The sequence below is a fragment of the Miscanthus floridulus genome, chromosome 9, assembly GCF_019320115.1.
Source record: "Miscanthus floridulus cultivar M001 chromosome 9, ASM1932011v1, whole genome shotgun sequence".
NCBI classification, from domain to species: domain Eukaryota; kingdom Viridiplantae; phylum Streptophyta; class Magnoliopsida; order Poales; family Poaceae; genus Miscanthus; species Miscanthus floridulus.
The window spans coordinates 55,575,912-55,647,313 of record NC_089588.1 but is presented as its reverse complement, the minus strand read 5'-3'; the positions used below and the strand labels follow the sequence as shown (position 1 = coordinate 55,647,313).

Below are 71,402 nucleotides of genomic sequence, written 5' to 3'. Positions count from 1 at the left end.
CAAGGGCACCGCTACGTTCCTTGACCGAATGACGGGAGTTTGGTTCCACCTCGCCCGACGCCTTTGGGCCAGCTCCGCCTCGCCCGAGGGCTAAGGGATAGACTTCGCCTCGCCCAACCCCCGAGGGGCGGGCTCGGTCTCGCCCGAGGGATAAGGACTGGTCTCACCTCGCCCGAGGGCTAAGGGCTGGTCTCCGCCTCGCCCGACGCCTTTGGGCCAGCCCTGCCTCGCCCGAGGGCTGAGGAATAGACTCCGCCTCGCCCGACCCCCGAGGGGCGGGCTCGGTCTCGCCTAACCCCCGAGGGGCGGGCTCGGTCTCGCCCAAGGGATAAGGGCTGGTCTCCGCCTCGCCCAACGACCAAGGACGAACCTCGCCCCGCTCGATGTCTAAAAGACTAGTTTCGTCTTGCCTGACAACTTCTCCCCATTCCCTCATGATGATGGGTACAGGGCAAGACAAGACGTTCGGGTCAACCATGGCTTCAAGGACCATACCCTGCGCCCCGGCACGAAAGGTACTGCCAGGGGACAACGGGACGGGTGCTTTAGACCCTTCCGGGTATAGCAGAGCCTAAAAAGTATTGCAGGTGCGTGCTCTTCGCCCTGTAGAGTTGTAGGCGCCGCCTTCAGCTCCGGGACACGGAACCCGACGAAGATATACGACAACCACTACGCTCTAGAAAAGGATTTGCGATCTCGACAAATGACGGATATCCCGTCACCACGTTATGGTCCCAAGGGAGCGGCGCCCGCTTCCCACCCCCTTGGGTTCACCGGATTGGAGCACACGCTTCAACCTCCGGACAGCCTCTCCGATCAGAAGACCTTGCCCACAGCGCTACTCCGGACCCTGACCCCGCGTCCCTCCGACAAAGATTCATAGGAACCAGAAGGCGTGCGGAGCAAGACTGGGCAAGGCTCATAAGTCAAAGCCATTGTACTGCAGCCCATACCCTGCGAGGGGTAGTGCTCTGTAACCATCCTGACATTCTACAAAGGCGTCGACAGTATTGTAGGCACTTATCATCCTTTCGCACCCATCAGAATGGGAAACCAGGCTGGGTAGACGTGAGCCACAAGGCTAGGTAGAGTACGCATCCTAGCCCTCACACTTGTAAAGCCGTCCCCTTCATCTATAAAAGACGATGCGCTTCCTCCAACAAGGGGACTGACTTTGGACGGCACAACACACAACACACATAGTCAAGCTGCTACCAAGCTCTTGGCCTCCTTTTGACCCTTCCATCAGAGATTTGGGACCAGTCCCTCTCTCGATCGTTTGTACCCCTACTGTGAACCATTTTCGGTGCTAATAACACGAGCAGCAACAAACTAGATGTAGGGACATGTAGCCCGAACCAGTATAAATCTTGTGTCCTTTAGCGCACCATCCGAGCCTAACACGCATCACTATAAATTTACTTGCCGGTGCTTGTACGAAACACCGACAGTTGGCGTGCCAGGTAGGGGTCTTTGCGCATTCCAAATCAGGCCTTGGATGGCTAGCCACGCAATCAGCTAGGTCCCGGGCGCACACGTGCGTTTCGGCGACTTGGATTTCATCGTCACACTGGGTGGAGAGCTGGCACTGGCCCACGTGGCCGTCCAGTCTCTCCCTCCTGACAACTTCAGCTATCGGAGGCATGAGGGCCAGCCCGACGTCTCCCTTGGGCCTCAGTCGCTCAGGGAGGCCCCGCGCCACATCACCCTCTCTCCGGAATGCTCCACACGGCGTGCCTCGACGGCGTTACCGTTCGGCCTCCGCAACGCTGCGGCAACCGCTAGCCACCATCTGGCACTACGCATGGTTCAGCCACCTACGAACAACGAGTTTGTGGGGGCAATTGAACACGATCCGGAGACACTCTACGGGCTCCTCACGGAGGAACCAGAGTCGTCCTCCAGCTCTAACTCTAGTAGGGGGAGCCATAACCCTTCCCAGGAATCCTTCATGATGCAAACACCCGAGGGGCACATCCAAAGCGTCTCTAGAGACGAGGCAACCCCAACAGGCAACCCCAATGCTAGGACTGATGGGGAGGCGGCCGCTCCATCTCACGTAAGGATGGAGCAGCTAAGAGCACGAAAGCTGGAGATCGATGACGCCGGACAACAGCTTGTCCGGGAGTACCGGAACATCAATGAGGAAATCAAGCATCACGGAGACGGTGGGCACGCACGTGCCACGGCCCGTGATGTGCACCAGAGGATCCTCACCGATGATGGGACTCTCCCTCACTTCGCTCGGGCAAGCCAAAACATCGCCGCCACGACGGCCTTGTTTCATGGCCTCCCAGAGGCCGCGACGTCCGAGGATCACCGGGCCCATCGAGAGATTCGGACGTTGCTCGAGCGCGTGGCAGCATAGCAGGCGGAAAGCTCGTTGTCTCTGTGACGCGAGCCCGACACCAGCCAGCGCACGCCCTCGGCACGCCCCACCAAGGATGTGTCCGTTCACCAGACACCGCCAGGCGGTAGGTGACACTCCGCTGTCCCGATACATCAACGTCTCGGCCACAACCGTGACATGCGCAGCATCATCGACGCCCGCAGGCGCACCCATGGCGATGGAAGGGAAGGAGCCTGTCGCGGCTATCATCCTTGATGCAGCGGACGCTACGACAGCGGTGAGGACCGGAGCCCGAGCCCTGGCCTGCCAGGCCCTCGGGCCTTTGGCCGACACATCCTCAACGCAGCGTTCCCCCCGAGGTACCGACCGCCCACCAATATCCTAAAATATTCTGGAGAAACGAACCCTGGGCTTTGGCTCGAAGACTATCGGCTTGCCTGTCAAGCCGGTGGTGCGAGTGATGATGATTTCATTATTCGTAATCCCCCGCTATTCTTGGCCGATTCGGCACGAGCGTGGTTGGAGCACCTACCGTCCAACGCCATTCAAAGTTGGACAGATCTCATGGAGATCTTTGTGGGGAATTTCTAGGGCATGTACAAATGCCCTGGAAACCCATGGGACCTCAAGAACTACCGCCAAAAGGCCGATGAAACCCTCCGTGCGTACATCCGACGCTTCTCCTAGCAGTGCAACGAGCTCCCTAACGTCGCCGACGTGATAGGAGCCTTCCTATCTAGGATGACCTGCGAATCCCTGGTCCACAAGCTAGGGCGTAGGGGCCCGTGGACCACCAAGGAACTCCTGGACATCACCACCAGCCATGCCTTAGGAGAGGAGGCGGTCGGAGCCATCTTCGACTGCCCCGACGGCAAGGCAAGGCGGGACGAGGACGCCGACGAAGGCGCCTCCAACCGCCCTGCCAAAAGGAAGAATAAGAAGCAATGGCATGATAACTCGCTCGTGGCCGCTGCCGACCGCAAAGGTGGCCGGAAGCCCACGGAGGGCACTCCGAACCACTTTCAAAAAATGCTCGAGGGACCGTGCCCAAACCATGCTTTCCCGGCCAAACATCTATACAAGGAATGTGGCCTCATGCACAAATACTTGTCTGGGGGCCTCAACAAAGGGGAGCAGGGGAAGGAACCTGCCCCCAGCGTAGACGACGCCGAGGAGAAGGACGACGCCTTTCCGACTCCGAACGGCACCCTTATGATCTTCGGAGGATCAGCGGCCTACGACTCCAAACGCCGCCAGAAGGTCGCACGCCGCGAGGTCTATACTGCCGGACCGGCCATGCCTGCCTTCCTCCGGTGGTCAGAATCCGCCATAACCTTCGACCGAGCTGACCACCCGGGCACCGTCCCACACCTGGGAAGGTACCCGCTTGTCATCGACCCGATCGTCAACCCAAAGCAGCTCACAAAGGTACTGATGAACGGAGGCAGCAGCCTCAACATCATGTACGCCAAGACGCTCGACGAGATGGGCGTCGACCGAACAAACCTCCGCCCCGTCCAAGCTCCTTTTCATGGCATCATGCCTGGTAGGCAGGCCATGCCACTGGGGTAGATCGATCTACCCGTCACTTTCGGGGATCGGTCCAATTACAGGACTGAGACCCTCACCTTCGACGTAGTGGGGTTCCCTCCAACTTTTCACGCCATCCTGGGACGACCGTGTTACGCGAAGTTCATGGCCGTCCCCAACTATACGTACCTTAAGCTAAAGATGTCGGGCCCCCGTGGGGTCATCACCATCGGCACCTCCTTCCAGTGCGCTTACGAGTGTGAAGTCGAATGCTGCGATCACGCCTCTGCAGTCATCGCCTCCAAAGAACTCGCCACCCTCAGGGAGGAGGTTGCCGCAAAAACGCCCGACGCCAAGAAAACAACCGGGTCATTCGAACCAGCAGAGGGCACCAAGGAGGTCCTCGTGGACCCCAGCAGCCCCGAGGCTAAGAGGGTATGCATTGGTACTACGCTCTCCTCCGAATAGGAAAGCGCGCTCGTCGACTTCCTCCGCAATAACAAAGACATCTTTGCGTGGAAACCCTCAGATATGCCAGGCATCCCGAGGGAAGTCGCCGAGCATACCTTAAAAATCCACCCAAGCTCCAAGCCGGTGAAGCAACGCCTGCACCGCTTCGACAAGGAAAAGCGCAGGGCCATCGGCGAAGAGATAGCAAAGTTATTGGCTACTAGGTTCATCAGGGAAGTATACCACCCAGAGTGGCTAGCAAATCCCGTTCTTGTACGAAAGAAGAGCGAGAAATGGAGGATGTGTGTCGACTACACGGGCCTCAACAAGGCGTGCCCAAAGGCCCGTTTCCTTTGCCACACATTGACCAAATAGTTGATTCCACCTTAGGGTGCGAAACCCTCTGCTTCCTTGATGCATACTCCGGCTACCACCAGATCGCAATGAAAGAGTCCGACCAGCTCATGACGTCTTTTATCACCCCCTTCGGATCGTTCTGCTACGTTTCAATGCCATTCGGTCTGAAGAACGCTGAGGCAACTTACCAGCGCTGTATGCTCAACTGCTTCGGGGACCTCATCGGGCGGACCGTTGAGGCCTACATCGACGACATCATAGTCAAATGCAAGCGAGCTGACCACCTTGTTGCCGACCTTGAACAAACCTTTGTGAAACTCCGAGCAAACGGCATCAAACTCAATCCCGAAAAATGTGTTTTCGGGGTTCCGAGGGGCATGCTGCTCGGCTTCATTGTCTCCGAGCGTGGCATCGAAGCCAACCTGGAGAAGATATCAGCCATCGCAAAGATGGGCCCAATCCAAAACATAAAGGGGGTTCAGCGGATCACAGGGTGCCTTGCCGCCCTCAACCGATTTATTTCGCGCCTCGGCGAACGAGGACTCCCCCTTTATCGACACCTAAAGAAATCCGACCGCTTCGAGTGGACAGCCGAGGCTCAGGAGGCGCTTGACATGGTTAAGCAATTTCTAACTAAACCCCTGGTCCTAGTTCCTCCAGGCAACGGAGAATCCCTCCTGCTGTACATAGCGGCCACCACGCAAGTGGTCAGCGCCGCCTTAGTGGTAGAGCGAGAGGAAGAGGGGCACGCCTTCAAGGTACAGTGCCCTATATATTTCATCAGCGAGGTGCTATCCAACTCCAAAACCTGTTACTCCCAAATCCAGAAACTCCTCTACACCGTCCTCGTCACCAAGAGAAAGCTATGCCACTACTTCGAGTCACACCCTGTGACAGTCGTGACGTCTTTCCCCCTCAGCGAGGTCGTCTGTAGCCAGGATGCTACAGGAAGAACCGCAAAGTGGGCGCTCGAGCTAATGGATCAGGGCATTACTTATGCCCCCCGAACAGCGATCAAATCCCAGGTGCTGGCTGACTTCATGCGGAGTGGACCGAGGTCCAGATGCCACCAGCAGTCGTCGATCAAGAGTATTGAACGATGTACTTCGATGGATCGCTGATGAAGAAGGGCGCCGGCGCGGGACTAGTCTTCGTATCTCCCCTCGGGGTCCGCATGAGGTACATGGTTCAGCTCCATTTCCCCTCATCAAACAATATCACAGAATACGAAGTGCTCATTAATGGCCTACGAATCGCCATCGAGCTGGGCATTCGACATCTCGATGTCAGAGGTGACTCCTAGTTGGTCGTCAACCAGGTCATGAAGGAGTCGAGCTACCATGACTCCAAGATGGAGGCATACTGCCAAGAAGTCCGATGGCTGGAGGACAGATTCGACGGCCTCGAACTCAATCACATCCCAAGGTGCCTCAATGAAGCAGCCGACGCACTCGTGAAAGCGGCATCCGGCCGAGAGCCAGTCCCGGTAGGCGTCTTCGCCAGCGATCAACACAAACCTTCGGTACGCTACGCAGGGTCAGAACATGCCGACGATGGCCCATCTAGTCCGACCCTAGCGGCTGATCCGCCAACTGCTCCGCCCGACCCCGAGGTCATGGAGCTTGAAGAGGACCCAGCAGCAGAGTCCGACCCTCCCGACGACTCGAGAACGCTTTACCTCGACAACCTCCTCCACGACATACTACCAGCAGACAAGACGGAAGCCTGATGGCTCATGCATCGCGCCAAGTCCTTCGTTCTTATAGAGGGCGAACTCTACAAATGGAGTCACATCGGGATCCTACAGCTCTGTATCCCTAGCAAACAAGGAAAACTTCTGCTGGGCGATATCCACGGTGGGGTCTGCGGTCATCATGACGCACCAAGGACCTTGGTTGGGAATGCATTCCAACAAGGCTTCTACTGGCCCACCACAGTAGCCGATGCCGAGCAAATTGTATGCACCTACGAAGGATGTCAGTACTACGCTCGGCAGACTCACCTCTCGGCCCAGGCACTCCAGATGATCCCAATCACATGGCCCTTCGCGGTCTAGGGGCTCGACCTGGTTGGGCCACTCAAAAAGGCGCCTGGGGCTTCACCCACCTACTTGTCACCATAGACAAGTTTACAAAATGGATTGAAGCTCGACCGATCTCCATGATCAAATCCGAGCAAGCTGTGCTATTCTTCCTCGACATCATCCATCACTTCGGAGTACCAAACTCCATCATCACAGACAATGGCACACAGTTCACCGGTAGGAAATTCATTTGATTCTGTGATGAACAACACATCCGGATCGATTGGGCAGCCGTCGCGCACCCTTAGATGAACGGTCAGGTCGAGCGCGCAAATGGCATGCTCCTGCAAGGCCTTAAGCCCTGAATTTTCAACCGGTTGAACAAGTTCGGCGCACGCTGGCTCGCTGAGCTTCCGGCCATGCTTTGGAGCCTAAGGACAACTCCTAGCCGGGCCACCGGCTACACACCCTTCTTCATGGTCTACGGTTCCGAGGCTGTTCTCCCAATGGACCTTGACTATGGAGCACTAAGAATCAGAGCATACGATGAACAGGGGGACGAGGCATCCCACCAAGATGCCATGGACCAGCTAGATGAAGCCCGTGACATCGCCCTCCTCTGTTCAGCTAAGTACCAGCAGGCGTTGTGATGGTACCATAGCCGACGGGTACGGGGTCGAGCCTTCAATGTCGAGGACCTCGTCCTCCGCCTTGTGCAGAGCAACAAGGACCGCCACAAACTCTCCCCGCCCTGGGAGGGGCCCTACGTCATCATGGAAGTACTTCGCCCGGGCGCCTACAGGTTGAAAACCATCAACGGCGAGGTCTTCACCAACGCCTGGAACATTGAGCAGCTACGTCGTTTTTACCCTTAAATAAACGCATGTTTCTTCTTATCAGTCTTTGTATTTACAAAACCCCAATCTTTAGTGACATCCGACCCCTGCAAATTGTAGGGGGCCGAACCTCACTCGGGGGCTGATATAAGTACAAGTATGTTTATCTTGCAAACACGTCTTGTATTATCTTTGAAAACTTTATCTAAGTTTTCTGATCTTCTCGTAAACAAGTCCTAAGGACTAAGATTTCGGGAACAAATTCCGAGTACAACTGGTAGGACTACGGGAGACCCATGCCCTAGTGGCTACAACCTCTTTGCTCACCAGCATGATCAGAATTAATTCACCCACACTCCTAGTTTCTTACAACTTGGGCCACGGGAAGGGTTGGAGGGCACCGAAACCTCTTCTACAAAAAAGAGAAAACTGAAAAGCTATTTGCCGTAACAAAAGATGAAAATTTGATCATTTTTTGCATAAATTAACCACTTACAAAATGATTTCATCACGCAAAAGACTAGTGTACTCCTAGAATCCAAAGGACTGTTCACTCGAGGGCTCCCCCAAACTTATTCAATTACATTCTCTACTAAGCTTTACTACGAGTACTACTGCGGCCGCCGCGCCGAGCTCTTCATCGGCAACGTCCAGACATGTACACGGGCTAGTTCATCTACTACGGCCGCCGTGCCGAGCTCTCCATTGGCAATGTCCGAGCATGAACATAGGCCAGCTCGTCTACTGCGGCCGCCGCACCATGCTCTCCATCGGCGACGTCCTACCACTTCGCGGGGTCCTCGAAGGCGCCGTCACCTGCAATGTCGAGCTCCACGCCGGCGACTACAGCGCCTTCGCCGGGGTGTCCAGGGACTACGCCATCGTCATCAGCCGCAACCCCAACAGCGATGCCTCCACTGGGGCATCCAGGGACTACGCCATCGTCATCAACCGCAACCCTGACAACGGCATCAGGGCAGGAAACACATCCCGCCGAAGGAAGGACACAGCGAACGATGGCAAAGTCGACGATGTTCGGCGCCCTCTAGTGCTCCTCCTCCTTCGGCAGCAGCGACTCCTCCTCAGCAAGGGTGGCTCGCACCATCTCATCTACATTGGATGACCTCCGGCTCGACATCACGCTCCAGATTCACGAGCAGATCTGTGAGTTTTCTCTCCCCCTGGCATCACCCTCTCTTACTTAGGAACCGATGCATTCGGTGGAAAGGAAGGAAAAGAGGTGGTGGCTCAGAGGTTGGCGAGGAGGTGGGACGAGAACTCTTCCCCCCTATTTAAAGAAGGGGCTCAGCAGCTGAGGAAAGGCGAAAGGTTCGGCCAAAAAACTCTCTGCCTTCCCCTATTCAATGCAAATGCGAAATCAATGCTGACAGAAATCTAAGGCGACGCGACGGAGCCGAAGGGACGCGCTCTGACCGACAAGACATCGCCTGGTCAGGCGAAACGTCGTTAGGGCATGGTCCTCCACTAATGCACCCTAGACGTAAGAACCGGGGCACGCTCGTATGCGGCCAACTCTCTGCTTCCCCAGGCAGGGCCGTGGAACGACACAATAATGGAACCTCCTTCCAGGGGGAGCCCAACGGGCCCCCTAGGTCGATCGGACGGCCCAGGCAAAACAACGAATGAACGACCAACTGTAAGATAAGCACCCTAGTTTATTTTACTTTGAGTGTTGAATTCTTTGCTGAGCTTCCAACCCCAGCAATGGAAGGGACACGGACATCGCTCGGGGGCTGCCGAGGGCGCATGTTTGTTTAAACACCCTCTTAGCCCGATCCCTCCTTACGTTTGGGAAACCAAAAGTACGGCATGTGGGAACATAACGATGAGTACAACTGGACGAACCACCGGACCCTATGCTCCGTCAGCTACCGAGCCTTTTTGGTTCACCAGCATAATCGCGTTCACAGTTCCTCACACTGCTAGCCTTAGCTCCCACCTTCCCGAAAGGACATTGGAGGGGTCCACCTACAGAGCCCCCTTCAGGGGGGAAGCTAGCAGATCGCTTAAAAATCAATCGCAAAAACAAAAGTAGCAATACTTATGCGGTTTATGTCGGCCTCATCGGAAACATCAGACCCAAAACCTGACTCGAACACATCTGGTAGGAGCTTTCCGTCACTCATGCTACCAAGGCAACGTTACCGACCCCGCCTTTATTTCGATTAAATTATACATTCAAGCATTGCATATGCAAAACATTGCATCCCAACGCTTCGTGTCGCGTCATGAAACGGCAGTCGCCTCATTCAATATGGGAGGCAGTAGGCCAAGGTTCGAAGGCCGGCCCACGAAGGGCTCGAGGCCGCCTCGTGCCAAACAGAGCCAGGGAGAAATAACTGAGACGAGCCCCAGCGGCCCTGCCCGACCATGCTCAGAAGCGGACAGGGATGTCTCAACCTTTTCTTGTTTGATTCTAACCCTGAGCCAAACCCACAGAATATCCATCGAGAGGCCATCGGGCCACCTGAGCCTATCGAACGGCTCGGGCATCTGCCGGGAGGTGGGTTAAGAAGTTGTGGAATGCCACCAGAGGGCTCTTCCGATCCCATCAGCAAATGATGGACATGGATTCCACGTGAACGTACCCGTTAACAAGCTCATTGAGCACAATACTCAAGCCACCGAGGCAAGTGTTGTTTACTCGGGCCCTCCGATTACAAAAGTCGAGGATGAGGTAACACGCGAATTATGGCTGACCCTTATCAGACCCTGCCAAGGCCCGGGGGGCTCGAGCCGCTCGATACAGGGACATAGGTTCGAAGGCCCCCCTTGCCGAGCCCATAGAGTCCCCATTTGGGGAATTTTGTTGGAAGGCAAGGTGGGGAATAGTGGAACGCCATCCGAGGACTTTGCCGACCTTGTCACAAAAACCACGGAATGAGATTCCATCTGAACGCTCCAGTCTCCAGTAACACCCGACCCCAGCGAACGCAAGGGGTCGGACCTTACTCGGGGGTTGGTAAAGGTATGACTACCTCCCTTCTTTTTTCGAAATAATCATTACATCAGATTCCCTCCTCGCATCAAGACCAGCGGCAAGATTCAGGGGAATAGATTGGTAAGACCGCAAAAAACCAAACGACCAGACGACTATGGTATGTTTTGCTCAAGCATCACAACCCAAATTTTTTCCCCTAAAAGCACCACCAGCCCTGTGGCCTTGGACAAAGGGAAGGGTCAGATCGAATAAACACTCTTTTTCAATTGCAAAAATGGAAGAAGGTGAAATCAAACAAAACGAAATCACGAAGCAAAATCACGAAACTGCTTCCAGACTCAAAAGTACCAAAACTTGTTCACATATTACATATAAGTATTGTTCAAATTTACTTGACTAATTACTTCCACGAAGGGAGAACCATTTCTTTCAGATTATCTGCCAGGTTCTTCGCAAGAGGAGCCACCACCTTCTCAATCGCGTCTAGCTCATCATTCTCATAGGTAGGCAGGAAACCTTCGCTCATCACCTCTAGGTTGATCTCCTTCTCATAATGAGCATGGGCGACGGTGAAGGCCTGGGTGATCCTGGCGTGAAAAGCACTCTCCTCAAGCTGGCCCACTCGAGCCGTGATACTAGCGGCACGGGCCGCAAGCGAGCTAGTCCCCTCCTCTTGTGCCACCTGCAGGTTGTCGCAGACCGCTAGAACGGCAAGGGACAGGTGATCATACTCATCACCTTCAGCTTGGAGAATCCCCCGCACCTCGGCAAGATCGGCGCGCAAACCGGCAGAAACTTCCTCGACATCCAGTCGTCGGGTCACCTCGACTCCAAGATCCGCCTGGCGTGCCTTGGCCTCCCGACGTGCTTTGTCGTGCTCTCGGATGGTCCGATCAATCACCGCGGCATCCTGGTTTGCCTTCTCCTGCAACGTCGCGGACCTCTCCTCGGCTTTCAGCTTGAGGTCCCGCTCCGTCTGTAGCTCCGCTAGGAGCTCGCCGGCCTTCTCACTAGCCGCGGCATTCTTCTACAGTAGCTTGTCTCACTCCTTTCGGAGCCTAGCGATCTCCTCATCATCCAGCTTTGTCCTCGCCGACAAGTCCTCAAACATCTCGTGGGCCTCCTCCGCGTCCTGATGCACCTAGGCCTCCCGCTGCTGGGCGGCAGCAAGCTGCGTGCCCACATCTCCTCGCAGTCAGGCCTCCTTGGCAAGGCGATCCCATTCCGCCTTCTGTTCATGGAGGAACTGGGATTTGCTCTGACTATGAGCAGCAACGACCTAAAAAGAAGACCGGTATCAAAAATACGAAAACACAAAAGTACTTAAAAACGAGGAAGAACGAGCAGATACCTGGCTAGTAGGAACAACAATTTCACGCAGGGACCCTCTGACCTGGTTCAGGGCATTCATCATAGTCGAAAGCCCGAAGTCGAGACTCTCCCGCTCCATGCTCTTGGCATGGTCGTCGAGCGTGAAAAGAGCCGACGATGGGTCCTGAGCGGCCATCCACTGAAGCGGCGGCTCTCCCCACGCAGGGGAGCAACTGCCTCCCGACAAAGGGGCTAGGGGCGACTCCCTCCTAGTCCTCCACACCACTGCCATGACGCCCGAGGACCCTCCGACCGGATCCTCCTCCATCTGCGCCACTTCAAGCGCCACGGGCGGATCCGCTTGGGCACCTGGTGGCGTGGACTGCACTATGTCCTCGAGCACCACCGTGGCTGCGCCTGGCTGATCCTGGCTTGGCGCAGCCATGACCACCTCCACCGGCGATATGTGACCCTCAGCCGGCGATGCCGCACCCACTGCGGAAGATCCCGCCTGCTCGGCGGCCACCAAAGGCGCGGGTACCGCCACGGCCGTAGTCGAGTCGACCAACACAGCTGCGGCATCATCGCCACTCCTACCCGAAACAGGAGCAACGTCGAGCGACGCTGCCCATCTCGCCTGACGAGCAAGGCTCTTCTTGGGCGCCGTCCCCAGAGGGCGACCCGTCCACAAAAGTCTGCACAAAAGAAAAAGGCATAAAGTCAAAACAAAAAACGAAATAAGAGAAAGACGGGGGAGTCAATGGCTTACCCCCAACGCCTTCGGCCAGTGGGGGCACTTTGGGGACGAACCCCCAGACCCCTGCCCCAACTCATCAGGACGGGACTGCTTCGAACCTGCCCCCTGCTCCTAGGAGGGGGAGCTCATCTCCCTTATCACTGAGGGCGCAGCTGCAGAGCCACCCCTCTCGGTCAACACCTCAGGCTAGGTGGCGGATCCACTCACCTCCGTCCTCTCATGAGACACGGCAATAGGCCCCCCCTCCTCCATCAGCACCTCGGGGGCCTCCTCAGATCCAGCCACCCACCGATCCTCTGTCGGCACCCCGCGCGAAGCGGCAGACTCTTCGGCTCCAACCTTGCAGACTCGCTTCCCTCTGCGCCGGACGAGGGGGGTTCCTACACAGATGGAGGGGCATTGGTCAGCGTACCCTCGTCCTCTAGGACTCCCCAATCCACACCGACGGCAACCTCATCAACATCATCATCGTCGTCATCATCATCGTCACCACTGCTTACTTCCTCTCCTTGATCCCGTGCCTCTGCTTTCGCCGCTCCTCAGCTTTTTTTGCTCCCTTGTCCTCTTTTCCCACTCGGCCGCGACGTGATTCGCCGCCGCCACGACCCGATCCTTCGGCAGCGGAACCGGGCAGTCCTTGAAGAATAGCCTCCTCGGCTGGTCCTGCCATCCCAAGGTTGGTATTAAAGGATCAGAAATTCAATCGAAAAGGAGGGCACGGGGAAGGAAACCTTACAAATTTAAGGAACCCGGGTTCCGGTCGCATTGGGGGATGCCCTGGCACCAGATACACGGGTTCAAGGGTAGAGCCAGAGGTGTCCTTCGTAGGCTCCATCGCCTCCCTAATACACTATGCCACTTCAGAAGGAGCAAGCGCCTCATCAACAAGCACCGTTCCTTCGAACGACTCTCCAAGAACCATTCGGTACAAGGGAAGCGCGCGCGCCATTAGCGGCGCCACCCTCCTCGCATGGTAGGCACCAATGATCCCCGACCCCTTCACGCCTCGGGCCTTCAGAGCATGAATGGCAGCGAGAAGGTCGGCAAGGTGTTTTTTCTCCAGAGTCGGACAGCCCCACTGCCACGACTCTAGGGCCTCGTCGATGAGGCGCCCAGAGTACTTCGGTAATGTGGCACTCAGGTCGTCCCTGACGTAAAACCACTGCGAGTGCCACCCCTTATTTGAGGATGACAAACGCATCAGCGGGTAGTCCCTCGACCGGGTGTGGCACAGATGAATGCTGGCACATCCCATCAGCACGCCCACATCCTTCCCCCCGATCTTCCTCTTTGACAAACTGACGGTAAAAAAGTGCCGCCACAAATCGAAGTGGGGATCGATCCCTAGGAAACCCTCACACAGGGCAACAAACGCTGCCATATGTTGGACACCATTGGGGGTAAGATGCTGCAACTCCACTTGGTAATAATCCAACAACCCCCAAAGAAATCTATGCACAGGTACGGCAAATCCCCGCTCATTAAAGATGGCAAAAGACACGACGTACCCTTCGGGCGACGCTGGCTCGCTCTCATCACCGAGCAGCAGCCACTCCCCGACGGCGGACAGTGGGCGGAGGAGGCCACGGTGGACGAGGCCCTCCAAACGCCGAGAAGTAATGCCGGATCTGCCCCACAGCTCCATCGAAACGTCGGGGGGAAGGTGGGTGCGAGTTCAACGAGGGCGGCGGCGCGGACGCGAGCTCGACGGCGGCAGTAAACGCGGATGCAAACCTAATGGCGGCAGTAGTCTTGGCGTGGGAAGCTAAGGCGATTGGCAGCAAAAGCTGCGGATGCGAAGGCAAGGAAGAGAAGTACGAAACCTTGAGGGCAAACCCCGTGGTTTTATAGTGGCGACGGATGCGAGAAGGGCAACCATCCGCCTCGATCTCTAGGCCGGCCACACGCACCGTCGCGTCACGTCGCGGGACACGCGCCCACGATCCCTATCCTCTCCCACCAAAATCGCGCCAGGCGGTTCGCTTTCCCGAAGCGACCAGACTCTTTTCCCACAGAGGGGACGTGGACCAGAAAAATCTCTTCAATAAACCCGTCTGGGCCCATAACGGCCGAAGGTCGGCCCACCTAGGGTCCCGGAGCCAAAGGGCTGTCCCAACGAGGGATAAGCCCGCAAACTACCAGGACTCAAGGACGCAAGCATCACCAGGGCCTCAATCCACAGTCGGGTCCTAGCCGGGCCGACACTGAATAAAATTCCCGCGAACGGAATACCACGATTCCCTTAAAAATATCTAGTTGACGAAAAACTAAGTCTTTTAGCCTTACCCGCGAAGGGTCCGATACTACCCCCCGGGCGACTCTACTCGAATCACCCTAGGGCTCAGGGGCTACACCCATCGGGTGCGCTCGCGCGCACCCTCTGACAAAGTAACTCCGACAAAATCGAAAACACCCCCAGGCGATTCTATCCGAATCACCCGGAGGCTTGGGGGCTACTGTCGGGGACCTAATACCCGGGGTACCCAAGAAGGTGGAACCAATAACCATCGAACGTTAAAAACTTTTGACGGACAAGGGCGCCGCTACGTTCCTTGCCCGAATGATGGGAGTTTGGTTCCGCCTCGCTCGACGCCTTTGGGCCAGCCTCGCCTCGCCGAGGGCTAAGGGCTAGTCTCCGCCTCGCCCAACGGCTGAGGGATAGACTCCGCCTCGCCTGACCCCCGAGGGGCGGGCTCGGTCTCGCCCAAGGGATAAGGACTGGTCTCCGCCTCGCCCGACCCCCGAGGGGCGGGCTCGGTCTCGCCCGACCCCCGAGGGGCGGGCTCGGTCTCGCCCAAAGGATAAGGACTGGTCTTCGCCTCGCCTGACGACCGAGGATGAACCTCGCCCCGCTCGATGTCTAAAAGACTGGTTTCGTCTTGCCTGACAACTTCTCCCCATTCCCTCATGATGATGGGTACAAGGCAAGACAAGACGTTCGGGTCAACCACGGCTTCAAGGACCATACCCTACGCCCCGGCAGGAAAGGTACTACCAGGGGATGACGGGACGGGTGCTTTAGACCCTTCCAGGCGTAGCAGAGCCTGAAAAGTATTGCAGGTGCGTGCTCTTTGCCCTGTAGAGTTGTAGGCGCCGCCTTCAGCTCCAGGACACGGAACCCGACGAAGATATACGACAACCACTACGCTCTAGAAAAGGATTTGCGATCTCCACAAATGACGGATATCATGTCCCCACGTTATGATCCCAAGGGAGCGGTGCCCGCTTCCCACCACCTCGGGTTCACCGGATCGGAGCACACGCTTCAACCTCCGGACGCCCTCTCCGATCGGAAGACCTTGCCCACAGCGCTACTCCGGACCCCGACCCCGCGTCCCTCCGACAAAGATTCATAGGAACCAGAAGGCATGCAGAGCAAGACTGGGCAAGGCTCATAAGTCAAAGCCACTGTACTACAGCCCATACCCTGCGAGGGGCAGTGCTCTGTAACCATCCTGACGTTCTATAGAGGCATCGACAGTATTGTAGGCGCTTATCATCCTTTTGCACCCATCAGAATGGAAAACTAGGCTGGGTAGACGTGAGCCACAAGGCTAGGTAGAGTACGCATCCTAGCCCTCACACTTGTAAAGCCGTCCCTTCATCTATAAAAGGGGATGCGCTTCCTCCAACAAGGGGACCGACTTTGGACGGCACAACACACAACACACATAGTCAAGCTGCTACCAAGCTCTTGGCCTCCTATCGACCCTTTCCATCAGAGATTTGAGACCAGTCCCTCTCTCGATCGTTTGTACCCCTACTATGAACCATTTTCGGTGCTAATAAGAGCAGCAACAAACTGGACGTAAGGGACATTCAGCCCGAACCAGTATAAATCTTGTGTCCTTTAGCGCACCATCCGAGCCTAACACGCATCACTATAAATTTACTTGTCGGTGCTTGTACGAAACACCGACAGGCCTACACAATAAAATTCCAACAAAATATTAGTAACCTAGTAATACAAATGAAGAAAAAAAATATACGGAAACAATTACTTATATTAAAATGACTGCATGTGTAGAAGCAACGAGCCGCTGTGTCTGGATGTCTCGATTGAAACACGTCGGTTAGACGACCACAGTCACAGTTAGGGACAGGAAGGTCAGAAGGAACGGGGGCATCTTTGCTAAAGTCGTCGGGGTATAATTCTCTAGGACGACCCCGTTTTCACCGTAACTGCTCCTGAAACATGTCTTCCATATAATAAAACGGTTCAAATTAAACATCAATCAAAACAACGCAAATTAATGTAAAATATAATCATTTGCATTGCAACTCAAATAATATAACCAACACTTATAGCAACAAAAATATACATGGTAAACATACTTCTAACTAAATAATTAATCTTAACATCGACAAAATCAAACTAATATCTTCCTTCAAACCCTAGCCCATAGTTCCCAAACATAATTTTTCTCCTAACCTTAACTCCCATTCATAATATTTCAATCCACCATTCAAACGAAAATAAAAAATATGTTATTACCTTGAGGCAGAGGGAGGGAGGCAGCCAGGGTATGGAAGGGAAGGGAGGGAGACGGCAACAAAGGGCCGGGCGCCGACAGCACTTGGGAGTGGCGAGTAGGCAGGCGGCCAGGCGCGGCGGTCAGGACTGAGCCACGGACCTTTATCAGGCTCTGTCGCGTCACTGATCAGCGCCCCGATCGTCGCCACATCATCCCTCTCGCCATGCCACCATGCATGACACGACACAGGTATATGACATAACATGACCATATTTTCTAAAAACAAGATATCCTATATATAGTGATGAAAGTACTATTCCCTCCAGCTTCCTAGAGGAAGTATACGGATACAGATAAAAGCAGTACTCCCTTCGGTTTGTTTTAACGGTATTTTTCTTTCACAATAAATCAGCATAAACAACATCATAAGCCAATAGCTTGTACGCTTAATCATATTTAACTTATAAGTCATGGCTTATCAACCAACGATCAGCCATGGCTTATAAGTTAAACTAGCCCAACGAAACTAACAGAGGGCACGAAGAAAGAAAAAAAACAAAGAAAACATAAAAAATGTCATTTTCGCCCTGTTTTCAAATGTACTGAAAACAAAAAGAAATAAAAAAAAGTTACGATGACTATAAATACAAATTCCAGCGGACATAGAAATCGAGAACAGGACCAGGATGTATCCCAAGTTCCCAACGTTCTTAGACATTCTATAAAGATAACATGCTGGCTATCCAGTTATAAAAAAATGGCTATGAACAATTGTCCCAAAGCAACGGAAACTTAGGAGGAAAAACATGTACCACGGCTTGCATTGTCTAACCATGTCAACGATAAAACACTATACCATTGGGTGGTACCATTAACACATTCTTTTTTTTACCAAAAATAAACGGATTTTCTCCGTTCAACAAAGGATCGGATCAGGTGCGCACAAAACAAAAGACAAAAATAACCAATATCTTGCAACCACATGATATCGCCAGAGGAACCATATGACCCATCAGCAACAGATGGCGGCAACCCAGTACACCCTACATTTATTCTAGCACAAGGCAACACCGAGAGAGATGGTAACGCATACACTAATGTACCAAGAACACCAGCCTCTTGTTAAACGCTATTCTACACCCATGAAGAATAAAACCATAGGGGAGAATATGGGAGAACATAGAATACACAATTTACAGGGAAACTACTCTGCGGCGATGCCTATACAGGTGGGTGGGAGGGCAGGGGGAAGACACAAATGAGGTGCAAAGAATTAGTTGGCTGGCCAGACCCAGCCAGCCATCATCATAGGGGGGGCTACTGAAACCTCTACTAATTACACTGCTACGGAAGCCAGCCTCTGGCTAGAGGCGGTAGGAGAGCGCCCCAGCACTATAGAAACGAGACTAGCACTATGGTGGCAATCTTCGCCGCTGTTGTGCCATCTTCGTATGAGCATGCATCCTATCGGCATACATCGGGAGGCGCCTTATCTCATCAATCTCTTCGAGAAGCTTTTCCTCGGTAATGTTATCTGTGATACTCCTCATCACCTGCAGACCATGCAAATAAACTGTAAGAATACTGTAGTGGTTTCACTTTCCCACCCAAATAGAGTACTTATTCCAACAGTGGGCAAAATATGATGCTTAACCACCCACAAAAACAATGATGCTCAACTGTGAACAGAACAAGGCTGTTTTAACTGACACTTAGAATTGCTGAAGTGAACGTCTTAGAGAGCAGGATCCTAAAAGACGAAGGCAGGAAATGCAACTCGTAAGGAGAGCTAGCCATGCAAACAGAATACTATGATCCAATGTGACAGGCCAACTGTATTTTGGAAAATGGTTTTACCCCAATAGCAAGACCATTTCAAATGAGTACATTTAAATTTTCAAGCAAAAATCAAGATGAGATTTACATACAGCAATATTCTTAAAAGAAAATAAATTAACAGATGAAGTACAATAGAAAGTATATAAGAACTAGCCTTCCGGTATGTGTTGATGTCGTTTGGAGTCGATTTATCAGATCTAATACGCATACAGGCCCAACACTGTTCTTCCTTATTCCAGGAGCACTCGACAATCCTCCCAGCGACAGAGGATGGATCTATATCGTCTGTTTAAGTTTAAGAACAGCAATAAATATACAAATAGTAGGGCAGAAAAATAGAAACATATGTCGTTAAAAGATAATACTCCTAAATATTTCTAAATTTGTTAAAGAATATTATTTCAGCACTCTGAGACAAATAAGATGACTACAGAATGAACGAGGTCATTATGAAAATTGAAATGCATGTTACCAGTAAATGCTATCCGAGCAGCATCCATAAGTTTCTTTTTCCCCCTCTCATAAAGGAAAACCAGTTGACGATTATCATTTGTAAGCTGCAATAGTCAGACATACAAAACAAAACCCAAATTTCAAAATAGTATCTTCACGATGACTAACCCATTTAAAACAAAATAGTTAAAAATGGTCATAAGACCTCAAACAGAAAGTCCACAGAATTCATCTCAGGGTACTTCCACTTCAGAAGACCTTCATGAGTACGAGTTACATATGGATCATCCCAGCCCTGCAAGAACAATTGAAGCATCAGCCAAGTAAAAGCAAAATTTACATGTAAATAACCACAGAATAAATAGTTACAAAGGATGTTAGAAGTCACAGTAAGGACAGGAGTTCCATATATAGCACTGTTTAAAATTACACATCCACAACAAAATGTTCTAAGCTATATATAAGTCTTCACAAATAGGAAACACTCCATGAGTTAACAAAATATATAGAGAGAGAGAACTTCAGTTAAAACAATTGCAAACAGACACATCCATACGTGAACAGTAAAAATGGAAAACAAAATATATGTGAATTAACAAATGAGCAGCAAGAAATAAAGCGTTTAGCTTTATCTTGCTGTAAACGCCATATAACCCCATGAGGTGCACCCCCACCCCTAAAAAAAATAGAAAACTAATCTCAAACAGGAATTTGACATGGGCATAACTAAAAATAGAAATGTGCAGTTACAAATAAGTCCAACAAAGATGGGAACTCTAGCAAATAAGTATCTGTAAATTTTATTTATCAAAGCACTGCACAATGAAAATACAAACACCACTAAAAAATGACCATTATCAGGCCCATTCCCACAATAAAATGATCTATTCCCAAAACCATACAATTCGTCCGGTTGCACACAAAAACTAAGTAGACCAGAATCATCACATTTACTAGTTACATTGCAGCCAAATAAAGATATATTAGACTACTATAACCATTTCTGTTCTTGTTTGAAATACCACAGGTTGCACCATGCATGAAGGCCATATAAAGCAGACAACACGCCTTAACATCTTCATATCATAATAAACAAACAGAAAAAAGAATCTTACCTGAAATATAAGGCCATCAGCATCATGGCAAAGCGATGGAATGAACTCCTTAAGAACCCTTTTTACTGTTGAGAGCAGCCAAAAATCCTTTCTCCTCACCTGGTAATGTCATATAATAAACAAAAAAAAAGGAAAATTAACTCTGCAGGACTCATGAGTTGAACATCATAATTCAGAATTGGAAAATCCTAGAATCCGATACCGAAAATAATTCCATGTCATATTTGTACAACGGATTGCTCTTAGCACCACTCTCAAATTGCTTTTTCTCATGATAACGTGGCCGTATTATTTCATCTTCCAGCATTTTCCACCTTTCAGAAAATGGCAACTGCATACACAAATTTCCATAATTAAATATAATCCCAAGCCATACTACTGTGTGTTTATATCACCCTACGGTACAATAGAGCTTCTCACATATAGAAGTTATAGCAGAAAAAAATAAATACACCCTCAACGTTCACTAATCGTGTGGCAACATGAACCTTGTAGGCCGGTCTGCTAACCAGGCTAAGGCAAACATGATTATGGCAATGATGAGCAAAATATTGATGGTGTGGACATAGAGTGCAGGTACCAAGAAATAATTCAGAAAGGATGCTTACTACATCTCTTTTCTTTACTAAGTGCGCCAAAGTTTCATGGATAAAAGAGTAAGTCGGAAATAAGTAAATAGCAAAATGTTACTCCCTCCATTCCAAATTACAAGACATTTTAGGTTTTTTTAGATACATAGCTTTTGCATATTAAAAACAGTGTATCTAGGAAAGCCAAAACATCTTATAATTAACGAAGGGAGTATATATGATTCCACAACATATTACCTTAGTTTTGGATACTGCGCCAAGCGCCATAAGATCATATGCCAAGTACCTTCTCTTCAAGCCTGAATCTGGTACCGTGTCTATAATCATCTCTCCATCAATCAAGGTCATATCATGCAGACCCTTCATATCAAAGAAATAAGATTAAAGTTTTGCAATAAGAGGCATGTTCTATGATTGTTTCTCCACCAAAATTGGAACCTTACTTCGAGGCTCTTATGGGGAAAGCGCATCTGAACCCTTCTGAAGCAAAAATTCCGATCAATCAAGAAACAACCATCTCTCATTATAAGCATCATATATCGTGTTCCGTCAGCTTTCCATGTAGCAAAGTAGTATCGCTGTCTAAGTAGTTGCAGATTTTCACTGAACAAAGCAAAATGAGTGCATTAGATAAAAAAGGACATATATTGAACATATGAACCTAGGACCTATACAAAAAGAACCAACACTTCTAATGCTCTGAGAATAGAAATTCTGAAGCAAAATATCAGCATTGGATTACAAGGAACTCATAACAAGTGTGAAAGAATTCCAAAAAAACCCTCCATGATGCAAAAAAAACCTGCAACACTTCTAATGCTTATTTAATGCATCCATCTGTCTAACCCTAGGTTTTTTTTAAAACTTTATAAAAGTTAGCATGTACTAATGGTTCCTTACAATATTTTCTATCATGTCCTTTATATAACATAGGAACAAAAAATATCATAATGCACAAAAAAATGTAAGAGAAATTTGAGTCACTGGTTGATGTTACTCACCTGTTAAGAGAAACTGGATGTGATCCAGGAAATTGTGAATGCCCCCTTCCCTACGAACAAATAAAGGTGATCAGACCACTCTAAATAAAAAGGCACTACTTGTTTGAGAGCAACACATGCATAAACTTGCAGAAATTTATGTTACAAACCAATCCAACTCAAAGTAGTGCATAGAACAATAGATATAAAACATGATATATCTATAGACTGAAACAAGTTTAATCATGACGAAATTCTATTAGTTCCCAGCATTTCCAAAATGCCATTTCTGAGCCTTGTCAACATGTCAAGATTCCAGATGGATTACATCGAAAAATACATTGTTAATGTAGCACAAAAGTATTTTGCCAGACCAGCATGTCAAACTCGCATTCTCAGCCTGCATTGCATGACATGAAATATTCATGCATCTGCACCATGCTAACTTTTAAGTTACGTTCCCAGAAATGAAATAGTTACTGAAGATGGGTTTGGTGGTATTAGAACTATATTCTACAAAAGGTTATCAATTATCATAGTCCATGTTTTCATTGTAAAGCATATACGAAATTAATACATAATATATTGGGTAGAAGTAGAAATAGCCTACTTACAAGGGGCATTTCAAGCAACCGATAACATAGGATACGCAAAGCTTCTTGCTGGTCATATGGCACTTCATCCCCTAACACATCGTCGTTGGTGATTACTTTATCCTCTGCTTCATTCTGCAAACATATTGTGGTGTCAAAACATAGCATTGCTTAGCAATGAAACCGTATAGTGAGGTAATACCAAGGGCAAAAGCAATAGTTAACTCTATCTCATGAACAAGATAAGTAGATCTGATAATTTCCTATAAATTTTGAAGAAAACACTTACACGCAGTGGTTCAGGATCACCATTGTCATCATCGTCATCCTGCTTAGCTTCGCCATTTAAATCGAGATCATCTGGTCTCTTCCATTCTGGTGTTGGAGGGCATGCTATCATCATATTCTCAGGGACCTCATGGTAAAATGAATACAGTGCTTCAATATAGTCCCTCTTGTATATGCCAGGTGGACGCCTTTGAGCAAATATATTTATCGCCTAGAAAAAAACAGTCACGTAATACTGAAGAATAGAATCAATAAAATATCATTTGGGGTCTAGTATCCCTACCTCAGCAACACAAGAGACGTGTGTGCGCATAAGGTAATGAATAATCATGAAACCCGTACGATTATGACCATGGGTACAGTGAACCAGAATATATTTAGGATTCTTTGATTGTTTTTGTCGATCCAGGAACATCATTGCCTGAAAGAACCAACAAAATTTGTTAACGAAGATGCCTTACAGGAAGCTTTTCTTAAAAATGGTGGCTATTGACCTAAATAGGCATTTTGTTCTACACAGCGGAGATTGACGATAGTTGGGAAATTATCTATACCATTTACACCCAAGATGGTTCAGGCAAAAAGAAAATGACCAGGTTACTGATAAGAAGTGTCCAAATCAATTTGTTATAGACAATCCAGGAATATGAAAATGCAAAAAGGTGCAGGCCCCTTCGAAATTAGTGATAGCCCTAACTAACGGGTATGGGAAGGAAAATGATGAAAGGAGAGGAACCACTGCAGATTGTTCCTTCATTCAAACTTGCAAAGGTTACATGTACATGAGGTAGTTTTGCTACAGTAACCGACCTGCTACAGTGCTGGTACATCTTATACATACAGCTAGCAACAACTATGTTCTTATACACAAAACAAATTTTGCTCCTTCACTGCCCCTGCTGATTCTACTACTACCGCAGCAGTTACAACGAAGCCTCTAGAGGACAGTAGCAGCTCCTCCCAGCTGTTGCTGTGCATGTGTTTCAGTAGTCAAAACCAAATTGCCTTTTTACTCAAGAAAACAAATTACTTATCCAACAATTAGCAATACAATGAGCATGTAGCAGTCTAGCAGAACATAGAAAAGGTAGAAAGTGTAAAGTGTAAAACATCACACAAACCTGATGGGTGACGACAATGCCATAAACAATAGGCCTAAGGGCTAGCAGATGAGAACAGAATATCAAGAGATGGAACGTGTTTGCCGTCAACAATATGCTCACAACAGCAACTAAGTGCGATTAAGTGGATTTAGGGATGAAACAGGACGGATATTCCCAATATCCGTCCGATCCAAAAGGGTTTAAACCCTACTTGGATAATCCATATATGAATCCAGAGATTTAGTATCCGTACCGTATCCGAATAGGCGAATACTCAAAGTTGGATTTCTGATACATTATGACATAAGATATCAATATCCGACACATCTGACAGTATCCGTATTCTACTCCAAATCCCGGAAAGAAACGACTATACATATTCGGTATCCATAATATCTGCTTGTGGATCCGGTTTCATCCCTAACTGGATTGGATTAGTTCGTGCTGGATATGCCTAATCGGCAACTCTTTATAAATACATAGGTTTGGTCCATTACAACGAAATCAAGCTTACAACCAACCTCACCAACTCTAGTAAACCAAAACCAACAAATCTCCTAACAATCAGCTAACTTAACCAACAAGCCACCACCTAACAATTTCCACTCCAACTATCCTCAGATTCAGATAAGCACACCTTTATCCTTGACGATATGCTTCTTGCATCACTCATATTGCCAAGCCAGGCATCCACAATAAGGTAGGTAGAATAAATAAAATAACTTGGAGCATAAGCAATGGTGCCCAGGGGTGGAACAGGAAACAAAATTATTGACAGTGGCGCATCAGCCCCCCTCCCCCGCCCCCAAAAAAAAGAAAAAATGGACATATATAATATCCAGAGTCAAATATAATGCTTTTGCAGAGGTATGCATGATTGTACCTCATAGACAAACTTATTAACAGATTCATTGTCAGGTACAGCATCTCTCCCCTTGCATGCAATCTAAAACAGAAACTTTGTTAGTTAAGAAAAAGGTCCTTGAGAAACAAGAAAGCATTTAAGCTAAGCGATCTCACCTTCGCATACTTAGTACCTTGCCTCGTCCATTCTGCTGGTGAATAATACCGGGTGGTATTTGTCAAATCAATCACCAGACCTATCTGAAATGGGAAAACTAAAAGTCAATACAGAATGTATGTTCTGTCAGCCTAATTAAACGGCTATTTTGCACAATATTTGGCTAAACGATGTGTGACCGATTTTTAGCATTTAGGTGAGCACTGATGCATACCAATCAAAGTTCAAAAAGGCGACGCCGTAGGCGCGCCTAGGCGCGACTAGTCGCTAGTCGATGGGTTCCCACCTGGCCTATGGGGGTGTAGGCGGACATCCAATTGCAAGGCGGCGCTAGGTGGCGCAGAGGCGGGCGCGGAGGCACGAACGCACGGAAAATTGCCGCAGCGGGAGGTCGCCAGTGGGGGAGGAGCTATGAGCGGCGGCGGGTGCGGGCGGGCGCAGGCGGCGGCGGGTGCGCACTAGAGCATAGAGAGATGCGGGAGAGGAGAGGAAGAGGAATCGATGGCGGTGGCGGCGGCGTCTGATGCGGGAGGAAGCGGATGCGGCTTGCGGCATCGAGAGGATGCGGGAGACCGAGATGCGGCGTCGTGCGGGAGACGAGTAGATGGATAAGGTTGGAGACCTAGAGTGGGATAAGGATGGAATAGTGGGCTGGATTGTTGCTTCTTGGGCCTTTCTCTCTCTCTAAGCCAGCCTTTCTATCTATCTAAGCCCACTATTCAGCTGTTTATTTTTTTCTTTTAGAATATAAATATATGTATATTAGTATATATACACAACGCCTAGAAAAATGCCTTGGAACGCCTAGGCTAGCCTAGGCGCTAGGCTAAGGGTCAGCGCCTAGCGCCTTCTTGAACTTTGATACCAATGCACATAATAAATGGCATAACGAAGATAAACGATGATGAAACAGTATTTTAACACTACGGAATTCCACAAACCCCACCTACCGATACCATAAGCCTAAGTGATTTGCCATCTATGTGCATATGGAATACATGCCGCTATTTATGCAGGGGTGTCTGGGCAAAGGGGATGATCGTAGAATATCAGGACTAAATAGGAGCACCGATGTGCCACAAACGAGCAATCAGCGACTAATAATCAACTAAAGCCATATCCAAGCACCCATACCCTCCACTGTCACCTCAGATGCCCTAGCTATCTATGCCATCCACTGGATGCCGCCTCCCAATCCTCGACACCACCGACAACCTACGATACGCGGATAGTTCGCAAAACTCGCGTACCAGTGTCGGATACCGTATCGGATACGGATGTTAGTCGCTAAATTCTTACTCTTGATAGTAGCAGAATTCTTACTCTCATCGAGAGAGGATGACACTAGGAGTTGGGGCAATTTTGTTTTTTTTTCTCACACAAATGCCATGCCAACCTGAGGGGTTGGGGATACATATTTATAGGCTGCTAGCCAGCCAAGCATATGCCAAGATACGAAAACAGATGTTGTCCTAGATGCTAAAGATTAAAACAGATGTTGTCCTCGATGCTAAGATGCTGTCCTAGATGCTAAGATGTTGTCCTAGCTAGTTAAGGATGCTGTCCTAGCTAGTTAAGGATGCTGTCGCTATGTACTCGGCCCCGCAGCTGGACAGGGCCACCACATGCTGCTTGACCGACTGCCAGCTAACGAGGCACTTGCCGAGGAGGAAGAGGATCCCGCTCGTGCTCTTGCTGGTGTCGATGTCGCCAGCGTGGTCGCTGTCGCTGTACCCGACGAAGTGTGCCGCCCCAGGGCACCTAGGGTAGTAGAGGCCGTGGTCGAGAGTCCCCGCAACGTAGCAGATGATCCTCTTCACAGCCTACTGGTGCTCCGTCGTCGGTCGCTGCATGAACCGACTAACGTAGCCGACGGAGAATGCCAAGTCCGGCCGTGTGTGGGCGAGGTAGCGAAGGCTCCCCACAAGACACCGGTACTGCGTAGCGTCCACCTCCTCCGTCGTGCTGTCGCGGCTCAGCTTCAGCCTCTCCTCCATCGGAGTGAGAGCTGGGTTGCAGTCGATCAGCCCAGCTAGCTCGCCCAGCTAGCTCAACGATGCGCTTGGCGTAGGCGGTCTATCGAAGCGTGATCCCGGAGTCATCCTGGTGCACCTCGATTCTCAGGTAGGAGAGAGGCCCCAGGTCACTCATCTGGAAGGTGGCCTTCATCTCTTCCTTGAATGCCGCCACCTCCGCATCCTTGGTGCCGGTGATCACCAAGTCGTCGGCGTAGACACCCACCAGCAGAGCATTTCCTCCACTGCCCCGTCGGTAGATGGCCGCCTCGTGCGGGCTTTGCTCGAAGCCCATCCCCTTTAGCGTGGAATCCAACTTGGCATTCCACGCCCTCGGTGCCTGCCACAAGCCATAGAGGGCCTTGCGCAGGCAGAGCACCATACCCTCCTTGCCGGGGATCGCAAATCCCGGCGGCTGGTGCACGTAGACCTCCTCCTTCAAGTCGCCGTTAAGGAACGCCGACTTGACGTCCATGTGATGAACACGCCAGCCCTCCTGGGCAACTAGCGCAAGGAGTCGCACGGACTCCATCCGTGCCACGGGAGCGAAGGCGTCGTCGAAGTCGACCCCCTCCTGCTGCACGAAACCTCGTGCCACCAAGCGAGTCTTGTGCTTGACGATGGCGCCAGCTTCATCCCTCTTCAGCTTATACACACACTTAAGGGTGATCGCACGGTGACCACGAGGAAGGTCAGCAAGCTCCCAGGTGCGGTTGTTCTCAACCGCATCCATCTCCAACTGCATCGCGGTGCGCCATGCCGCGTGTTTCTTGGCCTCTGCAAACGATCGAGGCTCGTCGTCGTCACACGCAAGGTGCAACTGTGCCTCCAGGTCGTGAGGCACCGGTCCCGGCACCGGCTGGTCACCGAGAAGGTTCTCCATCGTACGGTACCGCAACGACTCGCCGTCGTGGTATGCGTCGATGCACTCCTCGTCGTGAGAGAGCGGAGTAGCGAGCTCAACCGGGCTGTGCTCGACACGAGCTGGTGGTGGAGTAGACGTGCCCGGAGAGGTGCCTGTCGGTGCTGGAGTGCGTGGCGTTGCCGGCTGTGGAGCCGGCGAAGAACTCATCGCAGCCGAGGTCCTGGCTGGAGAGCGTGGTGCTGTCGGAGTAGCAGGCGCCGGGGTCGGTGGAGGCTCGGAGACTGGGGTAGACACGCTCGCCGAAGAAGAGCTGCCTACTCCCCAAGCTCCCTCGAAGTGGACGTACTCGACAGTGAAGTCGTCGTACGTCGGAGCCGAGCCGTCGTCCACCGCCTTGTCCCACGTCCATCCTCGCCCTTCGTCGAACACAACGTCGCGCGCCGATGAACACTCCGCGTAGCCGATGAACACTCCCGGAGTGCTCCTGTCGTCGAGCTTGCTGATGTGGCCAAGCTCCTTGGCGAACGTGAGGCAGCCGAAGACCTGCAAGTGGGAGACCGCCGGCTTACGCCCATGCCAAGCCTCGTACGGCGTCCTGCCGTCGAGCGCCTTGGTAGGCGAGCGGTTGAGGATGTAGACGGCCGTCACCACCGCCTCTCCCGAGAAGACAGCCGGCATCCCCCTCTGCTTGAGAAGGGCCCGAGCCATCCCCACAACCGTCTGGTTGTGCCGCTCGACGACGCCGTTCTGCTGCGGGTTGTACGGCGCAGAGTAGTGGCGCTGAATGTCCTCATCAGCGCAGTACGACGCGAATTCAGCAGACATGAATTCGCCGCCGTTGTCGGTGCGCAGCACGCGCAGCTTGCGGCCGCACTCCGCCTCCGCGGCAGCCTGCAAGCGCCTGATGGCGTCCGCAGCCTCTCCCTTGCTGCCGAGGACCATCACCCACATGTAGCGGGAGAGGTCGTCGACGAGCAGCAGGAAGTAGCATCGTCCTCCCGGTGTGGCCGGTGTCACTGGGCCACACAAGTCCCCGTGCACAAGCTCGAGCCTCTCCTTGGCTCGAAAGCTCGCCCGCTGGGGAAAAGGGAGTCGTCTCTGCTTCATCAATACGCAGACGCCGCAGAGCTGCTCCACATGGTCGAGGCACGGCAGGCCTCGCACCATCTCCGTGGCACTGAGCCGCTTCAGGGCCTCAAAGTGAAGGTGCCCGAAACACTCGTGCCACTGCCACGCCTCGTCGTCCCGACGAGCAGCGAGACAGAGGGGTTGTGCCACCTGCACGTTAAGGACGTACAGTCGATTTGCGCTTCTGGATACCTTGGCAAGAAGGCGACGACGACGATCCCAAATCTCATGACTCCGTCCTCAACCACCACGCGCGAACCGTTCTCATCCAGCTGTCCCAAGCTGATGATGGAGTTCCTCAACGCGGGGATGTAGTAGACTCCGATGAGCAGCCTGTGCTCACCAGACACGGCGGTGAAGATGACGGAGCCGACACCCTTGATCTCCACGCCGGAGGCATCCCCAAACTTGACGGAGCCTCAGACGCTAGAGTCAAGCTCGGTGAAGAACTCCCGTCGACCGGTCACGTGGTGGGTGGCACCGGTGTCGAGGCACCACCCGTCAGTCTTGTCGTTGCCGGAGCCGTCGCCGAGGAGGGCGTGTGCTTTCGGCTCGTCAAGGTGGAGGAGGGCCGTTGCGGCCGGTGCCGCTGGAGGTAGCTCGATGCTTGCATGTGCCATGAACAGAGCCGGCTCCTCCTCCTTCGCCTGTGTGACGTGGGCCTGGCCGCGTCGTGGCTGTCGGTAGTCCTTGGCCCAATGGCTAAGCTAGCCGCAGTTGCGGCAGGCGTCGTCTCGTGCCGGCGGCGCCGCCCTGGGCGCCTCCGCGGGCATCACCCTCGGCACGTCCTCGCGCCCCGGCCTAGGCGTCTCTGCGCGCCTTGCGTGGCTTGCCACGCTTGCGACCGCCTGTCGCGGAAGAAGGCTCCTCCTTCTTCCGGTCACCTTGGCTGGCAAGCCACTGCTCCCGAGAAGGAGCTTCCCGCCAGTGGTGATGGGCCCCGAGAGACTGTGGCTCATCGCTGTCGACGACCTTAAGGCGACCCATCGCCTCCATGATCGACATCGTGGAGAGATCCAGCAGGGACTCGATCGAGCGAGCCATCTGCTTGTACTTCTCGGGGACGCAGCAAAAGAGCTTTTCGACAGCTCTCTCCTCGCCGTAAGTGTCATCGCCGAACTTCACCATCTTTTGCAGCAGTGTTGAGACAGAGAGCAAAGTCATCAACATCCTCACCTGGCTTGAAGGCTAGGTTCTCCCACTCCTTGCGAAGTGCCTGCAGTGTGGACTTGCGGGCGTGGTCGCTGCCGATGCGTGCCGCAGCGATGGTGTCCCAAGCCTCCTTGGCAATCCGCTTGTTGGTAAGCGAGAACTGCATCTCGGGCGGGACTGCAGCGATGAGGGCATCCAGCGCCCGTCGATCTAGGTCGTAGTCGACATCGCCGTACCGGACTGCCTCCCACATGTGCCGCACCTGGAGCTTTACCCTCATCACCGCAGCCCACTCGACGTAGTTGGTCTTGGTGAGGGTAGGCCACCCACCGCCGGGACCGACGTCCCTGACAACAGCCTGGAGCCCATGGTAACCATGGTACCGATCCGGGGAGAGAGAGCAACGCTGCCTGTGAAGGCCGCGCTCTCCATCGACCCGTCGGTACCGATCCGGGGAGAGAGAGCCACGCTGCCTGTGAAAGCCGCGCTCTCCATCGACCCGTCCGTCACCGTTGCCGTGCGCGCCTCCTCCAGGAGCGCCACCGCCGTGCGCGCCACCTCCAGGAGCACCGCCGCCGTGTGCGCCTCCTCCAGGAGCACCGCCGGCGCGTCCGCGCCTGTCTGGGCTGCCGCCGAGCTCGTGGGCGTGCGCGCCTGCCCACGGCGCCGCCCACGCTCGCGCTGCCTCCCTTCCCAGCAGCTCAAGGTCTGCGTCGGCGGTGTTGTTAGCAGAAACGGAGCTGCTGATGCTGCCGCGCAGGGCCTCGACCTCTGCTGCCGCCGCACGCGTTGCATCTGCCGCCTCCGCTGCTTCCGCCTCCGCTCTAGCCACTGCCAGCCTCGACGCCCTTGCCGCCGCTCGCTCGCGTTTCTCTGCCGCGGCAAGTTTGGCCTCCTGCCGACGCCGCGTGCTCGAGGCGACCGAGCGCTGAGACTACCCTGCGGACATGACGCGCTGCTGGGGGGCTGCTGCGTGGGGAGAGGGCTGCTTCAGACGAGCTGCACAGAGGAAGAGGAGTGAGCAGGAGCGGCCGGAGCTGCTGCTGCTCGTAGCTGGGGCTGTTGCGAGGCTGGGAAAGAAGATGAGCAAGAGATGCTCAGGCTACAGGATAATACGGCTCTGATACCAGTTGTTAGTCAGTGAATTGTGAATACCGCCTCCCAATCCTCGACGCCACCGACAACCTACGATACGCGGATAGTTCGCAAAACTCGCGTACCAGTGTCGGATACCGTATCGGATACGGATGTTAGTCGCTAAATTCTTACTCTTGGTAGTAGCAGAATTCTTACTCTCATCGAGAGAGGATGACACTAGGAGTTGGGACAATTTTCTGGTTTTATTTCTCAATGCCATGCCAACCTAAGGGGTTGGGGATACATATTTATAGGCTGCTAGCCAGCCAAGCATATGCCAAGATGCTAATCTAAGATGCTAGTCTAAGATGCTAATATGCTATCCTCTAAGATGTTGTCCTAAGATGCCTCTAAGATGTTGTCCAGTCAAGATGCTGTCCAGTCAAGATGCTGCTGTCCTCCCGTCCCTGCTGTCCTCCAGTCAAGGATGCTGGGCAGCAAGACCACCATGCTGTTGCAGCCCCACAAAGACTGCTGCAGCCCCACAAAGACCACAGAGACATCCCATCATTCCCCTCATTGTATTTATTTCTTCTGCGCCTCCCTCCCTTCTTTTGGCTTAACGCTTTCTCACCTAGGTAGCAACTAGGCCAACGCATTAAAATACTGGTTCAAAATCAACTGGAGAACATAACACTGGAGTGCGCACCACAAAGAACTAATTGTTCTGGTTTATGTTAATACAGATGAATTCACCCTTTTGCCTTCTTTTGCTATTCAGGGGCATCAAAGGTGACATGGCACTGGAAACATTTGGAATGATCTCAGAGCATGCAAAGATGGTATATCTGTGCAGGAGAAATATCATTGTAGGGCGATGAAAGGAAATGGAAGGATGATTTGCTGCGCACTGCTGGCATGAGAATACACAAGAGAAGACAAAAAAAAGAAGGCAGTTGCACATTGCTCCAAAAAGGTAGGTTCCTAACACACCTATGTGGTACCAGACAACTAAGAACCACCCTCCCATCTAGCCCACCCAGTGCTGATTAGGAAATAAATGCCACCAAACACCTCTTCTTTTCAGAAGACTAGGGTTGTAGACAAGAAAAGAACTCATTTCTAGGGGCAGAATGATGTCAATGAACCAAATTTCTGTATGCAACAAATGTTAAATAAAAAACGAGACTAACTTCACATGATAATTAATTAGTATAGTAGTAGGAGGGATTACAGTATGGTCCACAAGAACAAGCAAGCAATACTTACTTCGCGGCCAGCTTTTCTTTGTTTGTTAACTAGTTGCTTTGAGGAGTATCGCTTCCCAGGAGGCACTGACTCATTGAATGTTTCATCAAGAGGAACTTTAGATGGTATGATTTTATCTATTGGCTCCCCAAATGCAGGACAGTCCAACCAGCCTGAAATCGCACCAAGATATTATATATAGAATCCACATAGGAAAAAGGATAGTGGAAGAAAAGAATAATGAATAAGCAGGGGGAACACAAGGTGGAATGTATCAGTAACCCAAACTATTCAGAAAATTGCCCAATACTTCGTACCCTGAGGTGCCTCTTTAAAGCGACTATGCCTTTTGGGTTGAGGAGCATAATCATTCCTAATCTGCTGGGAATGTAACCTTGACCCACCATCCTGCTGCTCTCTCTTTAGTCTCTTGCGTCTCTCTTCACGCTCCTGTCAAAAACAGCAAGATCACATAGAAGGTATGGTTAGCATCGATAAACCAAGCTTGCAGGCTCGATATGGTTGAAAAGAAAACTAAAATGAACTGTTTAAAAAGCCGCAAGGCCCTTCTGGCACATAGATAAACAATGCATGCATACCAGCATGTATGCAACATAAAGGCAGCCAACGTAAATCACCCTTCAACAAGGAAACATATTGAACTTCAAAATCATGGTTCTACAACAACTATGCTCACAAAGCAGGCTAGACAAGCAAATGTTACAAGCGCTTGTCTGTACTGTGAAGCGTTTATGCACTCTCGACCTTGTAATGTGCAACAGGCACTTCAGAACTTTCAATGGGGAATGTTTCGCCCCATCTCTGTACTATGTTTATAACTAGTAATAAATAACTTTACCTGTTTAAAAAAACAACTATGCCCGTGGTGCACATTAAGATAACAAATTGTCCACATATTTAAGATATAGAGAGAGAGAGTTAAGAGATTCCCTCGCTTTCTGTAGGCCATTTCCTTCAGCTAATAATGTCAACCCAGCAAAGGTAAACGTGGGTACTAAACAACATTTATCGTAACTAATCAGCAATCATTAGTAAGATCCAAGAACAGATATGCCAAGGGCACAGTGCATGGAATGAACATCGGCACCAATGAAAATAGTTGCGTACCCGGCGCAATGTTGCGACAGCAGATTCAACATGTTCCTCCTGAGCATACTCAACCTCCACTGGCTCATCGTAAGGCTGCTGCTCATCATCATCAGGCACCGGCGATGCGTTCAAATCCATATCCATAGAGAAGGTCATTCAACGCCCACTACTTCATATATTCTGCAATCAGTTCGGTTGGACTTGCACCTAGCAGAAAATGGTGTACTCAGACACTCATGTGGACAAAGAATGCGTATTAGAGATGTCCCAAGCTACCAGAAGCAAATAAACTGGCATGCATTCAAAGAATGAGTGCGTCAAGAAAATGGTGTACTCAGACACTTATGTGGAGAAGGAATGCGTATTAGAGATGTCCCAAGCAACCAGAAGCAAATGAACTGGCATGCATTCGAAGAATTAGTGCGACGAAAAAATGGTGCACTCAGACACTTATGTGGAGTATTAGAGATATCCCAATCTACCAGAAGCAAATAAACTGGCATGCATTCAAAGAATTAATGTGACGAGAAAATGGTATACTCAGACACTTATGTGGAGAAAGAATGAGTATTAGAGATATCCCAAGCTACCCGAAGGAAATAAACTGGCATGCATTCGAAGAATTAGTGCGAGGACAGCACGTGCCGGTCAACCCCCCGCAAGTATGGGGAACCCCAAATATGGAGGCGTCCCAGGCAATCATTAGAAGCGGATATATAGAAACAAGAATTAGCTGAAACAGCGCACGACTAGCAAAGCGAGCCGCCGCAAGGAGCGCACACACCGACACACGGAACGAATTATTCCACGGAACCAGCTAGGGTTCGCGAGCACGCGCCCAATTCCCCACGCCCCTGCTCTCCCGGAGCCTCGCGGGACCCAGTCCAAGAACCCTCGGCGCGCTGAGCTAGCGGAACCACCTCTCCCCGGGTAAAAAAAACACACAGCGGGATGGTCGGGACCCTACCTCGCGCGGCGAGCGGACGGAGGTCGCCGAGGCCCGCCCCCCTTTCTCCCCGCGGGGTGCAGCGGAGCGGAGCGGACCCTTGACGCGGCCGCGCCGACGGGCACGGCGGCGGGGAGACGACGACCGGCGGCGGCGAGGCGGGGGCGTTCGGAGCCGAAGCAGGGGAAGGGGGAGGGATCTGCGGGTTAGGGTTTTGGAGCCGCCATGCGACGGGCGGACGGACGAGACGAGGGGGGAAGCTGGGGTCCGAACCGAATCGGGTCGAGGGGAACAGCAGTGGCTCGTGGTCAGGAGAGGGCGGGGGATTTATGAGATGCCCAGATGAACTCGGTGCACCACGTGCGCCCGTGCGCCCTCCACGTGGCGTGGATCCTACGGCGCCGGTGGGTCCAGCTCGAGGGAATGATGACGGCAACGACAGGAAAAGGAGTTTGCAACAGAAGGCGGTGCATGGGCGTAGGCAGACCAGGTGACAGCCGCACTTTTTGGTATCACAAATTTTCTCTCTATTTTTTTCTAAAAAGAAAAAAGAAAGCAAGAATGTAAAAATTGTAGCTTTGCCTAACTTCTTTCTAATGAAGTTGTGGGTCCCAGCTTGGCTACGGGCGGATTTGCCCCCTTGGACAATGCCAGAGCCGCGCGCGGGGGTGGACGGCCATGGGGCCGCTGGAGCTGGAGTCAGCGCGAGGGCGGAGCGCTGTAGGGCTGTCGGAGCTAGAGCCAGCGGGGGGTAGAGGACCGCGGGGCCGCCAAGCCACCGGAGTTGGAGGCCAGCACGGGGTGGACGGCCACGGGGCCACCAGAGTTGGAGCCGGCGCGAGGGCATAACGCTGCAGGGCCGCCGAAGCTAGAGCTGGCGCGGGGGGGTGGAGAAGTGGAGGCCGACGCGGGGGCGCGAGAGTGGAGGCCAACGCAAAGGGCGCGTCGCCAAGGACAGGGCGCGGGCAGGCGGGTCACGCGAGGCCGGGGTGGTGGCGAACTTGTAGAAGATGGGGGCTGGACGGAAGAAGCTGTGACCTACGGCATGGTGCGTCCGAGAGAGACCGCGTGTGCGGATAAGGGAAGGAGCGAATAAGGAAAGGAAATAGAGAAGGAAAAGAGATGAAAACGGAGAAAAAAAGATAGGGGTATTATCGGCATTTCACTAATTTGCGTAGCATGAGAAGCTGTTTTACCAAACGGTTCGACAAAACAGATTCAGCTCTACTAACAGAGCTACTTTTCGAGTCAAAGCCAAGAAAAGTTGATTCACCAGAGAAGTTGAGTTGTACCAAATAGACCCTAAATGTCAGAATCATACGTATTTCAAGTCTAAACAGACCAATGCGATGAGTAGGAGCCGAATAAACAAAAAAAAAACTATATTCTCTTCTCCATGTATTAGTGTTCTATTATTATTGTACAATACTTGCATGCAAGCAACTGATGCCTTATTTTATTCTCTTCGATTCGATGTATCTAAGTCGATTTAGAGTCAACAACCATGGTCGCACATTACACTGTTCTTAGTTCGTTTTGTCCTCAGTTTGCTTTTTTTTTATCACACTGGAGGTGCTCTCACATCCTTCTTTTTTCCTTTTCACAATATACCATCTCACTGAGCGTAGGGGGATGACCGTTCGCACCTCGCCATTACACACGTGCATGCTTCGCTGTCGTCCACAAAGCACATGTCAAGTTTTCCCTAACGAGCAATTTGGACAATACTCCAAGTCACACACCTAGATTTATCGTCTCCGCCTAGAATTATTTAGGGTCAGGTGGCAACTAAAGCTCACTTTCGTCCTCACCCCACCGCCCGTCATGTTTGCATCCATGAGAGGTCAGGATGTATGGTGGGGGCCTGTTGAGCATGACAATGCAGACAAGAATCTGCAAAGCCGCATTGACAGGTGGGGATCATCGTCTCCTTCCAAGTTGGTTTAAGATAAGCTATGTCAAATGATGTTATACGGATACGTGATTATAGGTTACGAAGTAATTTTCTAGAGAGAGAGAATAATGGTGTACATGCACTTTTTTGTGTCAACTAATTGTGATTCTACACACCTCCTTTTGCTAATTTGTGTTTTTATCCTCATTTGAAGTTGAAGTGGTCGCCCTCATTTTGAGTGTCTACCATATGTGTGTGTGGGGATTAAACAATTTAAAAGGAAAGAAAGAAATAATAGAAATCGCCTCGAAAGACCAAAGTACCTTTTTCCCTTATCTCGTCATCCGCACCACACCACATTTCGCATGTGAAGAGCCTGATAATAACTTTTCATGACCCCTCTTTGTGAAAGTGCTTCTTCCTTGTTTGAGGTGTCGTCTCAAGTCTTGACCTCTTCCACCAAAGCAAAGACTTAATAAAATTGAAGAAAAAAGTTAGCACTACCGGACAGCTTAAGCAAGGATTGTTGGCAGATAATTATATACATAATTTTTCATTTATTAGAAACAAAAAGGTAGCACTCTACGGAGGAATCATCATGTTACAAGAAACTATATACATGGGCCAACCAAAAAATGCTACTTTTGGGCTGAAGAATAGCCTAAAACAAACGTGCACTCTACGGGCAAAGAACAGCCCAAGACACCCTTTTATTTTTGAGTGGGCTCTGTCACATTGGGCTCCCAGAATCCAGCCCATGCAATTCATGTTTTCCGATCAACTTGTGTGGATTAGGTACCCTTACAAAAAAATTAAAGAAAGGAAAGCTTATGGATGAGATTGAGCTCATCCACAAATTTCAGAGCTCGAGCTTAGCACCCGAGCTCACCTCATTGACAACATTAACCAAGAAGAAATCTGAGACATTCTCTAAAACTAATCACAACCTTGATGAAATATGAAAAGTTTGAAACAATACTACATACAGAAGCAACCTATAATAATGAAGCCAAGTAAACGTAGAATTCTATCCTCTATTTAATCACAGCACAAATATTTAATCGCTAGTCATTGTGATTTTTAAAAGAGCATTGCACTGTCTTTTTCCTTCGAGAAAAATGCACGGTCTTAATCAAGCGGTTATGTCGCTGTTCGCTACGAGCTACAAGTGACTTGTTCTCCACAGTGCCCTATTGCGGACTGACAGCAACGTTGTGGGAAATTTCAGCCGCACTATCACAAGACACAAGCACTGCCACTATTTTTTCCATGGAGTACATTGAGAGTGCCATTGTTTCTGCCATGGTACATGGACACAAATTATTCTCTCTTTTTTTTCTGAAAAAATTGATAATCATTCATATCCTAATCGCACCCCCCCCCCCCCCACAAAAAAATCACAGCCTGAGAGGATGTAAGGAATTTGGATGGTACATCATGCTATGAAAAAATGGAAACTGGAAAGAGTAGTCTAAGAGCCAGGTTTCAGTGATGTATTTATAATAATTGTAAAAAAAGAAACAAATAAATTTACTAAATTTCATAACTATAGGTAAAACAATAATTTATGCACCAAAACTTTTTTTAATGAACAGACACGAGACGTGCACCATTTCTATTGACAAAGAATGAGAAATTGAGAATACAAGCTAGTGATCTTAAGAGAGGAGATCATAGACAAAGAGAAAAGGATAAAAAAAACCACCGCAAAAACAAATTGTATATGACGACTACGCAAACACAGGGAAACAAACTCTTTAGAAATATCCTTATATATACAATGCAGAGTCAACACCCTTTTCTCAATTAGAAACATCTTTCTCGAAGAAAAAAGAACTAGCTCCCGGTAATGGAAGTCAACATTCGTGATTGACACCATGCAACTGACAACAACTAGAACATAACAATTAGCAAATGCACTTGTGTGAAGCTACCAAGGAAGGACAGGACATGCAACGCAAAGCCAAGAAACAGAGAGTTGGGCGTGATGTGGGCTGAAAACGGCATCACAATCGCGTTGGATTAAGACCTAACGCCAAACTTGAGTGCTCCAAACCAACTGTCCTGAAAAGAGCCTTCCACAACGGCTGCAGCAAATATTGGTTGTCCTCTCATCATTACACATGCATATTTACAGATATGTATGTGGATTTGTTCCACAATGGAGTATTGTGGACATTGTAGGCAGGAATGTGAATTGTCTAATAAGGATCGATCCTTTATCTCTTATTAAACTCTTTAACCATTACATTGGATTGGGCATGAAGATTGTTCAATTGTCCATTTTCTGAACTGATAAATTCAAACAACAATGATTTTTATAATATCTGCAGTTATCTAACTACCTCGACATTTTCTAAAATTAGTTTAACTGATCCTCAGCTCTCCTTAGATAACATCAATAAATTCCTTTTTTTATCGATGAAAGAAAATTGTATAAGTATTTTCTAGTACAATACATCAAGTTGATATTTGTGTATTCCTTTTGCAAAAAAAAACCCTATTATAGTTCAATATTGCAGAATTGTGATTTATCATTTAGCCCATCATGGGAGAAGGGACCAGCAGTCTATCAAAGAACGAAAAGCTAACACTGAGGGTGGGGTGTGGCTTGCCATTCAGTCCGAGATGACACTCGAAATCCTATCAGAAGTGGATCATAACCTAATCCACTGCCCCTTCCACGTGTAAAGAGCGAGCAGAGCATCCAGCAGGCTGCACCACATCTAGAGGCTATATGTGCGAAACTATATATATATATATATATATATATATATATATATATATATATATATATATATATATATATATATATATATATATATATATATATATATATATAAGCCTGACTAGTGTTGGTTTGTTGTGAGAGGAAAACACTGTTGGCTGACTGATAAGTCCTGGCTAAAACCAACGAGCGAACAGTCTGAATAGGATTAAGTGAGTCACCGAGCTAGATCGTTTGGTTGCTGTGACACTGATGAGCCAACGTACTGCAATGGTGACACATCGTTTGATTGCGATGGTTCATATGTGGAAAAAAATGGAACCATCAGGGCGTTCAGCTTCCTACTGAAAATTGTATTTGTAAGTTTGAAGCTGCAGATTAAAGAAACATATAATCCTTTTCCAGTGGATCGACCCAAGACTAAGGAAAGGTTGTAATTCTAGCTTTGTATAGATAATTATATAGCCCCTGGTGCTTATCCCTTTTTCTTTTTTTATTTATCAGCATTAGCTGTGCACTTTTTCCATTCAGATGCTACCACAAACAACTGCACTGTAAGAGAATGTCTTTCTTATATGTACACGCACGTAAATTATATTACTACTATCACCATCATCATTCATCAAGGATTGTGATTGATTGAGGCGACCTGCACGACAGTAATAGATTCTTAGGTTTTTAATAATCATTGTAATATCTACAAATCTTGGGGCACTTTACGTGGCTGAGATAAATCGTGTAAACATACGGAGTACGTGCAAGTGGACTCCTGTGAGCCCTGTTTTGCTGCCTTTGTTACCTATTTAATTTAATGTCTTGTATTGCAGTGCTTATTTTTTATTAATATAAAACCCATTTTGTATGTGTCTGCTTGTTAACTTATTGCAAGCATAAACAACTGTGGAACTGTTTCCACATCATCAATCATGGAGGCATTTTTCTAGTGTGGTGTGTTCTCCCTTTTGTTGCCAACATGAACTTCTTTTTGTTTTTTCTTCCAGTGAAAAGTGGGACGATCTGTAGGATACAGAACAAACACCATATTCGTCTGTGGCTTATAAGTCGATTGATGCTATTTTCTCATGAGAGATAAATATTATATCACGATTAATAAGCATTAGTGATATCAAGCGAACATGTGAAAGGCCGGTACAAGAAGAGAGAAAACAACACCAGGGAGAATAAAGATACGGAATTAAAAACAGTGGGGCACCACCGAATCATGCTGTGGTCGCATGCAGCTGGATCCCTGAGCTGAGGCTGAGCTGTCATGCTGTTGGCACTGGCTGTTTTCTGGTTGCTCACTCACGCTGCCCCCACTACCCTACCCAATATGGATGGGCTGCATAAACAAGGACACATTTATTGGCTTCGTTACATGTACCAACAGCGGCTTTGCGATCTTCACTCTTGTGATTTGTTCCAACAACCAAGTGGATTTTGTGTCGCTGACTGTTAAGTTTTTTCTTATACCTCTATGGATCATCATTATAAAATACTACTCCCTTTGTTCCAAAGTATAAGTTGTTTTGACTTTTCCGGATACATTTTTTTGCTATGCATAAAAATAACTATAAATCTAGAAAATTCAAAGCAATCTACAATTTGAAATTGAGGGAGTAGCATCCAATATGGCATTGAAAAGTGGCCCTTGACTCCATAATCCTAAGTTGGTTCCAAGGGGGTCTTATTTTACGGAGCTTAGGGGCTTGGGGTGGGGGGTCGATTTTTCGAAAAATGAAGTAAGCATGCATATTTGGCTTGAGGTTTCAAGTGGGTTGAGTTGGATCGAACCCCTTTTTTTGAATGGGAAACATGTGGTGCAAACCATGTGTTAGGTGGAAAATATGAAAACTAATTTAAAAAATACATTTTATTTTATTTCTAAAATGGGTATATCCATAGTATTAGTGGAGGTTTTATATTCCAGTTTCTAAGATTGTCATGTGTTACGGTGCTGACAAGTTTTATCCTCATAAAACTAATTTCATCTCATAAAGTTTTCATCATCTCTTTCCATCTATACTATAGCATGTCAGCTTACTTAATGTCTATGAAACCCCGTTAAGGCTAGGCTATTGATGCTCGTTTAATTTCATAAATATTACCATTTTCCTTGTAAATTTAGTCAGACAAAGTATAATTCGGAAACAGTGTACACAAGTTTCATCCCATAAAACTTTTATCATCTTTCTTCATCTATACATTATTATGTCAGCTTACTTAATGTCCATGAAACCCCATTAAAGCTAGCCTAATGACGCTAGTTTGATTCCATAAACATTACCATTTTCCTTGTAAACTTAATCAGATATAGTATAATTTGATTTATGACAAACTAACTCCTTATATGTTGCACAAAGTGGATTTTTTTTTTGCAAGAGCCTGGAAATGTCAATTTTCGGTATCCAATCTGTCCATATCCTTCTTTTAAATAATGCCAGGGGCTCCAACATTCACATTTTTATGTTTTAGTCGTCGTGTGTACACTTCTTGGTATCCACAGCAATTCTCTCACCACTAGCACGGCTGCACGGGGCACCAGCATATCCGTTCCAGCCTCATCCACCGTCCGATCGCCAAATCCGACGGCCACCGTTTTCCCGAATTAATGATCCTCCGACATTTCCCGAAACACGAGTGCGCCCCCCAAAAAAGAAACGGAATACTGGGTATTTATTGGTTTTCTCCGACCCAACCCACTTTCCGATTTCCTCCTCTCCATTCCTCCCTCCCCTTCCTCTCTTGAACCCTCCGCCGCTCCGAGGAAAATCCGATTTGAATTGAAATCATCCGGAGACAAGGAGATTTTTTCTTCCTCAGACGTATCTTCTCTCTCGATCCGATCCGTAGCTGCTCGCGTCCCTGTTCCTCGCCGGCGGCAGCGGCGCTGGGCAAGCGGCGGCGACTGGACGAGGTCTTTCATCGGTTCTCCGCGGGCGACGATCATCCACTAGGTACGCCGCCCTTTCCCGTCCGTTCCTGCCATGCGGGACCGAGCGCCCCCAAGCTATATGCACTCGGATCTGACCCAATTACGTCCCACTAAATTCGATTTTTGGCGCCTATACTGTGCCCGCCCCCTGATCTGTTGGTAGCTCACTGCTGAAACTTCAGCTAGAATCCTCCTTCCTGGATTGGATGCAAGCTCGTGCTAGTTTGGCGTTGAATTTGCTCGAATCTTGATTTCGGTTTGAGATGAGCTGTTTGCCCTTCGCAGTTTGGTCGGCCTGAGCACATGATGATGGCGAACGCGAAGCTCCATAAGCAGGCGCTGCTACCGCCGCGGAGCCCCTTCCCGACGGCCGCGCCGTCGCCGTACGCCGACCGCGGCCCAATCGCGCGGCCGCAGGTTGGCGCCGCGCACCACCGGCACGGCCACCACCAGCGCACGTCGTCCGAGAGCTTCATCGAGGAGCAGCCGCCGCTGTGGCTCGACGACCTGCTCAACGAGCCCGAGACGCCCGCGGCGCGGCAGAGTAGCGGCCGGGCTGGGCACCGCAGGTCGTCCAGCGACTCGTTCGCACTGTTTGACGGTGGAGCTGCTGGCGCCGGTGCCGGTGCTTACGCCAATGGCTTCGAGGTGGGGATGGGGAGAGGAGGCGGGCAGCCTGCGCCGTGGGGCGGTGTGCAGGAGTACTATGCCAAGTCGTCGTTTGGGAGGGCGCATGGCCGGCCGTGGGAGCAAGGCATGCCGAATTCGGCGGGTTTCAGGCATGGTGGTGGCCTGCCAATGCCCACAAAAGATAAGGTTGGCGGGCATCATGGGCCACCGAATGTGTCGAGGGAGCATGACCATGGCATGGATAAGAGAACTCCTGATGATGCTGGCCATGATCAAAAGGTTGGAGACAAGGAGGGTGTGCTGCCGAAGCATGCACAGTCAGAGGCGGACAACAAGCGTGCTAAACAGTGAGTTTGGTTACTGTTGAATACTTGAATGTGATTTTTTGTTTCGCACTTGCACAATGCTACTACAATATAATCTGAAAAGCTAAGACATTTCACCGTAACCTTAAGCACAAGACCCTTAAATAGACATTTTTTATAGTTCACGCTAAGAATAGTGCATATATTGTAATTTGATGTTTTTCTTGACCTTGAGAATACAACAATCATTGTTGTGATGAAGTGAGCAGCATTTTTATTGAAGTTTGTTCTGTATGGTTGCACAGACCATTCAGTTACTGTGAGCACAGTATAGTGTGAGCTATATATTCATTCCATATGTGTTGTAACCTACTGAACAATTGGTATTGAACAGGCCTATGTGCATGTGCATGTGCTGTGAACCTGTGGTTTGTGCGCACGCATGGTCAATGTGCAGTACTTTAGAATTGACCTGTGGTAACATAAATGATAAACAACTTACCCAAGCTTTCCAGTTTGCAACTTGAGAAATCCTGGAATCAGATGTGTCCTTGTCAGCTATAATGCTTGGAAAAATGTGCCAGACCTGATCTACACTGACTGAAAGTAAATATATCGAAATTTAGAGATATTCAATCTAAGCTTGGAATCATACAATTTAATATTTAATTTAGGGCATCATGCTATTCAATCAGTCCTATTTATTGAGAATTTGAGATCAATGATTGCTCATTTTTTGTTTTTATTAAGGTGTCATTTCAATTGGTTGCAGGCAATATGCTCAGAGGTCCCGTGTCCGGAAGCTGCAGTATATTGCAGAGCTTGAAGGTAGAGTCCAGGCATTACAGGTGAGCTTACCACGGTGAATGATTTTTATTTCTCTTTAGATTTGGTATTATATGTGACGGAAAGATATTCATGTTCAAATCATGCAGTCAGAAGGGGTAGAAGTGTCTGCTGAAATGGAGTTCCTTACCCAGCAGAATATTATGCTCGACCTGGAAAACAAAGCCTTGAAGCAAAGACTGGAGAGTCTAGCTCAGGAACAACTTATTAAACGCTGTAAGTATTGTCCCTAATATTTTATTTTATCTTATCTCGAGATTGTGCTCTCCATCCAAATCATTTCAGTAACTTGCATTAGGTTTTCCTGAGATACTAATAATGTGTCAAGGATAGATGCTACGATGAGACATTGATTCAAATAAAATTTTCACTTAATTGGATAGTGGCTCTGCTTGTCATTATTATTATTATTTTTTGGTTTATCTTCATTTAAGAGGACATTTAACAATGGTTCTTATTGGGTTTAACCATTTAAGCATCTACTAAGACCATCAATAATTTATGAAACAATGTCTTCTCAATTGAAGCAACAACCAAAAAAAAAAAAAATCAACGACATGAGGACATCCCTACTAACTTTAAAGTGAGGGCTTAGCACTGAACTGTTTTCTCAGTAAGATGTATCATCTACATGCATCTATGGTCGAACCTTCAATAGAGCTATTCTGGAAATTTTTGGTTTTTAACTAACTTGTTGTGAACTCATTTGACAGATCACTCATTGTTTAATTAATTCAGATATCCAAGGAACCTATAACTGGAAGCTGGAAACCAAACTACCTAGACAAGTCAAACTTGGTTAACCCAGTTTCCAACCTTTAACAAGATGCGAAAAGGAATTTGTTAGTATAATTTGGAAAAGCACGGTGGTACCAATAACATCTGAAATTCTGCAATCTGCATACTGACATATCAATGGCCCAATATACATGCTGAACTTGAGGCAGTAGGTCACGAAATTACTTAACTGTTTCATATATACATGTATATTACTTTGTTAGGCCTCCACTATGTTGCTAGTTAACTACATAATCAACATACCAGTGGCTCTGTATTTCATAAGACCTTCTATGTTGTTGACTTACTATATCTGTGCTTAACAGCCAAGTAGTAAATAGTATCTTAGAAATTTAGTTAGCCTATAAAACAAGTACCTAGGGTCTTACATTTGTCAAAAGAGACTAAGACCCTCTTTGGCAGGGCTAACATTGAAGCCAGGAAAAGCCATGGTTTTATGTCTTCAGCTTCTAGGCAAAAATGGCTTTGGATTCACCGTTTTTGGCTTCATAAGCCGTTCTCGTGTATGCACATTTGGCAAGGCTTTTGATTAAGCCGGTGGAGAAGTCCTTACAAAAGCCCTGCTAAAGAGTGCCTCAGTAACTGCCAGTCTGCTACTTTACCAGTTGTAAATATAAGGCCATCTAGGGTTGTCCAAAGTCAAAATTTTCAAGCTTTGATCACCAAGCATCAATATCTGAAACTTTATATGGATTGCTAACACAAGATCGGCATTTACAGGATTTCTTATAAAAAATACTTTCATAACATATTTACTCTTTTCATTTAAGATAATAAATTTTTGTAGTTACTGCCAGTCAAAGTTCAGACCGTGTCGATGTCCTATAGAACTTATATTTGCGATCTGAGGAAGTGTCTAATCAGAAGGCATCTTCTTTTCGTTAGTTTTCAGTTCGTCAGAAGCAGTGCATTGCTTTGTTGATACTGAATGCCTGCTAAGATTTTGTTATTCTGATTAGAAGAAAAATTTTGAACATTCTTTCTCAATTTTGCAGTTCAACAGGAGATGTTTGAGCGGGAAATTGGTCGTCTCAGGTCCCTATATCAGCAACAGGTTCCTGCTCTTGTTCATAGTAACAGCAGAGACCTTGATGTGCAGTTTGCTAACTTGTCTCTGAAACACAAAGACCCCAATGCGGGCCGGGATGCTCTCTCTGGGCCTCTTCGTACTTAGTTCTTTTCATCCTTCCGTTCTTGTGGGTTCTATCAGTTGCCACCACCGTGTGGCTGTCATCTCCACCAAGAAAGGAGAAGTGCACTTGGATTGCGTGAATAACACCGGAAAAGGCTAATAGCTATGGATCTGATGTTTATTATTTCGGGATATGCACCTGGCGGTCATCCTCAGCTTGCGTCCATTGGTGATGCTCGACCAGTCGGCGGTGTTTAGGGTTTTCTTTTTAGCTAGATGCTTTTCAAGCATCATTGTGAAGGGCGGGCCTGGTGCAAGCGGTAGAGTCTTACTGCCTGTGACCGGAAGGTCCTGGGTTCGAGTCGCGGTCTTCTTGCATTGCACAGGCGAGGGTAAGGCTTGCCACTAACACCCTTCCCCAGACCCCGCACAGAGCGGGAGCTCTCTGCACTGGGTACGCTTTTCAAGCATCATTGTACCATTTCTCATGCTAGGGTTCTAATCTGTTACTATCCCCTTTTTTTTCCTGAGCTGTATTCTTCATGCATCGTAGCCATGTTTGGATTAGTTGTGCGTTATTAGTGGAATGTGGAGCACAGGTCAGCATCAGGTAAGTTGCTTTGAAAATGTGCCACGTCCTTGATAACTGTATGTTGTGCTATTATTTCTCAGTACTCAATAAGCTAGTGCAAACGAAGTATTAGTGATCTTCAAACTTCAGGTTGCCCTTGATGTTGGTCTCCTACGAATAATCTGTGAATTGCTCAACATTTCTTGTTGATGTTAAAATTTAGCCCCATAATTGTATATTCTGTATGCAATCTGTGCTGAGGTATGGTTGATTTAATTTATTGGCAGCATGTCAAATTCAGTCTGTGGATGATCAATGATATTCTCTGTGTCAAAGACCATCATGGTAGATGACTAGATGAGGCTTTTACAACATTTGAGAATACTGCAAATATATTTGTTGAAGAGTTTGATGTTGGAGCATCAATATGACTTTTCGAGTACTGTGTTTAGTCCATAACGTTGTAGAAATTTAGTTCATCATAATACAATATTGTTTAGGTCATCATAATAATACATATTGCTCAAAGTAATTATGCTAGTTTCAGTGTTACAGAAAAGGAAGCCAATGAATACAACCACTACACCTATATCAGACAACTCGAATAATGACTGAGCTCCGAGCTTCCGACTATCCAAAGCAGTAACTTTTGCAAGCTAAGATGATTTGCAGTAACCGTGTATATTCAGCACCAAGATTTTAGCAAAATCAGCTTAAAAGCCATAGAATATTGTGTTGGCCTCAACAAACACTGCGTTCATTCTATTTCTGATCAACATCCATTTCTTCTGCAGTAGTATTTTTTGCTCTATGGTTAGCCACGGCGTTGTCCAATGTCCCTCTGACATGTTGGCACATAATCATCAGATTCTGCAAAGCATCTTTCAGTACATCCTTTGCTGCATCTCCTGCCAATATAAACAGGCGTCAGGAGTGTGAGCACCCTTTTGAGGAACTAGAGCAGCAAAGAAACTGTTGAGTGGTCATTTAGTGGGAATGAGAATATGAGATGGCACCACTTAGTCATCCGAGCTGAGCATAAATTGTAGCATCAATGTTGCATTTTAGTATCAAACACTCGAAACAAATAATATATTACATATATTAGATGTGTAGTCTCTGGGAAGAAACAATCAACAAATTCCCCAAAACACATCGTAGTGTTATATTAGAACCATAATAGTTGATTCAGTGCATCATCATATAATAGTTATAATAGTTGATTCAGTGCAGCATCAGGTAAGTTCCCCAAAATACATGATAGATGATTCAGTGCATCATCACCACTATAATAATAGTTATATATTATATTAGAACAAGTGAAAAAACATCTATGTACCTACAAGTCAACTAGAGATTATAGGGAGTAGCCAGGAGCACAATGAAATGTGATTCTTGCAAATTCACTCAATTGCCATTAAATGGAGGACAAATCGATACAACAGCTTTACAATATATTCACTTATTCAGCAATGACCAAAGGGAATGACACAATGTCAGGATAATGTGCCACTTTGTGGTACCTGTTGTCTGAACTCTTATGTTGACTTTCTTCTCAGCAGGATGAGGGATGCTGTATCCACAAAATGCTACCCTTGGGCTGTAAAGACAATAAGAAGGTAAATATATACAAAATTATTAGTCTTCGATTCCAAAATATACAATATTTCTGGCACATCAAGTGTCTGCAAGGCCAACCTTCTCAAGAAACTCTAATGCAACAAATGGCTTTAGCATGAAGAGAGTGATATCATTTGCGAGGATGGTCCTTTGGAGTTGACACAATAATCTAAATATCATATATTTTCTAAACATTAAACCGTTAAACATCACCCTGAGAGCTAGAGTGTGTATTCAAACAAAAAAAGTTAAAGCTTTAAGAGTCAAACTGGAACAAGTAGGCCCTAAACATTGCCTTGAGACTTAGTGTGTGTATCAAACAAAAATGTTAAAGCTTTAAGAGTGCATTGGGACTTGTATGTATGAGAAGAAAGTAAAAGCTATAAGAGTGCCTTAGTGCTTAGGCAATGTAAGAAACAAGGGGCAACAGTAAAGCTTTAAGGTTACCTGACTTGATGGAGATGTCCAGTTCTCTTCAATAGGGTGTGTACTTATTATGGAATAAAGCAAAGCACAGTAAAGGTAACTGAAAACTGGTCTAAAATTGGTTCAAGCACAAACCAATGTAAATTGATGATCGACAACCATATCAACAGAACAATGGTAATTTCCAAAGTAGTCTAATGTTTTGTGGTTGCTAGCAATAACAGCAGGGAGAGGAAGCAATTACAGTATCCCTCTAGTAACCCAGAAATGTACCAAAATAATCATATTACCACCAATAACTACTCCATAAAGACCAGTTTGCAGAATCACAAATACATACTAAAGTTCCTACTACTTTGCTGCTTGTTTTATCCTCTGAGCACCATCTTTTGTTGTCATCATCTGGTAACAGTTGTTTGTTGGAGGTACATAATCTAAAGAGAGGAATGATGAAGTCTCATAGTCATGATCTGCACTGATAGATCGACCTATTTTCTGAATCCCAAAACTAAAAACATCAAATTCTGGCAGCAACAGAAGTTCTCCCTTCCAACTAAGTTTCATAGTGATGACCCACAAGGACAGGCCGACCTAATTGAAGTGAAATAATGTAGCAACAATTTTGCTAAAATCACATTCTGGTGATTAACTCTTCTAGTGCATCATCCCAGAAGATGACAACAAAAACCATGGACCATGGTCGTCTACAAGAATTGTATTCGTGGCACTTATCAAAATGGCGTTAGATATGCAACCGAGCTAGAAACACCAACAGACCCTTAAAACTACGACATAACTGACCGTCCTCCCATCAGCTGTTATGGAACCTTAAACCCCTATAAATCGCAAAAATCCATGAACAAACTAAAGAGGGATACTTCCTCCTCCAAGAACGCTCTGTTTCATCTATTGGACTATGCCAGCATAATCACAACGATCCGCAGATAACAAGCAAATAGATACTGATTCTTTGGAGATTGGACAAAGAAGGGGAAGAAGAAAGCCTTCACTTACTCCTGGTTGAGGACGAATCTGCGGAGTTGGCGAGGGTGTGGTCCTCCTCCATGATGGAGAAGGTCGATGAGATCGAGTCCGTCAACGACCCGTGCTCCATCGCCGCGTCGCCTCCCTCCGGTCGGGCGAGCAGTGGACTGTGATTCCCCAAGAAGCACGAACAAGATAAGAACATTGGCAGGGAAACAGAAAGGATGCGACGAAGCGAAACCAAACGAGAAATCAATCAGAACGCACAAACTCACCAGTGGCAGCTAAGGATTACTGGAGATTTCGCAAGATACCCCGGAGGAATGATGAGAAATTTCTCGCGCGGGAGGGAGGTGGCGGCGCAGCCCAGTGGGTTTGGATGGACCTTTACTGCAGACAAAACGGGCAGCCCGAAAACCCTATGGTCTGGTGGGCAGGAGGATCGGAGCCAGAAATAAAATTATAGATAGGACATGCATTACAAACTAATCTACTATACTATAAAATTATAGATAGGACATGCATTACAAACTAATCTACTATACTATACTGTAACTATACCACATAAAAAATAACGACGAGTATCGTCTGCGTGCCCCTGTCCCGGCAAAAAAACACACATTCCCCCCCGCCAAATCTACTACGTCCACCCTGCATGGCAAAAAAAAAAAAAAAAAAAAAAAACATTGCCCCCGGCAAATTTTTTTCTGAAATAAAAAAACCGTTTCCCTTGGAAAAAACAAACGTCCGCATTGGCCCGGTAAAAAAAAATCCCTAGTAAAAAAAAAGTTTTCGAAAAAACAAACGTCCGGCCCGCCACTGCAAAAACAAAGTTTCCGAAATAAAAAATATACGGCACAAAAAAGCCACCGTAACAAAAAAAACAACAACGTCCCAACATCCCTGTTTCTGAAAAAAACCTGTATCCTATACGGCAAAAAATAATATTTCCAAAAAAAACATATACGAAAGAAACACTGACATATGCATATAATTTAAAAATAAACCAAAAAATGAGAGGAATAAACTCTCTCCGTGTGAAAATAAATCGATCTCTAAAAAATCAAACAAAACGGTTTTATCTAAAGTAGACATATGCAAATAACAATTCCCCCGAATTCACCTTAGATACCTGTGGTGAACTCAGGTGTTGTACTATAAAATGGATTTAATCGATTTCAAGAGATCATGTCAAGATCACTATTCATCCTTCACTCGACACGCGTTTGTGTTCTATCCGGTTCTGATACTATAGCCAAATTTACGTATCCATGTTCGATACAAAGTCTTTAAAGCTCACGTGTTCGCATCCTAACTGATTCCAATTCGAAGAAAAAATCTATCAGGGCATTCGGCTGGTCATGTCCCGGCTCGTTCTCGCTTGTTTCAGCTTATTCCCTCTCATAGAATACTATTCAATCATCCAAAACCATCCAAAATCAGCCCAAAGGCTACCAGCCGAACGCCCTGTATATGTCCGTGTCCAATACAAAGTTCTCGGAACTCACAAGTTCACGTCCAATTTACTAAGGTTCACTAAAAAATTCAACCCCTGTGCAACGCACGGGCATTTATCTAGTACCAACTAAAACATTTCTAAGCATGTCTGTGTCCACCCCTAAGCGTATCATCTGCGTCCGCTCCGCCCCCGCCTACGGCAAAAAAAAAAGGTTTCGCCCCGCCCCCGCCTACTGGGGAAAAAGTTTCAGAAATAAAATATATACGGCAAAAGAAAAAATAAAAACAAACACCACCCTATGCGGCAACAAAAAATATACGAAAAAATAAAAAAATGTTCTCGAAAATAAAACCGCCCTAGACGGCAACAAAAAATATACAATTAGGAGCGAGGAAGAGAATAGGAAGAAATACAGACTTCCAGATGTGAAGATGTCAGAGAGAAAGAAAATATGGGAGAGCCTTAATAGTTTTTAAAACAGATCGTAGTTCCTGATGCAAAATGTCCAAATCCGGGTGGGCCTCTCATGGTGGGCTTCTTTTTTTACCTGGTCGAATCCTTGCAGTTGGGCATTGAGCCCATGCAAGTCTTTTTCTTTTTCTTTCATTTTTCTCTTTTTATCTATAAAAACAAAGATCAACTCTCCGTTTCAGAAAAAAACAGATACGGCAAAAAAGACATTTCCAAAAAAAATACGGCAAAAAAAAACAATGGCAACATATGAAAAAGTGGAGGGTTCTAGGTGAAAAATGCAAAGAAATATAAACACAAAATGAATAGTAAAAGTGGATCTCAAGATTTACGTAGACTTGAGGGTTCCCAATACAAAGTGTTTTGTTAGCTTCTATCTTTTTCCGAACAATGTACAAATTGACTGAAACTAAAAAAAATCTATATAAAATAAAAAATTAAATCTAAAAATTATAATTCAAATTTATTCTAGTTCCTTTCACCCCGAGTGTAACCGTGTCATTACGTGTGAAATATAAATCAAGCCTAAGAGCATGTACAAAACAAATGACAAAGTCAGTCTGAAAAGCTTGGAAATTGTCAACTCAAAAGTCAGCATTATAAATCCGTGGATGCGGACCAAAAGAGACTCAACGTCAGGACCGTAGTCAATCTGGAACGAAAGAATTGGCATGCACGTGAATTATTACGAATACGATCAAAAAGCTTAAATATATTTGGAAATAGTTTAAGTTCCTCATGCAAAATTATTTAATAGCTTTTAAATATTTTTTAAAAATGATCGAATCCTTCACGGTAGACATAGACAAAAAAAAAACGTGACCCTCCTGCAACGCACGGGTACATATCTACCAAAAAGACACACGTTCACTATGCACGACTTTCGCATACTACAATGACCCAAATTATAGCAAAAATATTGCAATCACGCATATTATGGCAAGTGGATGAAAAACACAAGATGCACGGGGCACAGACCCTCACCCTCCTCGTGGACCTTCTCCTCTCCTCCCTCCATCGCAGGAGTCGCACTTTCGCAGCATGGGGCTGGTAGCACCGTAGCAAAGTGCACCGCAAAGCAGCAACAACTTCAGGTCGTCGCTCGCCTGCTCCGCTGGTCCTGGTTGGCGGTGACGGGTGGGCGAGGGGCCACTGCGGGCGGCACCGTGGCAGCCGCCAGCCGATGGTGCAGGCGTGCAGTGGTGGGAGGCAGGCGGTCGGGTGGGGACACGAGGTTGTTGGGGTCAGTGACGGCCGGGCGGGGGCACGGGCGCCGACGACGGCTGGTGCCACAGCGGCCAGTGGGCGCTTGCCAGCCTGGGCGAGCGGCGATGTCCTCGACTAGAGACGATTCGGCAATTGCAGATTAAGGGCCTGTTTGGAGATCCACTCTCACATCTGGTTGGGATTTCCGAAAATGCCCCTTCTTTTTTTAGGTTCCGAAAATGCCGAATCTCCAAACAACCGCCAATAAATTTTAATTTCCGAAAATGAAAACCTTGCCACTAGCTACTAAATTTAGTAGCTTTTAGTCACTTTAGTAACTTTTCAACCAAACGCTATGATTAAAAGCTACTAAAAGAGCTTTAGTCCTCTCTAGTAACTCTAGAGTTACTAAAAGTGACTAAACCGTTTAGTAGCTACTAAAGTTTGGTAGCTCGAACCAAACACCCCCTAAGGAGGGATCCACTCTCACCTCTGGTAGGCTGAACAAAGCGAAGAAAAGGCCCCTTCTTTCTTCAGGTTCCAGCGCCGCAACGTCGCCTACTCGTGCTCGCTGCCACGGTTAGAGCAGGGGGGGATTGTCCAAGGATATGGGGCGAGCTCACAGGGTAGCAGGAGCGGCTGCCCCACGCCCGTAGGGTGCACTACTGAAAAATTGTACTTTGCCGAGTGCCTGATACTTCGCCGAGTGCAAAATATCGTGCCACTCGGTAAAGCAATATTTTGCCGAGTGTAGCACTCGGCAAAATTTTACACTCGGCAAAGCAATGCCAGGCACTCGGCAAAGTCAGACACTCAACAAATCTGGGGCGCTCGGCAAAATTTAGCCGGAGCGTGACGGCGGCCACCTACCGTCACATTTTGCCGAGTGCCAGCCATCAGGCACTCGGCAAAATTTGTTTTTTTTTTAAAAAAACTTTGCCAAGTGTCATCCTTGGGCACTCAGCAAAATGTTTTTTTATTTCCTGAAAACAAATTTTGCCGAGTGCCTCCTGGGCCCGGCACTCGGCAAAGACGTTTTTGCCGAGTGCTCCCCATGGCACTCGTCAAAATATATATATATTTTTTTGATTTTCGACCAAAATTTTTTTGTGTAGCCTTGTGACAGTATTTAAAGCTCTACTCTAAAATTGGGTGAAATTTTGACTTTTTTAGGTATATTTCATTAATTTATTTCGTTTCGTTGATTTTTTTGGCGTATTTCAAATTTGAACTGCAGGTCCATGCAATAATGGAATTTGGTCATCCAAAAATTGATATTCATGATATTTAGCGTATGTTGAGGCCGTATCCAGGGAGTCACATGAAATCTCGAGCATCTCGTTGACGTAACATGTCGAGTTAGTTGCGGGAAAAGTGAATTTAAATTATATAAAATCCAAACGAAGTCCGAAAATCACAAAACTTGTGGAGGCGTCGTGTTATCGCATGTGGAGGCTGTGGTAAAAACTTGAGAAGATTTCGAGCAAGCAGTGACGTCGGATGTCAAAAACCCAGACATCTCCACATGTGATCACTTCGTTTCACATGTGATCACTTCGTTTTTTGCATCCGACGTCACTACTTGCTCGAAATCTTCTCAATTTTTTACCACAGCCTCCACATGCGATAACACGACGCCTCCACAAGTTTCGTGATTTTCGGACTTCGTTTGGATTTTATATAATTTAAATTCACTTTTCCCGCAACCAACTCGACATGTTACGTCAACGAGATGCTCGAGATTTCATGTGACTCCCTAGATACGGTCTCAACATACGCTAAATATCATGAATATCAATTTTTGGATGATCAAATTCCATTATTCCATGAACCTGCAGTTCAAATTTGAAATACGCCGAAAAAATCAACGAAACGAAATAAATTAATGAAGTATACCTAAAAAGGTCAAAATTTCACCAAATTTTAGAGTAGAGCTTTAAATACTGTCACAAGGCTACACAAAAAAAATTTGGGTCCAAAATAAAAAAAAATAAATATATTTTGCCGAGTGTCATGGAGAGCACTCGACAAAAATGTCTTTGCCGAGTGCCGGGCCCAGGAGGCACTCGGCAAAATTTGTTTTCAAAAAATAAAAAAAAATTTGCCGAGTGCCCAAAGATAACACTCGGCAAAGTTTTTTTTTTAAAAAAAATAAAAACAAATTTTGCCGAGTGCTCGGCCTATGGACACTCGGCAAAGAAAATCAAAAAAAAAAAAACGCCCGCGGCCTAAAAGGGCCCAACCGGCCCACCCTCACCCCTCCCTCCAAACCCTATCTTCAGCCGCCCGTGCCCCCGACCCCCGCACGCGCCGCCCGCCGCCCACCGCGCCGCCCGCCGCCGCAGCGCCCCTCCGCGCAGCCCGCCCCCGCAGCGCCGCCCGCCCGCCGCCGCAGCGCCTCCGCGGGCGCCACCTCCCGCCCGCGCGCGCCTCCGCGTGCGCCGCAGCGCCGCGCCCCCAGCCCATCCCCTTGGCCGGCGGGACTTGCTGTGCGGGATTGGGAAGGGAGACGAGCCGCCACCGGAGCAGAGGCCGGGGCAGCTGCGCAAGCAGATGGAGGAGGTCGAACTCAGCCTCGTGCTGTCGCTCGGCGGCCGGTTCGGGCTAGACAGAAAGGGGGACAACCGGACAAGCTCCCCCGGTCGTCATCCGTGGCGGCCATGCTGACGCCGCCGGTGGAGGTGCCGGCGCCGCGCGCGCTCCCGCGGACGAGCTCGCTGCCGGTCCTGGCCGAGGCGTCGGAGGTTGGGAGGCAGCAGGGGCAGGCTGGATGGGGTTCTTGCCTTGATGGCGGGGGTCTCGGCGTGGAACACGCGGCGAGGCTGCCGGCGAGCGGGAGCCCTTCCTCTGCCTCTTCGGGAGGTGATGGGCAGAGATTGCAAGGTGCGTGCGGCTTCTCTTTGTGGGGTTTATACTATCTTTAGTATTTGCTACCCTTGATAGTTAATTTGGCTTTTAGATTCCGTGCTTAGCAGTGCCGATTGTGATCGCTTTGGTAAATGGTGGTAGTTGTGAATTATTTTGCAAAACTGTGTTAAGTAGCCGGCATAATATTTTATTGCATAAAACTCTGTTGATTCAGTCATTCTGTTATAGGTGTGTATTTCTTCATCAGATATCTCTGAGAAAATATCAGTAGTAAACTGCGTGATGTAACAGTTTGAAGTTTAGTATTTGATATTTCCATGAATACTTAAAGAGTGTATGTACAGAAGCAATACACACAGATGTGTGTCTAAAGTACTTTCAAAACACTGTAGTTTTTGTAATTGGTTTTTAGTTAATATATAGATTTGTTAAAGCATAATGCCAATGTAAACGAAAGAATACATGTTTTAATCATAGCAGTGGCAAGCATCTGGTGAAGGGGCTTCCCCCAAAGTACCAGGCTACAATTGCATCGCAAGATAGTTTGTCAGCAGTGGGAAAGAAGCCAAACTCAGCCTTCAAAGGTATCCGCTTTTGTTTGTTAAGTACACTGTTTAGGTGCTGGCAATCTATTAAATAGACAGTATTTGATGTTGTTCAGCTTTTGAGAGCATTGCCACACATGGACATCTGGACCTTACAATGCATTGATATCAGGATATGCAAACAGCTGCGTAATGTGCTCGACATTTGCCTTGGCACTGTAGTGATACACAGTGCTGTAAATTAGAGCCCAGAAGTAGGTTATCAGCATTAGTATGTTATATTACTTATTAAATTAACTTGTATCCACACTAACAAATCTGTTATAACTTATAATTTGCATCAAACTTTATTAAATCAACTGAAGTCTTATGTAAAGTGAAAAGCTAAATCTTCTAGATGGAGGAGTTCCTGAATGGTTATCAGATTAGGATATAGTATAATAATATGTCTTCATATGCTTATAGCTTTGTGACAATATGACCTTTGTGCATGCCTAAAATTATCTGAATGTGCTAATTTAGCCTGCAGAAGACATGTTAAGAATTACAGCTTGAGCTAAGGCATTCCATCACATTTATCTTGGTACGATTAGACACTGTGTTTTCCTTGGTCTCAGTTCATGGTTTCAAAGTTGTAGGTATTATCATTGGCCACTCATAAGCCAAAGAGACATATAAAAGCTGGATACACTCAGATTTGTCGGAGGAAAAACAACATGCAGGAAGGGGTCAAATGCATCTCTGCTCTGGCGATAGGTAGGCATTCCTAAGTTAGTGTTCACAGATACTGATTACGTACAAGGAAGATGACGTGGATTGAATGTGTATTTGCAATGTACCTTCCCGTCTAATCAATAGCAAACACTTAATTGAGTTCTTAACAGCATTCTCATGTTTATCAGCATAAATCAGAGGCTTGTCTTTGGCTGCTACAACAGTCATATCTGTAAGTACATATGCTATTTTGTCTAATATTTCATTGAAGATTGTCATTAAAGAATGCCATAACAACTGACCTTTATTTATTTTCTACTAAATAATTGATGTAGTTCTTATTACTTATTGTCGACACTGCTTTTGTACCCTTATGATCTTATCCGCTATATAAGCTACATTTTATTTCTCCTCCATGCTATCCATCTGTAATCATGTTATTATGCTTTCTAAATTTGTCATTGTAGGGTGACATTGCTGAACTACAGAATGAGAGCACAGCAGCCAAACAAAACGAGAGAAAATATCAAACACCTTAGAGCTCCTTATTGAGCTTCAATACTCTATTGTTTAACTATAGCGCAATAAAATAACATCGGTGATCAAGATGGCGCGGCAAAGCCGCGCCCAGGTTTTCTAGTTTATTTGAAAATGGGCACTTTTTCCTAGTACTCTGGTTTTCCGCTTGATAGTAGGTACATCGCAGGTAGACAAGATCGTTTCCATTGCACAGCATTTTTTTATTACAAATTTGAAACAAAAATAATAGAAAAGAAGAAACGAGTATATAGAAATCCTAGAAACTTGCTGTTTTGTTGGAACATCCTTGCTGGCAGTTTTGGGCCCTGAAAGTTTTTTTTTATTTTTTTTTAAAAAGTACTTTGCCGAGTGCCCCTGCCCAGGCACTCGGCAAAGTTTTTTTAAAAAAAAATTCAAAAATTCTTTGCCGAGTGCCTAAACAGGGGCACTCGGCAAAGAAATTATTTAAAAAAATAAAAAAAACTTTGCCGAGTGCCTGGGCAGGGGCACTCGGCAAAGTACTTTTTAAAAAAAAATAAAAAAAAACTTTGCCGAGTGCCTGGGCTGGGGCACTCGGCAAAGTAAATTTTTAAAAAAATAATTTTTTTTTTGCCGAATGCTGGGTCGGGCACTCGGCAAAATAACTGTTAACGGCCGGCGCCGCAACGGCAGAAAATATTTTGCCGAGTGCCGCCCCAAGCACTCGGCAAATTTGTTTTTTATTTTGTCGAGTGTCCCAATAAAAAGCACTCGGCAAAGACCCTTCGCCGAGAAAAATTTTGCCGAGCGGACTTTGCCGAGTGCTACACTCGGCAAAGCCTTTGCCGAGTGCAAAGGGCTCTTTGCCGAGTGTAAAAACACTCGGCAAAGCCGCGGCCTCCAGTAGTGGTGGCTCCGTCACTGCCGCAGGATACCGTAATACTCTACTTTTTCCCTTGTGTTGCGAAGAAAAAGAAAAAGAAAACATCAAATCTACTACCACCTAAAAAATAAGGCGATGGAGGCGATGGAGGAGCTAAAATATTGGGGATGTCTTCACTTGGCGATGGAGGAGCTCCGTCTGCAGCAGCAGCCGGGTATCCCATGGTTGTATGCAGGTGATTTTATGAAGTTTTGTTTCACTATGAGAAGGAAGGCGGGGTTCCACGTGCACAAGTGTGTCTGGATCGATTTAAGATGGCGTTGGAGAATTGTGAGTTACATGACCTTGGTTTTATTGGGGATGTCTTCACTTGGCGAAACAAGCAGATGAAGGGAAATTCACATGTGAGAGAACGATTGGATCGGGCCGTGGCAAATGGGGAGTGGCGGGAGAAGTTTCCTACTGTCTTGGTGAAGAATGGGGACCAGTACAGGTTGGATCACTGGCCGGTTATCATCCTTACTGAGAAACAGACAAGGGGGAGGATGGTGAATGGTGATAATGGTTTTAGATTTGAAGCGAGTTGGCTTAAAGAGGAGGATTGTAGGAGAGTTGTGGAGGAGGCTTGGGGGCCGGTGGACAGCAATGGGGAGAGGTTGAGCAAAAATCTGAAAAGTGTTGCTAGAAGTCTTAAGGAGTAGAGTTCTAATAGTTTGGGTGACTTGGAAAAGAGATTGAAGGAAGCTAAGAGAGAGCTAGAGAAATGGAGGCGTGCTCTGATCAGTGATTTCTCTGTTGCACGTGAAGCTGTGTGGAGCTTCAAGGTAGATCGGCTAGAGGACCAAATTGACACATATTGGAGGCAGCGTGCACACATTAATTGGTTACAGTTTGGGGATAGAAACACCAGTTTTTTGCATAACGCCTGTTCGGAGAGAAACAACAACAACAACAACAACAACAACAAAGCCTTTAAGTCCCAAACAAGTTGGGGTAGGCTAGAGTTGAAACCCAACAGAAGCAATCAAGGTTCAGGCACGTGAATAGCTGTCTTCCAAGCACTCCTATCTAAGGCTAAGTCTTTGGGTATATTCCATCCTTTTAAGTCTCCTTTTATTGCCTCTATCCAAGTCAACTTCGGTCTTCCTCTGCCTCTCTTCACGTTACTATCCTGACTTAGGATTCCACTACGCACCGGTGCATCTGGAGGTCTCCGTTGCACATGTCCAAACCATCTCAACCGGTGTTGGACAAGCTTTTCTTCAATTGGCGCTACCCCTAATCTCTCACGTATATCATCGTTCCGAACTCGATCCCTTCTTGTATGACCGCAAATCCAACGCAACATACGCATTTCCGCGACACTTAGCTGTTGAATATGTCGTCTTTTCGTAGGCCAACATTCTGCACCATACAACATAGCAGGTCTAATCGCCGTCCTATAAAACTTGCCTTTTAGCTTCTGTTCGGAGAGAGCGAAGAAATAGAATTGGGAATTTGAAGGAGCATGGCGACTGGGTGGTGGATGAGAAGGAGAAAAAGGAGTTTATTGCTAATCATTTTCCGCAGCTTTTCAGGACAGGAGCAGCCGGCAATGAGGCACAATTCCAGCAAGTTCTTGGTACTGTCCAAACTCGAGTCACGGCTGAGATGAATTCTAAACTTACTGCCGAGTTCAATGAGGAGGTTAGGAGAGCGTTGGACTCCATTGGAGATCTGAAGGCACCCGGCCCTGATGGGCTGCCTGCTGTTTTCTTCAAAAATTTCTGGGATGTTGTTGGAGGGAAATTAACAAATGAGGTGATGCAAGTGTTAAATGGTGGTTGCATGCCGGAGGATTGGAATGAGACAACCAGTGCTCTAATTCCTAAGGTTGAAAAGCCGGAGAAGGTAACTGAGCTGCGGCCTATAAGTTTATGCAATGTAATATACAAGGTTGTGTCCAAGGTTTTGTCTAGTCGACTCCGGGAGATTTTGCCTGACATTATTACACCGTACCAAAAGTGCCTTTGTACCGGGGCGTTTAATCTCAGATAAGATCCTTGTAGCATATGAAATTACCCACTATTTGTTGAACAAGAGAGAAGGGGAAGTTGGCTATGCAGCTCTTAAGTTAGATATGAGTAGGGCTTATGATAGGATCGAATGGCATTTTCTTCGGGATATGATGATAAAACTGGGCTTCGATGAACAATGGATCAATCTCATTATGGAGTGTGTGTCCACAGTAGCATATCGTATAAAGGTGAATGGGGAGTTATCGGATGGTTTCAAACCTGAGAGAGGTCTACGACAGGGTGATCCGTTGTCGCCATATCTCTTTCTTATTTGCGCAGTGGGTTTCTCATCTTTATTGCAGCAAGCGGAGCAGGAGGGAAGAATTGCAGGAGTGAAAGTTTGTCACAATGCACCTAGTGTCTCACACCTTTTGTTTGCCGATGATTCTTTGATATTAATTCGTGCTGCAGAGGGGGACGCTAAACAGCTTCAGGACATTCTGGATCTCTATGAGAGTTGCTCAGGGCAAATGATTAACAAGGCAAAGTCAGCAGTTCTTTTTAGCCAGAACACTAAGTCTCAGAAGAAATCAGAGGTATGTGCCTCGCTTCAGATCACAAAGGAGACTATGAATGTGCAGTATTTGGGACTCCTTGTACAGGTAAGCAGGTCCAATTCAGGGACATTTGCGTATATCAAAGACAAGATATTTGGCAACGTATCCAGGGGTGGAAGGAGAAGTTCCTATCTTGGGCAGGAAAGGAGATTCTTATTAAAGCTGTTGCACAAGCAATCCCGACATATGCTATGGGGTGCTTTGATCTAACAAAATCGTTTTGTGACGAAATGAGTAAGATGATTTGCAGATATTGGTGGAACCAAAACAGGAGGGCAAACATAAAATTCATTGGTTGCACCGTGATATTCTGATGCGACCAAAGAAGGAGGGGGGCTTGGGCTTCTGAGACATTCACTCCTTCAACTTGGCCATGTTGGCTAAGCAAGCTTGGCGTCTTTGGGAGAGACCGGAGTCTCTTTGTGCACGGGTTTTGCGAGCTAAGTATTACAAAAACTCCACTGTTCTTGAAGCAAAACCGAAGGCTGCAATGTCTTACACATGGAGGAGCATCTTGAGAGGTCTTGATCTGATGAAGAAGGGTATGATTTGGAGGGTGGGAGATGGTAGAGGTTTAAAAATTTGGAGTGACCCCTGGCTGCCAAGGGATCAATCCAGAAAACCTATTACTCTAAGAGGGCCTAGCCTAGTGACCGACGTGCAGTTTGATTAATCCGGCCACAGGAGACTGGGATGTGGAGTTGATCAGGGATCTGTTTTGGGATGATGATCAGAAAATAATCTTAGCACTTCCAGTGTTTGAAGGCCGAGAGAATATATTGGCTTGGCATTTTGACAGGCACGGGAAATTCAGCGTTCGCAGTGCCTACAAAGTATGCAGAGATGATTTTATTCGGAGTAAAAATTGCAAAGCAGCGCAAGGCAGCAGCAGCCTAGAAGTAGAACCTACCTGGAAGAAGATCTGGGAACTTAATTGTCCAAATAAGGTGAAGCATTTACTTTGGCGTATGGCACATGAGAGACCCTCTGCGATGCAGCCTGGCATACCGTGGCATGGAAATTGATAGAAATTGTCCAGTTTGTGGAAGAGATAATGAAGACAGTGGTCATCTATGTTTTAAATGTAAATTAGCCAGGCAGGTTTGGAACTTGCTGGGCTTGGAAGAGTTGAGAAAGAAGCTAGCAGTGCAAAGCTCGGCCATGGAGGCGTTGTCCCTCATCTTGGCGGAGAAAGATTCTTCAAGAATTCTGATGGTGATCACGCTTTGGTCTCTCTGGACTAATCGTAATGCAGTCCGGGTCCGGGAAGATGGGCGTGGGAGAAGAGAGGAAGACCTGGTGCGAGCCATCAGAATCTATGCTAATGAGATTGCAAAACCACAGCAAGAGTTGAGGGTGCAGCGACAGATGACAAGAGCTAGGTGGTGCAAGCCACCGGTGGGTGTTCTCAAACTGAATTGTGATGCTTCCTTCCTTCCTGAATCTAGGTCGGGTAGCTGGGGTTTTCTGATTCGAGACCATGACGGAGATGTGGTGATGACGGGGAGAGGAAAGATTAACAATGTGCTAAGCGCTTTCCATGCCGAGCTGATAGCTTGTCTGCAAGGCATCCAAGTAGCGACTAATTTGGGAATCCGGAATCTCATCCTGGAGACAGATGCGATGAATGTTCAGAAAGCGATCTTGTCCCGAAGCTATGATGTAAGGCCGGAAGAGGCGCTGATCGAGGAGCTCAAGGCGATGGCAATGTTGAATTTTAGTATTTTTGAATGTAAATTTTTGGGTAGAACTGACAATAGGGCTGCTCATGTTTTGGCGGGTTTGGGTTATGATTGCATCGAAGGAGAGCCGCTCATTTGTAGCTCCGTTCCGGACGATGTCATTGTAATTGTTTCTGACGATTTGTCAGTTAAGTAACGAATCGGCCAAAGTTGAAAAAATAAATAAAAATATGGACAGGTTTCGTCCAATTAATTTTCTTTGGTGTGCGCGCCCCTCTCTCAAGGTCTGGTCTGTGCAATCAAGGAGATCGAGTCCGAGTCTGGCCTCCGCAATCAAGGAGGGATCCATCTCCAGGCCGGCCGCGCCTTCCAGCGGGCGTCTGCACCTCAGCGACCACGCCTCGTCGCCGGATGCGTTTCTGTGCGCCGCTGACACACGCACGCGACCTTGCCTCGCGCGCATCCTCGCTGGCGCCGCTGCAACTCGCGCTCGCAAGACCGGCCATCCACGCCGCCGCAGCCCCACCATGGCCGCTCGTGCTCAATGGCTCAAGAGCTGGGTGCCCCGCGCCGTCACAGATGCTGGAGCTCGCGACGACGACGTTGCTCGCGCGCTATTCCTCCGCTCACACCCTGCACACAGCACACGCCACATATCGACGCCACGGGGGATATTCAGACATTCAGCCAGAGAGAGCTTGGGTCACGGTCGGTCGGACCGACGGACCGACCTCGGCTACACGATATACGGCATACCTGCGCCGCAAACACCGGAGCCGGGAGCTACTCCCGGCAGATATCCGGCACGAGCAGCAGAAGCGCATCCTCATCCAGGCCCACGACGAGCCTGGCGAAGTCGATATCCGTCTCTGACTCCACGAACGCAACGCCAGCATCCTCGCCGCAGACGATGTCGACCGTGCCCAGCTCCGGCGCATAGTGACCTCGCCGGCTAAAGGGTGGAATGCCGGAAGGACCGCTGCGAGGGACGAGCTGAGCGCACGGACGACGTCCAACAACGGCGGGGAAGAGGAAGACGTGGCAGACGGGTGTTAGCGCGACCCAGCGCGTGTCCAGTGGGGACAGCGGCACGCGGCTGCACCGGAGGGGGGCGGGACGACGGTGCTGGGACGCCTCGTGCGCACGGCGGGCTGCATGCTTCAACTCAAGGGATCACTTTTTCTTGCGTTAGCCAGAAAGGCTCCGAAGCACGATCGAGCTCGCAGCCTACCTTACTTGTTGCGTAAACGTAATGTAGTCTGCTGGCCCCCAACTATGCTGCTACAGAAATCACTACAAAAATGATTTTATACTAATTAGTTATAACTTATAACAAACTTTGTTTCAAATCTGTGAACAAGATTTGATTTGTGCTATTTTAACATTTGAATTCCTTTCATGTATGACTGTTTTCAAATTTCTCTTCATCAACTATAATTTCAGTCAAGATAATTCACAGAAACAAATTTCATCTAACAAGGTCTTATTGTATAACAGTAATGCGGCCTTGCTAAATAATACTTTCCACATTCTAAATTCTAAATAACAAGGTCTTATCTGTGAACAAGATTTGATTTGTGCTATTTTAACATTTGAATTCCTTTCATGTATGACTGTTTTCAAATTTCTCTTCATCAACTATAATTTCAGTCAAGATAATTCACAGAAACAAATTTCATCTAACAAGGTCTTATTGTATAACAGTAATGCGGCCTTGCTAAATAATACTTTCCACATTCTAAATTATAAGACGTTTTGGTTTTTTGTAATACAATTTTTTTTCTATGAACTTAGATAGACATTATTATATCTAAAAATACAATTTTAGTCAAGATAATTTAGAGAAACAAATTCCGTCTAACATGGTCTTACCGTGTAACATTAATGCGGCCTTGCTAAATGCATGGCCACACGGACGTGAGGACAGGTGACGTCATTATGACGTCACAGTGATTCATTTCCCATACAAAATAACGATTGTATACGTACATGTATGTGGATCTAAATAATAATAAATATCAATTGATTGTCTTGTTCAATCTATGGCACCGTGCAATGCACGGGTATATATCTAGTGTTCCTAAAAATCAATGATAGAACTTGCATAAATCTATTTATGTTTTATCCTTTATATAAATTTCAAAAGTTATAACTTATTTACAATGACCATAAAATCCACAATATAAGTTAATGTTGACGATGATATGTCATTGTCTTATATTAAGCCTCGAATTAAAATACAACCTTGATAGACTTTTTTCTTTCATTGAAGAACATATAAATATTTAATTATAGTTTAATTTTCATATTATTTATGTGTTGGTACAATTAAATATCGAGTTCATTGACTTTCTTTAATAATTCATAAAAGTCTGTAATTCTAATATCTGATTAAAATAGTTGATGTGCCAAAGACTAGTTTGTCCAATGATGATTACGACACAAGGTCTCTCTCAATTTTCCACATGGAAGCACTTGTTGGGGATTGTGTTGGTATATACTTATAGTTTGTAGACACACTTATTTAGATAGGATTGGACGACAGACTACTCAAAATTTCAGTTCACTGTTTAATTAGTTGGACCGTTGGTTGATCTAGGATCTAATCTCCTACAACTAAAAAGAACAAAGCGTGTATATTTTTTTTGTGCGACATTTGTTTTGGGTCTACCTCTCCCCGTGTGATCCCACGACATCTCCTGCATGCTGCGTCCTTTTGGTGCGATCCCGCAGCCCTCGCTCTATCCGGTCCACCCTCACCGCGCCGCCGCCACACGCGTCCACGCGGCTCCCATGCCCGATCACAACTTTCTTCGTGCTCATGCGTTGATGCAGTTGCTATCGGATACACCGGTGACGAGGCCAGCTCCCTCCACGCGCGCCTCGCCGACGTCGATCCAGGACGCCCGGGCCAATGCCCGCGCCTCCGAGATCTTCGCAGGCCACCGCACTGCTTGGATGGATGCCGAGCGTCGCCTCCAGGTCCACGCCGCCGCCGCCGCCGGGGACAAGGCCGCCTCCCTCCACGCGTGCCCCCTCCTCTGCGACGCGACCGGGCCCCGCCGGTGGCTGACGGGGTGGCTGCCTCCCCAGCGCCACCTCCTCCCTCTACTCCGCGTGCGGTCTTGTGCTACAGGAAACCCTAGAGGTCACGAGCGCCCAGCGCCGAGCCTGCCCCCGCCTCCTCTCTCTCTCTCTCTCTCTCTCTCTCTCTCTCTCTCTCTCTCTCTCTCTCTCCCTATGCCGTGTGCAGCCAGATCCAGTGCCCCCATGGCTAGAACCGTCGTCTCCTCGCTAGATCGAGGGCGGCGACGCCATAGCAGACGGCCACAGACGCGCTCCTCATCTAGGTTCGTGTGCCTTGCTTTTTGTTTGTTGATAATGATTGCTATTGGTTCAGAGGTCATACCGTCCCAGTGCATTCTTTCAATTGTTTGAACTTATTAGACCTTGATTTTGGTAAGCATCCTACAAAATGCTCTGAGTTTAGGATCACTTATGTAAAACATATATGTGAGGGATATTGCAACTTCTCCATTCATGTGATGTCTGCGAAATTTTTTTGGCTTAAAATATTCCCCTCATTTTGTAGCAAAAGCATCCTTTGCATTGTTTGGGACGGTTACTGAAAGACCGACAAAGTTGTAGGTGCTTATCTAGAGATCTTGTATCTTGATAATTTTTATTTACGTGGCCACATGCTTGCACCTCTGCTAATGTTACTGAGGCTACCACCATCCTTGCTTGAGGGTAATTTCATCGCCTTCACCTCATCTAACATCGATGTTTCATGGTACCTATCTTGATTGACACTAACTGTAGGTTTGCTGTTGGTTATGAATTTTGCCTTCTTCGATGGATCACGTGCTCGCTGGTACGTCTAATCCAGTACAATATTTGAGTTGCTTCAGACTATAGGAAAAAGTTTCTTTCTTCCCGGTACATTGAAGTTGGACCATTTAACTGAATAATAAGCAATTTAATTTAACATTCAGTTACGCGCAATATGGACTACCTGAACAGATTATACAAATGGTCTCAAGGTTGTTACGCACTTGATTTAGAATAGTGCTTTATATATGCTGTTACTTAGCAGAAACTCTTCATCGATACTATTGAAATTGTGTGTGCCACCTAAAACGCAAATTAGTAGTGATATTTTTTGGGATACTGCCACTCACATGCGGCACAGTGCCAGTAGTTATCCACTTTAAAACAAAGAAAGTGGTACCTTGTGATTCAGATGCCTCACTGCTGAACAACAGAAAGCGAAAGCCTGTCTTCCCACATTTGGTGCCGGAAACACTAGAGAAGATCAGGGTTCAGCTTACAATGTGAGCCTGTCATTGTCTTGATTGGGTAGCTTCGTGGTAGTCAAGCACCAGCTAAGTTTTACAAAATTATTCAAGTTGATCATGATGATCTTATTTTTTTACTTGGAGTAAAATAATATGATCAAATAATGAAGCTTCAGATTTGGCTCTATGCTCCAGTAGTATACATCGTTCAGACATACATAAAGCAATTTGGTATGTGTGGCACATAATTACACTTCACAACTTATGGTCATTAATTGTTGGCATTTCCCTGTATGATCTGATATGTCTTAAAGCACAGTACACATATAATTTTGATATCCATTATTTGACTGCTATACTGCCTAAGTAATGACGAGCAAGATTGTGGTTTAGATTTGGCCTTGTTTCATTCCTTTGCATGCTGATTGGTACACTATAGTTTTTTAGATGGTAATTCGGGTGAGTTGATCCATCATTGTCATTGACCATAGCAAAAGGACCTGCTTTTTCCAAAGAAACTTAGTCAAATTCAGGTTAGCTCATGCTCAGACAATAATATTGAATTCTTTCATTCCAGCACCAGCTCGGTCTGCCAAAATGATTTAGGTTGACCATGACGATCTTATTTTTTAACCTACCTGGAGTGAAATAGTATGCTCAAATAATGAAGCTTCAAATTTTGGTCCGTGCTCCAGTAGTATACCTTATTCAGACATAGATAAAGCATTTTGTTATGTGTATCATGCCTGCCATTTTTCACTCTCGACATTCTAATCTCAGTACCAGGAAATGATAATGCCTGCACTTCAATCAAACCTGTTTAAGTTTTGGCTTCAGCTCTTGGCATCACCAATCATTTTCGTATGTACAATAATATTTGTCACAAGTGTTTGGAGCTAATTAGGAAATGGATAAATTTGCTCAGTTAGTAAGTATCAGTATGCAATTTTTAACTATAGGACTCAAAGTTTCACATTTATTTTGCTGGTCAGCGTGGTTTCATTTCATGAGCTTTGTAGAGTGACACTAATGAATGACGACTGAAATAACCATTTTGATGCCAATTTTCCTATGCTAGCAATTTTTTTTTCAGTACCTACTGATAACAACTACAGGCGTGCCTATGCCTTCTGCTTGGTTATAGATGCTACTGAATTGTTCACTAAGAGGTTGCAACTTTACTTAAACTAGCAAGTTGACAAATTCAAACAAGTACAAAAGCAAGTGGGGGCACCAATACCTTAGTGATTATGTCTGAGGTGTTTAGCTCTCTTCTTTTTGACATTGCCTAATGGTCATATAGTGTCAAGGTGTGATCTCCTTGAGAAGGCATCATTTTAGTATGAACTAACCTTCAACAGCTGCTTGAAAGGTGGACCGAACATACCTAGAGTTCATGCATCCGGTAGTTTCTGTTCAATAGCCGAGTATACTTTTAGGCTATGCCAAATCTCTCAGCTTTATATGATCGAGTTAAATAGGTATTGGACCTTTGCCATTAGGATGTCAAGATCATCTATCACTCACATAGTCACATTCCCTTTATAGGTACAAGTATTTGTTTTTATTAGAAAAGAAAGGTTCTATTCCCCCATGTCACACACATAATTGGCCTAATAATAATGTAAATGGTCAACCGATAATATGGCTGTACACCCCTAGGGTCAAACGACCATCAACAATGGACAACACGAAATTTTCAGAATAGAGACTACCTTGATTTTTCTACTTATCTATCTATGGACAGTGTTGTTCTGATGTCTACAACCTCTACTTTCACATTTTCCTTTATAGCAGAGACTGTTGTATTAAATTTGCTCCTTCTCTAATAGCATCTGTTTTCCCGTTTTGATTTGTATTTCCCTGTGCCATTCATTCACAGGAGTGAATTGGTTTGATGCTTGAGCCTCCGCGCGCGACCAGCGGTTGTCGTTGCGGTGGAGTGATGGCCCCCTCCCAATCCCCCGCCCCCACCTTGGTCGTGCGTGCCTGCATCCTTCTTTTCTTTAGCGAGACGAGCCGGCGTCGGTCGGCCGGCCACCAGCAAGGTTCACGAGCGGTCGCTTGAGGAGGACATTGTTGCAACAAGGTGATGCGCTCTTGCTCTCACCTCGCCTATTTTCCTTGCCAGTCTTCACCTGGGCGTTCAGTGCAATCGGTTGGTCAGTTATGTGTGTTCTTTTTTACATCGGTGCTGGTGGAATTGCAGAATAGTGTATTTGAATGTTCGACCATGCGAATCAGAGAATCACTAACTAATGAAACATTACGCATCCGACGCTATGTTTTGGGGGTTGAGATACAAAATAAGGTTGGGCACTTAATTATGGATCAAGGGTACCCAGCTTATATATTTCTGAATCTAAATTGTAGGTTCATATGTCGGTGTCATGAAATTGAAAACTGATAGTTGTAGCATAGGAGTAGGGCAGAATCATTTTCTGTCTTTTCCGCTGCTATTGGTCACTTGATTATTTCTCCGTGGCATTATCCGGACACAGATATTTATTTATTGGTTTTATTTTTTCCATGTAGGCAGATTGATGGCAATGGAGGGGACCTGTTTTATGCCGTCCTTCGATGCAAGCGGAACTGCCTGTTGCTGTGCTGATCAACAACTCCCTAACCAAATCCGGGCAACTTGGGACTGCATTGTTTGGTGCCATTTCAAAATACAGGAACATTTCAAGATTCATTTCTCCCATCACAGCCATCTACAAAGAGCATAGGTCCATGTTGGAGCTTCAACTTATCTTCTGATGGCAATGGATACATGGCTGGGAACTTTAGCGAGAGTGATGAAGATTAGTTAATTCTACTGTGCTAGAAGTAGGTAATTCTTCACACAAGGTGGTCTGCCTTTATATGGAGAATGCCATGCTACATTAAGTTTTACTTAGGCTTTGTTTATTTGCTACGCTGGACTTAATTTTCCGATGTGATCAGTTGTTTGACTTCTATGTTCTGCTCGTTTAGCACAAGTATCTTACTATGTGAATAAAAAATCTGGATGCTTTCCATTGCAGTTTGTAGTTTGTATTGTAACTGTACTGAAATTTGAAGCCATTTTTTTATTGGTTTGTATTTCAAAACCCACTATTTTTTTTCTCAAGAGTTGGAAATGAATGTATTTGAGCTGGATTTGGAATTCTCAAATTTGGATATGGCAAGGACTCAGTTCGTTCGGATATGGCCTATCCAATTCTTTATTTGGTGTCCTTTCTAGATGCGGCAGATACCAAACCAATAGAACAACAATTTTGGAAAGAATAATTGGAGCAGTCAGTCAAACACAAATATTTTGCCACCCAGATTTAACATGGTGATTCAGCTAACTAAAAAAAACAGCCTGACAATTGATGATTCCTATATTGCTGATGGTCTACAACTATTCAATGGGAGTACATCATTTTCTTTAACTACTCTGTATCAGCCATCTCAAATATCACTAAGGCACTGGTCACCACTCACCAGTATTTGATCTATGAAACTATTGCCTTTCAGATCGCAAATGGAAGGCACATGCAGGGAACATTTGTGTTAGGTCATTCTTTTTTAAGACCACAAGACATGTCATTCAACTGCAAGTGCAGTGAGTTATATTAGGATATACTCCTCTGTCCCAAAATAGATGACAATTGTCTAGATTGTAGATTCATAGCTAAAGTGTCATCTATTTTGAGACGGAGCGAGTAACTTAGTTGTCTGGTAGCTTGCACTTGAGTTAAAACTATACTTTGCAAGTATCATGAGGGCATGTTTCAAAAATCTGACATGTCATTGTTTCTGAATTATAGGCTACTCCCAGGGCTGGAGGATGACCATGCAGTTTCTTTGCACCCATACAACTTCCACGAAGCAGTGAGGTCCTGGGATCGTGCGACTGGGAGGTCATATAGTGTGGAGGGGATGATCAAGGAGCAGAGCTTGTTTATGAGGGGGTGGTCGAGCATGGGATGATGCTTTGATGGTGTTGAAAACTTTAGACATGTAGAGGTTCCCTGGAACTGGATGGTGCTCAGGAGGTAGTAAACCTGACAGCCATCAACCTCAATGAAGAGTTGATGCTTTTCTTTGCCAAGCAAATTTAAAAACCTGTGTTATAAGGTGGACAAAACTTGATTTTGTGGTTTCCTGAGAAGATAGTTTTCCTTGTGATATGGTTTGAAGTTTACCTCAGAAAATTTCCCCTGAAATGGCATTATTTACTCTACTTGTGCGTTTATTTCCATGTGTATTAACATTTGCTTCTATTTTCATTGTAATCCATTTATCTGAACAATGTTTGAGGTGAGGGCACGATTATAGTTTTTAGTAGCTTTGCGATATTGTCCGAAACTATGAGATGATTGGTGGCTTGCAATGATCCTTTCATTAATTTATTTTTTCTATCTATGCTTAATTGTTTATTCAGTCTATTTTATAGGCACGCCGGTAGATAATGGATGACAAAATTCAAGCATCCATAATTTATCTCTTTGACTTTGAGCATGAGTTTTGTTTTATTTTTTAATTAATATATTGTCCTTTTGTTTTTAACGTAGCGTTAGCACGGGCATGCACAAAAAACGAAGATGTCTTTACACTGCAGAAATCTTTCAAGAACAACATGCATAGATTATTCTTGTATTGAATATTATATATACAATCACCTAAATATTCTAATTAAACTACAAAATTTTGAATTAGGATACGAGGTAAGATGTGCAAACAGATATTTC

At 47.0% G+C, this 71,402-nt stretch overlaps 3 protein-coding genes and 2 pseudogenes across 5 annotated transcripts; 2 read left to right on the top strand and 3 right to left on the bottom strand.

Annotated features, from left to right (window-relative positions):
• Positions 1-18,128: 18,128 nt before the first annotated feature.
• Positions 18,129-34,856, bottom strand: LOC136483737 (uncharacterized). 2 transcript variants are annotated; one of them, XM_066480885.1, is made up of 18 exons: positions 34,596-34,856; positions 33,647-33,835; positions 32,836-32,968; positions 32,540-32,691; positions 25,033-25,116; positions 24,896-24,958; positions 23,193-23,330; positions 22,911-23,120; positions 22,643-22,756; positions 22,050-22,099; positions 21,492-21,651; positions 21,286-21,408; positions 20,661-20,789; positions 20,459-20,557; positions 19,549-19,638; positions 19,363-19,447; positions 19,045-19,175; positions 18,129-18,604 (listed from the first exon to the last, which is right to left on the bottom strand). In XM_066480885.1, the coding sequence occupies exons 2-18, from the start codon at positions 33,782-33,784 to the stop codon at positions 18,464-18,466; spliced, it is 2,040 nt and encodes a 679-aa protein (XP_066336982.1). In that variant the 5' UTR covers positions 33,785-33,835; positions 34,596-34,856; the 3' UTR covers positions 18,129-18,463. The 2 variants fall into 2 exon arrangements, with proteins under 2 accessions (XP_066336982.1, XP_066336983.1); XM_066480886.1 differs by lacking the exon at positions 34,596-34,856 and having other exon boundaries at positions 33,647-34,588.
• Positions 34,857-41,892: 7,036 nt separating this feature from the next.
• LOC136481959 (uncharacterized protein At4g06598-like) lies at positions 41,893-46,631 on the top strand. 2 transcript variants are annotated; one of them, XM_066479227.1, is made up of 5 exons: positions 41,893-42,153; positions 42,417-43,108; positions 43,839-43,914; positions 44,002-44,128; positions 45,113-45,673. In XM_066479227.1, exons 2-5 carry the CDS (start codon positions 42,435-42,437, stop codon positions 45,241-45,243), a joined length of 1,008 nt encoding a protein of 335 aa, XP_066335324.1. In that variant the 5' UTR covers positions 41,893-42,153; positions 42,417-42,434; the 3' UTR covers positions 45,244-45,673. The 2 variants fall into 2 exon arrangements, with proteins under 2 accessions (XP_066335324.1, XP_066335323.1); XM_066479226.1 differs by lacking the exon at positions 45,113-45,673 and adding an exon at positions 45,706-46,631 and having other exon boundaries at positions 41,896-42,153.
• A 379-nt stretch (positions 46,632-47,010) lies between these two features.
• LOC136481958 (uncharacterized) lies at positions 47,011-52,455 on the bottom strand (annotated as a pseudogene).
• Positions 52,456-54,025: 1,570 nt separating this feature from the next.
• On the top strand, positions 54,026-57,543 carry LOC136479944 (ninja-family protein 1-like; annotated as a pseudogene).
• Positions 57,544-63,166: 5,623 nt separating this feature from the next.
• LOC136479943 (uncharacterized) lies at positions 63,167-65,088 on the bottom strand. The gene is made up of 2 exons (XM_066477643.1): positions 65,055-65,088; positions 63,167-63,534 (listed from the first exon to the last, which is right to left on the bottom strand). Exons 1-2 carry the CDS (start codon positions 65,086-65,088, stop codon positions 63,167-63,169), a joined length of 402 nt encoding a protein of 133 aa, XP_066333740.1.
• Between the last annotated feature and the right edge of the window lie 6,314 nt (positions 65,089-71,402).

Bases quoted from the DNA above. Each gene is read 5' to 3' on its own strand.
- LOC136479943 (XM_066477643.1), bottom strand. From the start codon at position 65,088: ATGCAGGAGATGTCGTGGGATCACACGGGGAGAG. The intron at 63,535-65,054 runs GTAGACCCAAAA...TGAAGCATGCAG, and splicing joins GTGGGATCACACGGGGAGAG to CCCGCCGTGCGCACGAGGCG.
- LOC136483737 (XM_066480885.1), bottom strand. From the start codon at position 33,784: ATGACCTTCTCTATGGATATGGATTTGAACGCATCGCCGGTGCCTGAT. The intron at 32,692-32,835 runs GTACGAAGTATT...GTGCGATTTCAG, and splicing joins CTTTAAAGAGGCACCTCAGG to GCTGGTTGGACTGTCCTGCA. The intron at 21,409-21,491 runs GTAAGGTTCCAA...TTTGATATGAAG, and splicing joins TTCCCCATAAGAGCCTCGAA to GGTCTGCATGATATGACCTT.
- LOC136481959 (XM_066479226.1), top strand. From the start codon at position 42,435: ATGATGATGGCGAACGCGAAGCTCCATAAGCAGGCGCTGCTACCGCCG. The intron at 43,109-43,838 runs GTGAGTTTGGTT...AATTGGTTGCAG, and splicing joins GACAACAAGCGTGCTAAACA to GCAATATGCTCAGAGGTCCC. The intron at 43,915-44,001 runs GTGAGCTTACCA...CAAATCATGCAG, and splicing joins GTAGAGTCCAGGCATTACAG to TCAGAAGGGGTAGAAGTGTC.